This window comes from Sus scrofa, chromosome X (assembly GCF_054392235.1).
Source record: "Sus scrofa isolate SSC_HxYL_T2T_F1_AM1 chromosome X, Sscrofa_HxYL_maternal_Yorkshire_Landrace_v2.0, whole genome shotgun sequence".
In the NCBI taxonomy this organism is placed as follows: domain Eukaryota; kingdom Metazoa; phylum Chordata; class Mammalia; order Artiodactyla; family Suidae; genus Sus; species Sus scrofa.
The window spans coordinates 90,684,015-90,756,103 of NC_139401.1; the positions used below are offsets into that span (position 1 = coordinate 90,684,015).

Consider the following 72,089-nt stretch of genomic DNA (forward strand, 5'->3'; position numbering starts at 1 on the left):
ATAGCAGATTTCTTGTCGTGTCTCAGTGGTAATGATCTGGACTAATATTCATGAGGACACAGGTTGGATTCCTGGCATTGCTTAGTGGGTTAAGGATCTGGTGTTGCCATGAGCTGTGGCATGGGTCAAGATGCAGCTCAGATCCTGCATTGCTGTGGCTGTGGCATAGGCTGGCAGCTGCAGCTCTGATTTGACCCCTAGACTGGGAACTTCCATATGCCATAGGTGTGGTCCTAAAAAGACAAGACAAAAAAATAAAAAAGGAAAGAAAGAAAAACAATAGCTCTAATACTTAAATCATAATTAATTTCACTACTATAACTTTTCCAAATGCAATGTTTATTTTCTTAATGTTCCAAAAATAATTAATATATTCAAATTAACACCTAACTAAATTGATGGTTCTATTCCAAGACCCAGTAGGCATGAGTTAAAATTTCTAACAACTTTTCTTTCTTTCTTTCTTTCTTTTTTTTTTTTTTTTTTTGTCTTTTGTCTTTTGTCCTTTTAGAGCTGCACATGAGGCACATGGAGGTTCCCAGGCTTGGGGTCCAATTGGAGCTGTAGCTGCCAGCCTGTGGCACAGCCGTAGCAGTGTCAGATCCGAGCCGCGTCTGCAACCTACACCACAGCTCACGGCAACGCCCAATCCTTAACCCACTGAGCGGGGCCAGGGATTGAACCCGTAACCTCCTAGTTGGATTCATTTCCGCTGCGCAATGATGGGAATTCCAAATTCCTAACAATTTTTCAATGCAAGGAGAAGTGACTTAGTCCTTCATAGGAGGATGAGTGAAAAGTTCTTTTGTTTAAAACAAAGAACCTGAAAAATCATCCCTTGGTTCAAATTTCTCAACCACCAAGTGAAGAGTTATGATAGCATATAATGAACCACTCAGGAAATATTCTCAAAGATTAATGAAAACCTAAAGAAAACAGAGGATCATGATCAAGTTACTTAAGAATGTTTCCTCATCTATAAAAATGTATGTGAAAATATTTCATGTGTAGGGTCTTTGTGACAATTGTATGAGATAATATATCCCTATTTGGTCATAGGCTTAAATTTGTAATATCTTCTAGCCTGGAGGCAGTAACAAGCTCAGTCAGTACTTGTATTTATTTTGTGATTCTGACAATTTTGGAAGAAACTGCTCTATGAATCTTAGTCAACCAGAACGTTGGCCCCTGCTTCTATCTCTGATTCTTTTAATGCATTCCTTAATCACTGTGGACAAGGGAAGACTTACAGTAACCTTTCTCTTTCATGGTATCCTGTGTAGAAGAGGCTTTCTGTTTCTGAACCTGCTGCAAACAGCTTCCACAAGCAATGGTATAATCATTAATGGAGGTCTAAATAATGACCACCTTTAGATATTTTTACAATAGAAAAAGAGACTATTGCTGGAGCTGAGAATATCACTGAATTACTGTCACACTCTGGATTCAGATTACTTTTCTGTCCCCAAAGTATAATTTTGTTGCTGCTTTTCACATTATTTTCATCAAAATACTCTAAAGAGCAAGAGAAGATGATATATAAAGCAAAGAGCAAATAAGAATGGGATGGGATGTTGCAGCATGAAGATTTCTTTTAAATCATACGTTTTACCCAATCATACAAAGTTTACATTTCACCTCACAATATATCATGCTTGTTATACATATAAAATATATGCTTTTCATAATATTAAAAAAAACTTTTTATCACTGAGTAAAATTGGCTCTTCTGGAAGATATCCTGTCTTCAGACAACATATCTAAAACTACAAGTTGCTCTCTCCCTGAATACCACTATGTACTTCTGTTTGAAAGACAAATTAAAAAGCAAAAGAAAAAATTTTGGCAAAAAATCAGAGAATGTAAGGTAGTAAGGCATTGTTTAAGAGTGATTAAAGTGAAGTATTAGGAGACAACTCTTGTGCAGGAAAATAATCTGAAAGAACAAAGAACCTCTCTATTTTAACCTGCCCGAGAAAGTGAAAGTACAACAAATGTGTCTAATTCTCTTTTCACCTTCAAATAATTTTCATAAATAGTAGATTGTAAACTTTTATATTCAGATTCTTTATTTCTCCAGAATCACAAATTCTTTGAGGATAATCAATTAAAATTTCATAACACCTCTTGAGCTTTTAGAAATAGTATCACTGCATCTATTTTATTATGTGTGACCATCGATTAAGGTGTTCCTACCTCAGAAATTATGCAGTAGTTTATGAATCAGTAGTGAATAGTCAATAGGAACAGATGGCCTTAGCTGAGGTACAAGATTACATCTGGAGGGATCTTCATTTAAAAACATCAACTTTTCCACTGGGAGATAGTCTAGACTTGAAAAATCTTTCAAGTGACATTATTTTATGATATTTGATGCGAAGACTGACTTAAAACTGTTCCGGTTAATACGTCACATTTTTCAACCATCCAGCTTTCTCTCTCTCTCACCCATGTAGATTGCCTGTAATTCTGTATTCAGTTTTAAATATAAATATCATTTTGCAAATGCAGATTTTAACAATAATAAAGTCTCAGTGACAATAGTTTAACAGCTCCAAGTTGGCTTTGGCTTAAGCTGGCTGTTTAAAAATTAAATACTGTAAGAATTCGCTGACCAAGGCTGCAGAAGGACCGACCATTGCCAGGTTTGTGAAACAGTTTCATTTGACCCATTAAATTATGTGTCATCATATGACGAACTGATTTATCAGGGTTCATCAAATAGCACCAAAAAAGAGAGTTCGGGTTATTGTAGTCAAAGAATAATATATTTACCTCATCTTTTTTAGGGAAAAAGAAAACAAAATTAAAGAGCTAAGGGTATTTCAGTCTCTTTTCATCTAACCTTTATCCTATATTGCCTTGCTTTTTAAGATTTTATGTAGCTGTTATTTCTCATAGAAGATACCTAAGTTTTTTGAAGGTGTGGGCAGGCTTACAATTCACATTCCTCAGAGAACTTAGCTTTTGCACATGGTAACAAAGAGCTTTAGTTTTTAAATGAATGCAGCAGTTTTTCCTCACCAGCTTCCTGATATGTGCATTCAAAGGCATTCTCAGGACATATGCTAATGACACAGTTTTCTTATACACATACAAGTCATCCACAACTGTTCAGATTGAATGAACAGGATTTCCAAAAATTACTGAGTAGTTAGAGGGTAATCAAGTTACACTGAATCTCAACAAAACAATTGCAATTTCATTTGTTTATAGTTAGAGAAGATTTAAAAAAAAAAGCACTTCTTAGAAATTAATGTTAATGGTATTATAGTTTACTCTACTTTAAAACATTAGCTTAACAATGCATCTGGGTGTAAAACTAAAACCAAATTCAGTCATTCTAAGACCTTTTAACAGGTCTAATTGGAGAAGTAGCATGAAAATGGATTTTTCCTGACTTGTTAGACAGTGTTTATCACACAAAGCAGCAGAGGAAGCCTGCAATGCATCGATTCTGTCCCATTTTAACTATGGGAAGACAGCCTGAGTCAATGTTCAAACAGAAAGTCTTCAGATAAACTGTAACACTTTAGAAAACATTCAACTAGGTGAGTTATGCCAAATAACAACTAAAAAAGGAAAATACTTTCAACACAACTTTGCTGAAATGAATCAATTCCCTTTTAGGATGAAAACAAAGATTCTAAGATTCCTAGCCTTAGTGAGAAAACGCACTAGAAAAATTCATGTGCTAACAGTCTTCTCATCAACAATGGCTTGTGTATCATAATTATCTCAATGTTGTAGTTATACCTGAGTTTAAAAATAGAGGTTGGAGCTACCTAAAAACAACTGTGCTATATATACAATTCAGCTCATTAGACTGACACTGGGATTTCTTTGAGACAGAATTCTATCTAAGGTGGCAACTTAGATGCCAAGTTTTAGCCAGATACAATATAGAATGATTGTGAAATAGCTCAGAGGGAAAAAAGAAATGCTGATAATGAAAATGCTGACAAAGTTGAACCACAGAAAGCTGCCCAGTGCCACCCACTAAAAAGTAAGTCTTCAAGTACGGAAGGACTGATTTCATAATATAAATGACTGAAATGAAAGATTCACTTGATACTCAAAAAAAAAAAAAAAAAAAAACCCACTGCATGCACTATAAATGTTGTTGGTAAATAAATTGTTAATGTATTAGAGAGACCATTTCAAGATTAAAATATGTGAAAAGCCATAGTTCTAGTTTTTGGTACGTTCTCTGGAATAACTCCCAATTTTTATTTTATAAATAATATATGATTTTCTGCCTGATGGAGTTGACTGGTTGCAATGGGCCTGTTCAATATTTCTGTGTTTGATTGTGATTTGTTCTCCAATGAGATATTCTTAAGCATTGTCTTCTATGGTATAGGAACATTAGTGAAAATAGTTTTCAAAGCTAATGTAATGCTTTCTACTCACATTCTAGGCAGCATCAATGATGAGAGTGATATTTAATTTCCAGGGTACAGTTATCTTGAAATCAAAGGGGTGGAATGATGAGATCAAGGATGTTCTGTGATGTTAATGTGGTTAGTGCTGTCAACAGTCTTGTCAAATGAGAGAATCCACTCTGTTCTGCTTCCAACATAGAATATTGTTTTTACTCTTGTCAGATTTCATGTGTCAGCTCTTCCTACCTAGATTGCATTCAAGCCATCCTAACTTCTTTTTTTTTTTTAATTTTTATTTTTTTGGTTGTGCTCACAAGTGGTCAGAGGCTGAACCAATGTCACAGCTGTAACCAGAGCCACAGCAGTGGTAATGCCAGATCCTTAAGTAACTGAGCCACCAGGGAATTCATCCTAACTTCTTAGTATCAAAGTATAATATTTTATGTTTATAGAAAATTGTATATAGGCAAGTACAATGTAAATCATGAGTGCTGAATAATGTAATGGAAAGAGCACAAGCTTTTGGGCTATACAGATCTAAGTTCAAATCCCAGCTTAGACTTTAACTAGTTATGTGCTTATGGGCAAATCATTTAGTCTCTCTGAAACTTAGTTTCTCATTCTGCAAAATGGACTTAATAAAACATAAATTGGCTTGTGAAATTTGCAGATGACATGTATAAAATTGCCTAATGTTGCCAAAATTGTCTTGAGGTCCATAGCATATCTTTCTCTGTTCCATTTGTGTGCCCTTGCCTCAGGAATCTGCAGTTTCTTTCTCAGGATCCCTTCCTTCAATAGAGCTCCAGTCTCAGCAGAGCCCCAGCTTCCTCCCCTGTCCCTCAAAGTTTTTGGAAAGAAAGTTGGACAAGCACAGTGCCTGGCATATTGTACTTTTTGATAAATATTTAAGATTTGTATATTTGCATTCTATACACTGTGAAATGAAATTCATATTTTATGGCAAGACAAGAAAAGTTTAAACATAAAAATTTTCCTCTGCCCTTTGGCCTCCTCTTTCCTCTCTACTGTGCATTGGGTACCTGCATTATGCATTGATCAAACCTTCCCATCTGCAGAAATATCTGCTTAACCATAAGGAGGAACATTCTTCTAGTACCAAGACAACACTTTAGAAAATAACCTTCCTTCTTGATCTTTCGAGGGGTCAAAATGACCCACCACTTTGTACTTGTACATCTGGATTGTGCAAACTGTCAATAGTATATGATTTAATGTACAGCCCTCTGTCTCAGAAAACATGTATAACTGTGTTTTAACTTCTAATGGGCAGAACAATTCTGCAAGCTCTCTGAGATGCTATTCCTGGGTTATAATTCTTAATTTAGCTTAAAAAAGATTCATTTTGGGGAGTTCCCATCGTGGCTCAATGGAAATGAATCTGACTAGTATCCCTGGTCTCACTCAGTGGGTTAAAGATCCAGCATTGCTGTAGCTATCATGTAAGCTGGCAGCTACAGCTTTGATTCAGCCCCTAGCCTGGGAACTTCCATATGCTGTGGGCGCGGACCTAAAAAAACAAAAGAAGGAAAAAAAAAATTCCATTTTGGAAGTTCCTGTTGTGGCTCAGTGATAACAAACCCGACTGTTATCTATGAGGATGCCGGTTCAATCCCTGGCCCTGCTCAGTGGGTTAAAGATCTGGCATTGCCAGGAGCCGTGGTGTAGCTTGTGGATATGGTTCAGATCTGGCATTGCTGGGCTGTGACATAGGCTGGCACCTGCAGCTCTAATTCTACCCCTAGCCTGAGAACTTTTATATGCTGCAAGTGTGGCCCAAAAATTAAAAAATAAATCCATTTCTTTCTTAGATCAACTGATTAATTTTTCCTCAACAACACTTTTGTGTATATGTATATGTATACAATATTCGTGGTATATAGTGAAAGTAAACATCTGTTTTGTTGCCAGCCCAACATCAGAATTCATGTATCTTTTTTTAGCATCACTCTCATTTTCTCCTAAGGAAACAACTACCATCCAGTTTTCTCAATGCATGGGGTTCGAGTGGAGCTCTTGATCTCAGAAGTGGGAGCAAGATCCAGGCTTGATCAGCATCACAGATATTTGCTTATCCACAGCGACAGGACCAAAGCAAATAAAAGTGAACTCTCAGATTTTTTGTTGGGTTACCTCTTTATGTTAGGAGTTGCTAGCCTATAGAAGTAACCCTGGGGTTGTTACCACAACCTAGGGAGCATGCATAGAGAAAATCCACCACAGAAAAAAGAACATGGAGCAATCATAGATCAAAGTTGTACCAGGAGATGCAAGGATATCAAATCTTGATGAAAATAAATAAGCTCCTGGATTTAGACCTGCTTGTAGCTTGATTTTCTAAGGCATTTTAATTTTGTGAGTCAAAATGCTTTAACATCTTTTATCATTATCATTGCCATCATCATCATCATTAATCATTCAAGTCAATTTCAAATGAATCTCTGTTACTTGTAATCAAATCCTAATAATCACTTTTTTTTTTTCCCACAAACACCTCCCCACATACAGGTGGAAGCATGACTGCTAAGGATAATTCTTTTCAAATTCCAAACCTTTCTAAAGTGCCATCAACAATGATAATAAAAATGTAACAAAGACACATAAAAAAACGACTCACCGCACTGAAAATCAGCATGATTCTCTACCATTTCTGAAAACCACATTTTAAAAATTTCACTACTGAACATTTAAAGAGAAGAGAAAAATAGCTCTATAATAGAGTTGGGCTAGATCATTTATTCCTCGTCTGCTTTGAAATTGAGTTTGTGACTTCCAATAACTATGCTATATAGCATGTTTTTGTGATTTGGAAGGAATTAAAAGTAATTTTGTTTTGAGAATTTTTTGACAACTCCTGACATTCTTGGAGACAACTTTAGTTGTTACACAACCAGGATTAGGAATCATGGCCTTAGACTCCTCTTTACACAATGGAAAATCAACTGGCAAAAAGAAAAAAAAAATCTGTCAAATGTTTTTTGGACTACAAAAAAATATCTATTATTTCTTGAAAAAAAAATTTTAACTACTGAGTTGACTAGATGTTTGACTGAGCTGACTAACCTATCCTATGGTTTTGGAGTCATGTACACATGCCTTCATAAGGAAGAGCATGTTGTACCTTATTCAGTTACCAGGAACGAAATTCGTAGAGGCCAAGTTTAAAAGTTTTAATCTTGTCCAGCTGGTTTTCCAGACTGGAAGTCTCCACATAGCATAGATTGATGCTGTCCTGTTGAGATTAGAATTCTCTTATAGTTCAAATACCTCATTGGTTTTCATGTTTGCAGTATTGAGACTAATAGAAGCAAATTGGCTTAAAAACCTAAGCTTTATTTCTCCAAGAAATAATTGCAGTTCTTTATCAGGTGGGCATGTGTCTACCTTTGGGGATTTTAACAGGTAGCCCTCTATTCCTAACAATAATTCTAATATTTATGAACCCATGGAATTTTTTACTTTGCAAACGGCTAAGTAACATAATGGGAAAAATATTCAACTACCACATCAACAAACAGTTCATCATTAAACTGTTATTGAGTGCCGTTAGTCGAAGACCTAACACTACAGGAGGTTTTATACCTTCCAAAGGCAATTCTCAGGCAACTAGAGATGAATCAGGCACTTTAACCTGTAAGAAACATGTCTCACAAGATGAAAATATTTTGGCCAATAACCATTTAAATTTTCCACTATTTCCTTAGATTTCACTTTTTGTATTTATCTTGACAACAGGAAGTCTCTAATAGAAATGTATTTCTTCACAGTAGAAACTAATACTAAAAAGGATATACTTTTCACATTCAATTTTTAAAAGCTTATCATGCTTTGTTCTTCATGCACCTCAAAGTGACAGCCTCCCATGATCCTACACATAGGAGCTTGGCACAAAAGATAACACAGCCTGGTGCTACTCCAGGATGACAGCCAAAATATTTTGTCCAAATTCCTCCTGGCAGTGGTTTGCATAGGCAGACAGCTTGCCCTCTGCCCTTTGTTCGGCTAAAGCTTAGCAACCAAACATGTAGCTACCAGGTTTGTTTGTTTGTTTGTTTGTTTTCTTTTTCCTTTTCACCAAGGTCAGCCCCATTATTCTAAGTCAAACATATAATTTTCAAATATAAAATTATTTCTCAGACTATCTTTTAGCCTGAGGCAGCCATCAACAGAAAGGGAAAAAGGAAAGAAGAACATCCAGCCTGGGAAGGGTGAGGAAGTCCAGAGAGAAGCCAACACAGGAAGTCAGTACCAATACTTATCAGGTAAGCTGGCAGAATCAACCAAGGAATGCCTTTTGCAAATGGTAAGGGAGAAATGAATTTTTAGCTTATATAAACAGTTCAATGAACCAAAGGGGATCTTGATGAGGAAAAAGTTAGAAAGGGGGAGAAAGAAGAAGTCAGAAAGAAACCCAAAGATGATTAAAATCTGTCAGTGCAGTACATTTTAAGAAATACAATGGCTGAAAGACTTAAATATACGACAGGACACCATCAAACTCCGAGAAGAAAACATAGGCAAAACACTCTCTGACATCAACATCATGAATATTTTCTCAGGTCAGTCTCCCAAAGCAATAGAAATTAGAGCAAAAATAAACCCATGGGACCTCATCAAACTGAAAAGCTTTTGCACAGCAAAGGAAACCCAAAAGAAAACAAAAAGACAACTTACAGAATGGGAGAAAATAGTTTCAAATGATGCAACTGACAAGGGCTTAATCTCTAGAATATATAAGCAACTTATACAACTGAACAGCAAAAAAGCCAATCAATCAATGGAAAAATGGGCAAAAGACCTGAATAGACATTTCTCCAAAGAAGATATACAGATGGCCAGCAAACACATGAGCAAATGCTCAACATCGCTGATTATAAGAGAAATGCAAATCAAAACTACCATGAGATACCACCTCACACCAGTCAGAATGGCCATCATTAATAAATCCACAAATAACAAGTGCTGGAGGGGCTGTGGAGAAAAGGGAACCTTCCTGCACTGTTGGTGGGAATGTCAACTGGTACAGCCACTATGGAGAACAGTTTGGAGATACCTTAGAAATCTATACATAGAACTTCCATATGACCCCACAATCCCACTCTTGGGCATCTATCCGGACAAAACTCTACTTAAGAGGGACACATGCACCCGCATGTTCATTGCAGCACTATTCACAATAGCCAGGACATGGAAACAACCCAAATGTCCATCGACAGAGGATTGGATTCGGAAGAAGTGGTATATATACACAATGGAATACTACTCAGCCATAAAAAAGAATGACATAATGCCATTTGCAGCAACGTGGATGGAGCTAGATACTCTCATACTGAGTGAAATGAGCCAGAAAGACAAAGACAAATACCATATGATATCACTTATAACTGGAATCTAATATCCAGCACAAATGAACATCTCCTCAGAAAAGAAAATCATGGACTTGGAGAAGAGACTTGTGGCTGCCTGATGGGAGGGGGAGGGAGTGGGAGGGATCGGGAGCTTGGGCTTATCAGACACAACGTAGAATAGATTTACAAGGAGATCCTGCTGAATAGCATTGAGAACTATGTCTAGATACTCATGTTGCAACAGAAGAAAGGGTGGGGGAAAAAACTGTAATTGCAATGTATACATGTAAGGATAACCTGACCCCCTTGCTGTACAGTGGGAAAATAAAATTAAAAAAAATTAAAAAAAAAAAAAGAAATACAGCAGAGGAAGCCTCAGCTCCAGATCACTCCTTCCTTAGTGCAGAATGTCTGCTCAAATCATGTTAGTTTCCTGTGAGGTCTATTTATTTAACCAATTAATCATTCTCTGCTTTAATTACTTCATATTTTTCTTCAGGTCTCGTGTAAACTCCATACTGTTTTTGTTTGTTTGTTTGTTTGCTTTTGTTTTTGTTTTCCATGCCCATGACATGTGGAAGTTCCTGAGCTGAGGATCAAACCTGCACCACAGCGGTAACCAGAGCGACAGAAGTGACAATGCCAGATCCTTAACCTGCTGAGCTACAAGGAAACGCCTATCTGTAAAGTTCTTTAATATATTCTGGATATTAATCCATTATCTGATATATATCTTAACCCACTGAGTGAGGCCAGGGAGAGTGTGTCAAGTACTAAACTTGCTAGGCTACAACGGGAACTGCTCCACACTCTTTCCAAAGTTTTCATCTCTTTAAATCACAAATGAGTTCCTGTCGTGGCTCAGTGGTTAACAAACCCTACTAAGAACCATGAGGTTGCAGGTTCGATCCCTGACCTCACTCAGTGGGTTAAGGATCTGGGGTTGCCTTGAGCTCTGTTGTAAGTTGCAGACCCACCTAGGAATCTGCATTACTGTGGCTGTGGCGTAGGCTGGCGGCTACAGCTCTGATTAGACCCCTAGCCTGGGAACCGCCATGTGCTGTGAGTACGGCCCTAAAAAGACAAATAATAATAATAATAATAATTAATTAAAAATAAGTAAATCACAAATGATTTACAAATATTACTAACTTCTGTTTCAAAATTTACAACTTGGAGAATGTGGGTTTTTCTTTTTTGGCAGGAGGGTAGGGAGAACAGTTTTCCAAGAGCAGACTTAAAACCTTCACAATGTTCTCAGCTCCAGAGATTTTATACTTTTCGATATACACTGCTATAGTGGTGATTCTTCCGACTTTATAATACACTGTTTAAAAAAATGAAAGTGGACAGTTTGTGGCTTTGATTCACAGCAGGAATATGTTACTTAATCTTTTATACTTTACAAGGCAATGGGCCTTTTGAAGGGCTGATGGGGGGTGGGAGAGAAGAAAGGCCCAAGAAAGAAAGCTTTTGGTTTAGAATGGACAAGAAGTATAGCAGTCAGAAAAATCAGCAGTACTGCCTTGATCCCACTTTTCTTTACTGTGTAGTGGCCACTAGCACAATCTGGGAGGAAATGCCAGCTTTTGTGACAAGGTCTTTTAGAAGGAAAATGTCATTAGATTGAATAATAGGGAGAACACTGATATAAATATATTATCTCTTAATAATTGTTCCTAGGTTCGGGTGCTTATATTCAATGAGCCTGTTGATGCAACATAGAAAAGGTGTGAGGAAGAGAGAAGAGTTGCTCTGGGAGACAAGAGTTTATACAGCAGTTCAAAACATGTAACTGCTCTGGAAACATTGGCAGGATCATACTCACAGGGGTTTTAATTGACCTTATTTGGATGGAAAATAACAAAAGAAGAATGCAATCAAGAAGTGAGGAAAAAAAGGAGTTCCTATTGTGGCTCAGTGGTAATAAATCCAACTAGTATCCATGAGGATGCATGTTCAATCCCTGGCCTTGCTCAGTGGGTTAAGGATCTGACATTGCCATGAGCTGTGGTGTAGATCACAGACGAGGCTCAGATCTTGCATTGCTGAGGCTGTGCTGTAGGCTGGCAGTAGCTGTGGTGTAGCTGTAGCTCCAGTTCAACCCCTAGCCTGGGAACTTCCATATGCTACATGTGTGGCCCTAAAAAGAAAAAGAAAAATGCATTTTTATTTATGTCTGTTATTCTAACAATCCCCTAGATAGAACATGTTAGTTAACAGTGGCTTTTACATACAAAAGGACTCTGATACTCTTCCTCCTAACCACATCATGACCAGAGCCCATTGCCAGGCAGGTCAAAGAAGAGAGCTCCCTTTATACAGCATAGATAGTGTCTGGATTACTTTTTTCTTTTTTCTTTTTTTTTTTTTTTTGTCATGTCCATGTCAGGCAGAAGTTCCTGGGCCAGGGATTGAACCCACATTACAGCAGTGACCGAAGCCACAGCAGCAACAGCAATGGACCCTTATCCCACCGAACCACCAGGGAACTTCGAGTCTGGATTACTTTTTAAAAGGTAGAATGGGACTTTATTGGCTTTGGCAAAACTTGTTGTTGGTGATGAGGGTGAGAAAGAGATTTGTATTTAATTTTTATTATTTTTTTTTACAAAATAGTACATGATTTTTGAAAAAATAAAACAATAAATATAAACAGTTAAAGGTAAATGTTCTCTTTCTGCCTCTTCATTTCCACTCATAAGAGATGAACATCAATACTATTTCAATATGCATTCTTTAGCATTTTTTTCTATGTACATATAGGTATGTTTACATATGTGTAAACATTATGCATTTTATATATAATTATATTTATATATTCATATATTTTACATATACTATATACATATGTATGTGTATAATGTTTCTTCTCACAAAAATGGAATTATATTCCAATCTCCTGTGCAACTTGCTCTTTCAATCAACATATCAAAGATTAACTTCTATGTAAGAACATATGAATATCCCACATTCTTTGTTATGGATAAAAGGCATTCAATTTTATTTCTACCATAATTTATGTACTCTCCTGATATAAACATTTTGGTCTTCTCTAGTTTGTTGTTATTAAAAATAATGCTGCAATGAATGTCCTTTAGCATATGTTTTTGCATAGTTGTATAATTTTCGTATAATACTTTGTATTAATCATTATGTGTACCAGGTATTATTTGATATGATTAAAAAACTATAACATATATGTAACATATGAAGTACAATAACTAAATGAATAATCTTAAATCGAATCCATCCCTCAAGAATTAAGGCATTACCATTCATTCGTATCTGCCTGTGTGCTTCATCCCTCTTTTATTTTCTTTATTGGCTACCCCATGGCATATGGAATTCCAGGGACAGGGATCAGATCTGAACCTTAGTTACAAGCCACACCTCAGCAATGCTGGATCTTTTAACCCACTGTGCCAGGCCAAGGATGGAACCTGGTCCTGGCTCTGCGGAGATGCCGCTGATCCCATTGCACCACACCAGGAACTTTCCATCTCTAGTCTCTAGTTCTATTCCTTTCCCCTGCCTCCACTGCCTTCAATCCACTTAGAATTTGCTAAATTTTTGCATGTTACTTTTTAAAAAAGGTTTTGCACTTTATTTGCATGTTTTTGACCTTTATAAACTTTATTTTACTGTGTGTAGTATGCAAATATTTTTTTCAATATTATATTAAGAGTTTATCCACATTGTTGTCTATAGCTATGGTTGATTCATTTTCATTTTTAAGCATTATAATTTGTAATTGTCTTATAATTTATTAATTTATTCTCCTGTATTGTTGGATCATATAATATGTACATGCTTCCGTTTAGTTTTCTATTGAGCTGTTTGTCTTATTGATTTGTGAAAATTCTTTATATATTTTAGATACTAAAATGTTGTCAGTTTTATGTACTTCAAATATCCTTTCTTAGTTTTTCATTTGTCTTCCCACTTTCTTTATTGTGTCTTTTCATGAATAGACATTCTTATTTATTTTAATGTAATTCAATTTATTAATCCTGTATTTTATGGTTAGTGCTTTGTGTGTCTTTGGAAAAGAATCCTTCCTTACTTTAAAGCTATAAAGCACTTCTTTAAGTTTCCAGGTTCTGCCTTTCACATTTCATCTTTAATCAATCAGAAATTGATTTTGGTGTTGGTGAGATAAGGATATAATCTCTTTCCCTTTTATACATACCCAATTACCTCAGCACAGCTTATGAAATAGTCCATCCTTTCCCCACTGATCTGCCATGGTACCTCAGTCAGAGATTGTTTCTACATATGCTGAATTGTGGCTGAGTATATATCCCCAAATGGCTGGACGTATTCAGTCCACTTGCTGTCCTCTTCTTATAATGTGATGTGAACACTCTTCCTTAGAGAATAGAGTCCTGTGTTTTCTCCCCTTTAATCTGGCCATGTCAGTGACTACAGAGGGAGTAACACTGGTTGACTTTTGAGGCTAGAGCATAAAAGATGACACAGCTTCTTTCTGCCTGGCTCACTCAGAACATGGGCTTTTTGAGCCTTAAGGTACCTTGGAAGAAGTATGGCTATACTGAAGCTACCATGCCAAAAATACCTAGTGAAAAGAGATATAAATTCCAAGGTGTCCCAAGAATTCTAGTCCCCACATGTTTGAGTCTTCCTAATCCAGATACCAATGCCTTTGAGATGACCCCTGCCTCACAGACATCTGACTGCAATGCAGTGAAACCTCAAAGTAGCTGCTCCTAGCTGAACACTCCCAAATTCCTAACCAACAGAAACTGACAGGGAACAAATTATTGTTGTCGATTCAAGCTGCCAAGGTTTGGGATGATTTGTTACACAGCATTATGTAGACAGATCACCAAGTATCCTTCTGAAATCTCTATGTTTATTTGTCAATTTTTTTAAAATTACGTAGCTTCTTTATGTGTTCAGTCTTTAAATGAGTAAAATAAAGAAAAGGAACACTATCCTCATAAGGTTTTTGTGAAGATTAAATGGGTTAATTTTTATCAATGCCTAGCAAGCACATAGTAAGCCTCATATAAGTTTTAACTATTACTATTGGTACCACTAGGGCTACTACTTATGATTAAAATTATTATTATGTCTGACCCAATAACATATTATTATAATTTTCATATCATTATAATTGTTCATTATATCTAGTAGGGTAATTTCCCCTATCTTTTTCCTTCTTCTTCTTTGGGTTTCTCTTGATTACTCTTGGGTGTTTGTTCTCTTATACAAACCTTGGAATTGCTTGTACATTTCCTCAAAATGATGTGTTATTGTTTTGATTGCAATTACATTGACCTTATTATTATTCAATTTGGAAAGAATTAATATCTTTAAGATTCCTTGAATTGTAAACCCAGCAAAATAATGTTTCAAAAACAGAGATTGGAAAACCTTTTCCATAAAGGGCCAGATAGTAAATATTTTATACTTTGAGAGCTATGCTATCTCTATTGCAACTAATTAACTCTGCTTTTGTAGAGCAAAAGCAACCATAGAGAGTATACCATGGAGTGCATATGGTTGGTTAGATATGGCCCACTGGCCATAATTTGCTGATTTCAGTTCAAGAAGAAAATAAAATGAAGCCCTCCTAGCTACTTTCATTGTATATTAAACTGTATCCAAAACAAGCCTCTTTTGAGCTCTTTTTCTATTCCTTTTGTCTATTTGTCAGTGAGTTTACCCCTTAAGATATACATTGAATTTATCACATATTTTTAAAATGACAATTTTTATTTTCTTGTTTATTGTATTTTGTTTCAAATTTATCTGCTCACCTTTTGTAGTGTTTTGTTAATCATTCATACTTCTATCCTTTATTCACTGTGGTTTTCCATTTCATTGTGTATTTTTATATATTCTGTATTTGAAAGTTTTAGATTCTGGAATCCCTATGGGACTAAATCTGTTGGGGGCTTGTTTTCGTCTATTCCTATGGACTCCAACTCATGATGGTTCATTTTATTTTGTGTTTAGTGATCTTTATTAGTGAGTTTAGAGTTATTTTTCCCATCATTTTTTTTATATTCCTGAGTACTTTCCTCCATAGAGGAATTGTGTTTGCTTTTCTCTGAGGGCCACAGGATGCTCTTGACCTGGAACATGTTCAGTTTTATTATCCATCTCAGGGACTCTACTTTACCCAGGATTCTCAACTTCCAATATGGCCCTTTCTACATGAATTTTGGTTTTCAGCACTTATCCTTAGGGCACCAAGTATTTCCAGACATTTTCTGCTCACTCCTCTTTATTTCAGCCCACTTTTTCTCAGTCTTTTGGAGATTTCCTTATTCTATGTGTTCCAAGAAACACAAGAAAAATTATACTCTATGTGGGATCTATTTTTTTGGAATTATGAGCACTCCCTCAGATTATTTAATTTGCCACATTAAAGCAGTAATATCTGATAGATTCCTTAAAATAGAAGGAATAATTTCCTTAAAATAGAAATTTTAAAGGAAAGTAAAAGATATGTGCTTTTAAGGTTTGTTCCGTATTACCAATAACCTTCTGAAAAATGTTTAATCAGTTTACTCTCTTGAAAACTGTGAATGAAAGTAATCACTATCTCCTATCATTGTCAACAGTGGATATCATTAATCTTTTAAATTTCTCTCTGATATAGATTGTGACTTTTTACCACAGGGGAAAGAGGAACTAGGAAACATAGAACCAGCATACATAAACAACTTCACTCCTTACCTGAGGGACACTAAGCAGATTCAGGAATCCTCTATGGTGAAGTGACTACCTTTCTAGGTCTGCTCATCATCTATGGTGAATAAATGAAAATCTTGGAGGCTTCCTTATCATTTTGAGATAGGAGGGATGGTTGTTATTCTTTGGCCTGGACAAAAAGCTGTGTGACAAAGTGAAAACTATGCACACTCCCAACTACAGTCTCCCTCTGGCACTGTGGCCTTGAAGAAACTGTATCTGCTAAGCTTTACTTCCCATGTTTGAGAGAAAATGTGGAAAAACACATTCTGCTTTGCACTTGGACTCCACAAATGTACACTAAAGTCTTCAGAAAGGTGTTACATAAATCAAGTGTGTCATTAAAATGCAATTTAAATGTATATTCAGAGATTCTAAAGATAAAAACCTATCAAAATACTTCTTCTATTGCTAGAAAACTTTCAATGCTGTTAATTTGAGTGTTTAGTTTAGCAACTAAACTGACCCAATAAAATCATTACCCTTAATTGGCAAGTAGTTAACCTGGTGCAATGGGAAAAATTAGAAAAAAAAACTTATGAATGAAATCTGATTACTATATCCCTCTAAGGCCCAGGTTCCATTAGAGAGACAGTCTAAGTGCACAGATGTTCTGACATGGGGTTTGTAAATTAAACCAAACTTAACAAGACGACTGATGAATATCCCAGCATGTACCTGAAATTTCTTTCAACAAGTATACCCTTCAACACATTTTCATGCTGAAGCATTATGCTTGGGGGGGAAATGCCTTTCCAACAACCAATCAAAAGTTATTTAACATTTAGGAAGCAACATGAATTGGCATTTCTATTAATATAACAGTGTTTTAGAATGTCAGGGAGAGCACAATGTGACCAATAATATTGCATTAAGTCCAATTATATTTCTTAGCTGACAAAATCATTTTCTAAAATAATAGTAATTCAGAGTCTTCTTCAGAAATGTGCAGTTCAAATAAGTAGGCATTGCTTTTTTTTTTTTTTTTTTTTTTTTTTTTTTTTTTTTTTTGTCTTTCGTCTTTTTGTTGTTTTTGTTGTTGCTATTTCTTGGGCCGCACCCGCGGCATATGGAGGTTCCCAGGCTAGGGGTCGAATCAGAGCTGTAGCCACCGGCCTACGCCAGAGCCACAGCAGCGCGGGATCCAAGCCGCGTCTGCAACCTACACCACAGCTCACGGCAACGCCGGATCGTTAACCCACTGAGCAAGGGCAGGGACCGAACCCGCAACCTCATGGTTCCTAGTCGGATTCGTTAACCACTGCGCCACGACGGGAACTCCAAGTAGGCATTGCTTTTAATTTGACTGACCAAAATTTAAATGAATACACCTTCCCAGAGGCCAAGAATTTTTACTTTTTATTAAATTATGATAGCAAGTTACAAATTTGTACCCTATTTTAATCTCTGTGTTTACTAAACTTCAAAATCAGTTAAGACAATTATGAATAACCTTGGTCCTTTCAGTTGAGAAATGTTATCTGAGCAAAATTTTAAAATATATTTTTGTTATTTGCCAATATTTTAAAAATATGCTATTCTAGAGGAAAAGATTTAACACATATGTTAATACAAGTCCAAATGTGTGTAAATTTATAAATAAGGCTCAGCCATTTATCTATCATCCTTTATTGTCTGTAATCAAGACTCATCCACTCTACCTCCTAATCTAGGACTACATGATTTGGTCTCTTTTTGTCATCCTGAAACAGAATATAAAGGCAATGATTTGCAATCTCAGATGAGGTGTAAAAATGGCAATTCTTTGACATAGGTAAGAGAGTTTGAGGCTTCCCCAAGATTAGGACTTCACGATGTTTTACAACACTTGATGTAGCTGCCAAATCAGAGGTGAAGGAGACAAAGCCAAAGCCGTGGGTAGTAAATAAGTGAGATATGGTGAGCCAGCTACTGCTAGAGCTCAGTAGAAGGTTGACTTTCCAAACAAAGGCAAGGATAAGTCTTTCTATAGATGGAGGCAAACACAAAAATGCTTTTCTCTTTACCTCTGAACAAAACAAACAAATAAGGTGGATTTTGCAACCAAAAGGGAAGCTCTTGTAACAATATACATGGTGCCTTGGAAGAAAGCACAGATCAAAGTAATACATGGGCATCACATCTCTGGAGAACAAGGTTTAATTCCAGCTCCTGTCACAAATGAAATGAGTTTGACGGTCTGTAGTGAGCAATAATGCATGACACACCAAACTGCTGCACTCCTTGGCAAAGAAAATCAAGAATGTTCCATCTAAAACAAAGTTAATCCAATTGATAGAAAATAATTCATAATGCAATTCCTTTAAGTATCTAGGGAGGAAAATCCCTTACAGATAGGAAGCATTGTTGATGGCAAGATATAGGAAACGATTGTCCTCCATTGCATTACTCTATTTGGTTGGTTGATTGAAAGGAGTTTAAAGCACCAAAAATATAATCTTTCACATTTTTATTAGCAGCAAATGATATTGGTGTATCATTAACTCATATGCCCTCTCCAAAATAGGTATCTATGAACTAGGAGAAAATTGTCCAAGGGTATATTTTGTCACCAACATATCATCATGTGGCTCACTTGAGCTTGGGGGCAGACGCAAATTATCAATTTTTAAGGCTCATGTAGGAAATCTCATATATAATGTAATATATTTTTGAGGTATATTTCTGGCTACCAATTTCACAGTTATAATCTTAGCCAACTTCTCTGTGCTATCACTTCACAGCTATTTATCCTTGGAAAATAATGTAATAATAATGTTTCTCATGGCTGACTTTCTTACACATAAACTAGGTAATTTATTGAATAAAGTATTTTTTGTGGTCTCCAACCATTCTAATTCCAATTCTCTCTTTCTGGACCACTCCTATAAGCTATGTGATTTTTAAAGAGTCATTGCATTCCTATGTCAGTTTCATCATTTGAGTCTAGACACTAAATCACAATGATGAAATCCTGCAAAGACTCTAGGGATTAACCACATTTCCTTTTTTAACACCAGAATGCTATGAGGTCTTGTGATTTAAGGCTTGTATTAATATAAAGGCCTCTCTGATCAGTCATTTTATCCTCGAAGACATGAAACATATTTGTTTGTTCACTGAGCCATCATAGCCATGACATGTAAATCTGCAAAAACTCAAAGAGTCTGTTAAAATGATTTTCTCTTGCCAACTGTCTATATTCTTAAAATGACTCTGCATATATCAAACTCTATTTTAAAAATAAAAAAATTGGTGTGCAACACTGGATGTTGACTGCATTAGTTAAATTATATAAATAGGAAGAGTTGTCATTAGTGAAAATATAGAATGAAAAATTTAAGTTCAATACTAAAGCAGGAAAATAAAAAATAAAAAATAATAGAGCAGAAGACACTTTCTCTAATGAGTGTGACAAAAAGACTATGAAAGAACAATTATTAAGCACTGCTCTGCATTTCAGGCACATGCAAGATGATATACATCCATTGTCTCATTGAATTCTCACAGCAACACCATGGGCAGATATTTCACAGATTAGGAAATGAGTTTGTAGAGTTGAAATAACTTACCGATGTCACATATAAGTGATAGAACTGGAATGATTAAGTCTGATTGACTTGCAAAGCCTTCTACACTTACACTATTGCAATAATTAGGAGCTTCCATGTTCATATTCCAACATGTAGAAAGAGGCAAAAAAATAAAATAAAATAAAAATCTGGAGGAAGTAACATGGCTTTCAGGTGAAAATGGTCCAGTTTTTGCACACACTGCTATAACAGACTCCCCTCCAAACAGTGGCATATGTAAGATATGTGTTTGTTTATTAAATAAGTTTACTTTCCCCTCCTTAATGGTCTGGGAGGTCTCTGCTGGATTTTCAATTCTGTTCCATGGAGTCATTCATAGTCACAAATTCCTTCCCTCTCTCTGCTCATTCATCCTGTTGGGTGTTGTACTCATCTGCATCATCAAATCTGGGTTGCTTCCATGTTCATATTCCAACATGTAGAAAGAGGCAAAAAAAATAAAATAAAATAAAAATCTGGGGGAAGTAACATGGTTTTCAGGTGGAGATGTCTAATTTTTGCACGCATTCATTCACTTCCTTTCACATCCCATTGGCCCAAACTTAATTCTTTACCTCCTGTAGTCTCAAGCTTGGTGGCTATGTGCTTATAAAAGGTAGAACTGATTTGATGGGAAAATTAATAGAACGTTACTATTAAAGATTGTATAGAGGGGTCAAGTCTATGCTGTGTGGTTAAGGTACTACATAAGAGAGTTAAGAATAGAACACCTAAAGAGAACACTTGAATAAAGATGTGATGAGAGGAATACATTGTACCCCAACAGTGAATATTATATGATGAATGGACATTTGAGTTTTGAGGCAAATTTTATCTAGAATGAGAAGTCAATTATTTACAATATACACTATAATATAATATATTATAAATCCAGACTATGTATAAAATATTATGACATTTGGAGTGCCCGTTGTGGCTCAGCAGAAATGAATCTGACTAGTATGCATGAGGACGCAGGTTTGATCCCTGGCTTTGCTCAGTGGGTTAAGGATCTGGTGTTGCTGTAAGCAGTGGGTTAAGTTGCAGACATGGCTCAGATCTGGCATTGCTGTGGCTGTAGCATAGGCTAGCGGCTACAGCTCCAATTTGACCTAGCCTGGGAACCTCCATATGCTGTGGATGCAGCCAAAAAAAGAAAAAATGTATATGAACTATAATAAGGATATATATTACATTTGAATTATAATTACTAATAATAAACCTTAAAAATTATTTGTTGTAAAAAGTAAAAATGATAGATAAACCAAGTTTGGCAAAATTGTTGATTCTGGGATTTAAGTATATGAATGTTCACTGTACAATGCTTTCCATTTTCATATGTTTGAAAATTTTCATAATAAAAATTTTAAAAAGATTAGTAAAAAATCACTAAGAGGAAAAGAGTCAATAATATCAACTTTTATAGAGACTGATAAGTGGAAGCAAAGAATAGAAGTAAAAGTTGAACCACTTTGTTTTCTAAAATGATTTTGTGTGGCAGTTTCAGATGGCACACATTCACCATGAACTGATATTCAAATCATATTATAGCAACTTTAGTTGCAATACCATTCTTTACAATCTTTCCCCAATACTCTAACTTAAATTGATTTTTTATAATTTTTCAGTAGCAATAGACCACATCATGCATCTTATTGCTTCGTCAGATGTTTTTACTCAATGTCTTATAGTCTTAGAAGTTTTATGTCAAAATATTGCTTATCATAAAATTATCCATAGAATTTTAAAAGACAATTGTCTGTCTATTAGACAAAATTTACATTTACTCAAAGTTTGTTATTATTTAAATATCTTTAGGTAAGTAACTCAACATCTCCATGCTTCAATTTCCTTATTTTTAAAATGAAAGTGATGATGTTTACTATGTGGGATGTTGTGAGTATGAAATGGGACACTTAGCAGAGTCATTGGCATATGTTAAGTGCTTAGTACATTTCAGTTCTCTATTCTCTTGCCTCTAAACTTGACGTAAAGAACAAGTGTAAATTCCAACAACTGACTTTAAATGTTTTAAACAATTTTATTGATGTGTATTTTAATATCATTAAATCCACCATTTCAGGTATGCAATTCAATGATTTTTAGTATATTAACTGGTCCCCAGGCTATTTTTTTCCTCCTGTGTTGCTATAATGTCCAATAAATTTGAACCTGAGCAACTTGGACAACAGAGTGCCGAAGTCCAGCTCCAGCAGGTCCAGGATTTCCCGAAGGATAAGTGGCATCGGCGAAAGAATGGACACACACCCAGTGTTTATGTGGGACTGCTCATTTATTGATTTCACAGGCTTAACTTATATACATTTTTTATTTCCTGTTAATATGCGTCATACATCCTTTGATATTTTTTAACTTTCCAATCCATCAACTATGTCCTCATGATTTTGTGAATCATAGGGACATTCACAATGGTCTTTTTTCTTGTACTTTCCACTTGACTTCTCAGTATTTAATGTACATATAACTATGACCTAATTCTTATGAAACAGAAAAAAGCAAGCTTGTTAACTATAGAAATCTCTTTGTTTAGCTCTAACTATTTTTCATCAGCAAGGTTAAATTATATTATCAAAGGTTTCTAAAGAAGATCTTTTTAGTCTTTGCAGTCAGATCAAAAGGACAGATCACAATAGAAATAGAGGCCGTGACATCTACACTCTTTGGGGTAGGGCCTGACATATCATTTCACAATTGGTTGGCCTTCTGTAGCAGCCCCATATTTTCCTAACTTGTTTTTAGTTGCTACGTAAAAACTGTACCAGCATTCCTTGTGTCAATGCCCAGTGCCTATTATATTTATCAACCATTCCCTAGTAGGGAAAACAACTTCACACATTGGGGTTAAATGGCCCATGTCTTGGCCTTATATCAAACCTAAACATAAGTAGCACTGGTAATCAGAACGCATTCTATTGGGGCCTTTCTTAGAGAGGGGCAATCCCCGAAGTGGAAAGGGGATAGAGAAAGGGGGAATTGTAGGGACTTTAGGGATTTTTTGCAGCTTATGAGAAAGCACTAATCCCTGATGTTTACCCTCTCCTGGGCCTTTTTCTTGAGATCTTTTATTAAGCTGTAATTCCCCAGCTCCCAAAGTTTCCATTGGCAGTATGACTAAATAGAGAAGAAGAAGCAGGACCGTCACTTTCCCAGACTTGCCATGCAGTCTGGGGTCATCAGTCTCCTTGACCATGTCAGAAGGCAGAAGGCTCCCAGCAAGAGAGTCTCTAACAGTGATGACACTCGACTACCAAGTATCTAAAGCTCTTCAAGCCACAGCAACATGGAATATATGCTTTTCTTTGGGCACCTCTCTTAAGCCAACACTTGTGGTATGTAGTTACTCTTCAATCCCTTTTTACCTTTCAGGTCAGTGAGAATCTGACATGAAGCGATAATATTGACTTCTTATATCAATGCCTGTTTTGGCCAGAACCCTCAGAAATCTCTTGTGGATTAAACTTTCTCAATTACAGGGTTCCTGTTGTGGCTCAGTGGGTTAAGAACCTGATGTGGTTTCCGTGAGGATGCAAGTTCAATCCCTGGCCACGCTCAGTGATTCAAGGATCCAGTGTTGCCACAAGCTGCAACATAGTTTGCCAATGCAACTCAGATCCAGTGTTGCTGTGGCTGTGGTGTAGGCCTCAGCTGTAGCTCTCATTCAACCCATAGCCTGGGAATGCCCACATACCAAAGGTATGGCCCTAAAAAGAAAAAAAAATTCCTCTTATTATTTATTGAATTCCAAGAATCATGCTAAATACTTACAAGTAATCTCATTTGATCTTCACGATAACTCTATTAGATACCTATCACCATATTTATTTTGAAGATGTGGAAATGTGTTTCTCCTTTTACAGATGAGGGAAATGAAGTTCAGGGATTTAGAATACTTTCTCAACATCACATAACAAGTAATGGAGCCTTACTACAAGGCCCTCTAACCACTTTTCTAAAAGTGAAGATCATGTACTGTTTACTCAATAAATATAAACTATTATTATCATTTACAATTATTAACCAGTAAATATCCTGTGTGGGAAGAATTATTAACCCCAACTAATTGAAGAGGAAACTGAAGGTCAGAGAGTTTAAGTGACTTGCTTAGTAGCACACAAGTACTAAGTGGCAAATGTGGGATTTGGACTAGATGTACTCTCAGATATCCTTGCCTCTGAGTTCAAATACTGATCTGTTACTTGCTAGCAGTTTGACCACAGGCTGATCATTCAAACTTCCTGTGCGTCACTTTCCTTATATGGGGTTAAAGATAGTAGCAAGTTAATATATTATTGTGAACCTTAAATTAGTTAAGATACATATAACACTCAGAACCAGGGTCTGGTATTTAACAAGTGCCATATAAAAGCTATCTATTATTAGTAGTAGGAGCTGTATCTATTATTATTATTACACTAAACTGCCTTTGGGCCATGTATTATTTGTTATATCAAGGGTACTTTTTCAGCCTCATTATCTTCTTCATAGTCCTGTTCCTCGTAACTACTTCTTACAGATGTTTCAAAGCTATATTTTTAGCACTGCATCAAACCAATCAAAACTATTTTTAAAGATGTAGGACTGACTGAGTTTCTTCACAGTGTACATTTGTGATTAATATGCTTTCCAATGTGGTAAAAGTATATGAGAACAGAAATTCACTTTTTTTTTTTTGTGATAAGGGCCAAGGGCCAAGTTTCCTACTGTTCTTGAGAATCTCTATAGTCTTGTTTCTCACAAGCGGTGGGGAAATAATGTCCTTATCAAAGCTAATGAAGTGAGAGGTCTGTATCAGTATTATCAGCAGTGAGCCCAAAGGAAAAAGGTCCAACTCTCCTGGCCAGGGCAAATATCAGCTGAAGTCCTGGGGAGTCCTTTTACAAATTTCAAACACTACTTAGGGGGTTAGAGTCATTTCTAAAATGCAAAAATAAGTGCCTTTCTGATAAGTAGACTTGCTAGCTGTTGTTCTCTTGAAAGTGAAAAGCCTAGCTGGAAAGCAAATATCAACCTAAAATGTAGTCATATTTCTCATAAACAGTGATTTACAGGTGAATCCACCTGGATGGCTACAAACACTAACTGCCTAAAAAAAAAAAAATGTAAAGGCTAAGTTTTCATGAATCATTTGTTGTGTGTACCAAATATAGAGTTGTGATTAAAACTTATATGTAGTTTGCCCATTCATTCATTCATGAAATGTTTCTCAAGTGACTACTTCAAGTCACGTACTTCTTATTTGTTCTTTGGTATTGGGGATGTGTAATAACATTAAGTCAAAAAAACACCCTTACCTCTGTTGTGACCCTGGAGATTTCTCATGTTCATTAAAGATTTATTCTAACTTATTTCTAGATACAGATGATCAAATCAGTATCCTTATCCCAGGATATCTTAGATCCTACCATGATGATACTATGTTTGAAATGAATTTACTTTATTTAACAGAAAATCAGTATCTTGTCTGTGATCAATTTAATAGAGGCTAAATGACTACTAAATACATTAGTCATTTTTAAAGTTTACCTTGAAAGTATATTTAGTCTGGCAAAACCTATGTTCCAAATATTGTTATAAAAATGTTATCTGTTTCCAAGAAACAGATTAAGTCTTTTAAGATTAATGTTATCTGTTTCCAAGAAACAGATTAAGTCTTTTAAGATTAAGTCAATCTCTACTGAATTGTAATCCTCTTTCTTTCTTTTGTTAATTTTTTTTGTTACTATTATTTTTTAACAGTTATTTCCCCAATATGTATTTTTTTCTACTGTACAGCATGGTCACCCAGTTACACATACATGTACACATTCTATTTTCTCGCATTATCATGTTCCATCATAAGTGACTAGACATTGTTCCCAGTGCTACACAGCAGGATCTCATTGCTAATCCATTCCAAAGGCAATAGTTTGTATCTATTAACCCCAAGCTCCCAAACCACCCCATTCCCTCTCCCTCCCCCTTGGCAACCACAAGTCTATTCTCCAAGTCCATGATTTTCTTTTCTGTGAAAAGGTCCATTTGTGACTTATATTATATTCCAGATAAAAGTGATATCATATGGTATTTGTCTTTCTCTTTTTGACTTACTTCACTCGGGATGAGAGTCTCTAGTTCCATCCACATTGCTGCAAATGGCATTATTTCACTCTTTTTTATGGCTGAGTAGTATCCCACTGTGTATCTTTCTTTCTTTCTTTCTTTCTTTCTTTCTTTCTTTCTTTCTTTCTTTCTTTCTATTTATTTATTTATTTGCTTTTTAGGGTCACACCTGTGGCATATGGAAGTTCCGAGGCTAGGGGTCAAATCAGAGCTGCAGTTGCCTGCTACACTACAGCCATAGCAATGCAGGATCCGAGCTGCGTCTGCAACCTGCACCACCACAGCTCAGGGCAATGATGGATCCTTAACCCACTGAGCAAGGCCAGGGATCAAACCCACATCCTCATGGATACTAGTAGGGTTTGTAACCCACTCAGCCTCAACAGGAACTCCCAGTGATCCTATTTCTTTAATTATCCAAATCTAAATATTTCAGTAATGATCAAAGTAATTGTTAGCAATGTACTATAGGTTTTAATATTCTCTTACACAATAGTCGAAAAAATGCTTAAAGATTTATTTTATTTTCCAAATACAAAACTGATAAGAATAAATAAAAGTCCTCACCACGTATTTAGTGATAACTTTGGGGTGTGTGTGTGTGTATGTATATATCTTATCTACTGTTGCACTTTAAGATGAATATATATTCAAAGTCCTAACAATATTGTAAAGGTATTTATAATGTACACTGCTTGCATTATTAGAGTCAGCTCAAGATGGGAACAGTGAACCATAACTGTTGTCCATTTTTTTCCAAGTGACTTTAAAAAAAACCTTTATACCTTGTAATTAATTGGCCAACTAGGGAAATCTGCTGTAGAAATAAATGCAGTTCAAATAGTATTCCATAGTAGATGGCATTTGTTCAGAAACCTTTTTTCTGAAGACTATTAAAACATGCATGAGAAACTACCAATTACTTAGCCCAGAGAGAGTTTCTTACAGAAAAAGCTGGGGGAATTATCATACAATAATAATAAAAACACTGAATGTGTTACCTAGGGCATGAGATCATATACTCTTGGTGACTTTAGTCACCAGGTTTTACATCTAATTAGGTCAATCAATGTGCTTTAGCGTCAGTTTAAATAGTTGACTCCCTATTGAAAAATTAAAATATATTTGCATGAAATATGCAGAGAACTGCAAATCTTAGTGACATTGGATGTTTTGCTCACAAGGATACTTTTCATCACTATATAACATTTTTAATATTCATCTTAATGTGCAACAGTAGATAAGATATTACTTTTCACATTTCCCTAAAGACTATAATAACTTTACTGAGAAGAAAATGCTTGGAACACATGATGCAAAAATAGTTTTAAAAAATGTTTTTTCTCCTTTTGAACTGAAATATACAGCTGCACCTCATTCATTGAAGGCTTACCCCAAACCAGTGATTTGAATGAGGTCATTTTGCAAGACATGAATGTTTGCATGTAATGCTTTTTCTTTCCCTTCTCACATGACCATCAGTTTATTCACATTACTTCCATTTGGATGAGTGAAATTTTACTTTAATAGTAAGATAATGGTCAATGCTAAAATCTGCGTCAAGGTATTGTTTGCATAAAGTAAATAGACTGCCAGCTACTTCTCTAGTGAGAATGAGTTTATTCAGAATCAGACAAAAAATGGAATTGCAAGTCTGCAACTATGGTGAGCTATGTACAAGTTCCTGCACAGCAAGAGAAAGAGAACTCTTTTATAGAGGGGAAGAGGTAGTTGGGAAAACTGTAGTAAATAAAGTGTTCATGCTTTTCATTTGTTGAAATATTGACACGAAAGATGTTGCCAGGAGTCTTTCTTCTTGTTGCGTTCTGTTATCATTGCAGGATATGAGAACTCCCCCTTCTGATCTCCTCATTCTATTTAATTGAGGCTTCTGTTTATTATCTTTTTACATTTTCCCCTTTTGATCAAGATCTTTCTCTGAAAGCATTGCCGATCAAGAGTTAGGTTTTTCAGTTTCAATGGCTTTTTGTCTTTCAATGCCAGGAAGGGTATTTTCTGGGTGTAGTGTTCCCCAATGGAGGAAAAATGCAGAGATTAGAAATCTATTGAGTTCACATTCAAATTAAAAGGAGGGGTAAGAGGGAGAACGGAGAACACTTAGACAATTTATCTAAAGTCCATATGTTAGCAAGGTCATTGATATTGAAGATCATCTGAAAAATTACATCATGTCAAAGGTTTAGAGACAAATTTCCAACAGACTTGGTCTGGAAATCTTTGGACAGATGTCTCATCAGATGCTGTTTGCTTCAATTGTGGGAAATATTTATCTTCAAATACCAGATTACCATTGGTCCAGTTAGGATCTGATGCTTTCCCTTGGTGTGTCATGTAATTCTAAGACTTTATTTCCAGGAGTTTGGCAGCACAAGGGTTGGTTAGCAGTTCCTGATAAAACTCTCTCCAACAATGTTGAAGAGAATCCTTCTGGAGGTAAATTTTCCAAGAGACAAAATCTCCAGTTTGCAAGGTGTGACACTTTAAGGTCTTTGTCTCTTGAGAGCATATTGTGAAAACATTGTCCTACCAAGCATGTTTTCTTTTTTTAAAAAAAAAATATTTTTATGGCTGCACCTGTGGAATATGGAAGTTCCCAGGCCGGGAACTGAATCTGAGCTACAGCTGTGACCTACACTGCCACTGTGGCAATGCCAGAGCCTTTAACCCACCGTACCAGCCCAGGGATCAAACCTGCACAAGAGTTTATGAGTTCAAAAAGGGGGGTAGTTCTGATATTTAGAGGGACCATCAGCAATACTTTTTGCCAAGGCATTTGGAGGGCCCCTGCAAATTTTGTCACTTGAATTTTAATAATGTTATTAGTGCATTGGACTATCCCTTTCCTTTGAGGAGGAAAGTGAAAGTGTTGCAAAACCAGACAAACAGAGCAGACTTGTAGAAACACCTGACCAGTAAAATGGATTCCTTTATCATTATGAAGTTTAAGAAGGATTTATCTAGGTATAAATAGTCATTCTCAAAAGGACTTTAGCCACAGAAGAAGCCATATCCTATCTAAAATGGAAGGCTTCAGTTGAGTGTGGAAACATACATCATAACTAAAACACATTTATATCCATGAGATGGAAAAAGCTGTATGAAATCCATTTGCCAGAACTCAAGCGGTCTGTTAGGCTGTTTAAATTATCCAGGAGAAGTACAAACAGGCTTCCCTGTTGTACTTTGGACAAGTGGGACAAGTAAGCTAGACATATTTTGAGGTCATGTTGTTTCCCCATCAGTATTGACTCATGAAGGCTATTACTTTGTCAGATCAAAGGTTTAATGCATGTCAGTGGTGAGGAGGGGGAATTTTAGAGTCTCTAAGTAGGACTAGGTTATTACTTGGTTCAAAGCAGAGTTTTCTCTTTTCATCAAACCAACAATTGCTGAATTTCCAATCTTGTTTTTCCTTTTCTGAGGCCAATTGTTGGGCTTCTCCAGTTAATTTTTCTAAGTTCTCATTTTGGGAAATACGCCTTCAGACTATGACAACAGTTTGGCTGCTGTTGGTTCCTTTAAGGACAGAATTTCTTGCAGAAATATCAACAAGGTGATTTTCCTTAGCTTCCAGAGAGATAAGTTTAGAATGGCCCAGAATCTTAATATTAGCTAAAGTGATGGGTAAAATATTGCATACAATAATTTCTAAACATAGGGTTCATTTAAAATTTTATTCCTACTGGAATTAAAGAAGCCATGTTGTGGATGTGGATCTGATTTGACTATAGAGTATGTACTGGGCTGGTACTATCATTTCTTAAATTACTTAACTCTTCTAATTAATAAACATAGTGGGTTCACTTTACTTGAGAAATTACACAATAAAAAAAGCCATGTTGCTTCCACAACATTCCCAAATCATGAGCTACTCCAAAAGCATATCTACTATTAGTACAAATATTGGCAGTTTTGACATTGGCTAAAGCGTAAACCTGCATAAGAAGGTATACTTCAGCCTATTGAACTGAAGTAGCCATAGGTAAAGCTGTTACCACGACAACATCAAAAGGAGTTGCAATAGTAAACCCAACACAATATTTGCTATTACCACCTTTTAAATAAGAACCAACAATGAACCATGAGAAATCACTATTATCCAAAGGAATTTCCTGTAGATAATCATAAGGAGTCAAGTGATGATTGGTCAGCCTTAAGCAGTCATGAGGGACTTCGTTGGCAATGGAAGGAGAGAAGAGTAGTTGGGTTAATGTTATTACAGCAAAAAAAATTACATGAGGAACAGTTAACAAAGGCCTTTAGAGGAGGTAAGGTGGCTGACTGAGAAATGTTGAATGTGATGGGAATTCAAGAAGACTTCTACTGCATGAGGTACAAAAATGACTAAAAGGGATTCCACAATTTTCTTGGTGGTCTTAACAGAAAAGGCAGTAGTGGCAATGGCTGTAAAGCAAGGGGGTTATTACCATGCCACGGGGTTGTTGGTATCTTACGGGCTGATGGTGGTCCTCATGTTTTTGGGTGAGCACCCCAAGGACATTCTTTTTCTTTTCATATACTAAATGGAAAAAGAGAATCTGAAAATTGGAAAACCCAAGAGTAGATGGGTTCATCAAACTCTCCTTTAAGTCCTTGAGAGCAATTTTATCTGAGTCTACCAATAAAGTTGGGTTGGAGTTGTTTTCCTTTAGTAAAACATACAGTGGCTTAGCCATAAGAGAAAAAATTGAAATCCAATTTTGGTAGTAACTAACTTCCCTGAGAAAACTTCAAAGTTAGTGTTTAATTTTGGGTTTGGGGAAACTCAGGACACTATCAGGTCCATCTGGGTTTAGATGTAGACTTTTTTCTGAGAAAAGATGCCTTACATATTAAACCTGGACTTGGGAAAATGCAGTTTTTCCTTAGTGACCCTTTAGGGCTAAAAAATTAGCATTGTAGATGCTGTCTTCCTGTGAAGAAGCTTGAGAATGAGAGCAAAGAATCAAATTATCCACACATTACAGCAAAGTAGCAGCCCTAGGAAATTTTATATTATCCAGTTCAACCTTTAGGGTTTGTGAGAAATAAGGACTCTCAGTAAAACCCAGAGGCATTAATATCCAGATGAATTATTTTTCTTCTCAAATAAGGACAAAAATGTATTGGCTAGCTTCATTAACAGGAATACTAAAGAATATACTGCATAATTCAATTATGATAAAGAATTTGCTTCCAATGGGAATGGACATTAGTAATATATGAGAGTCAGGAACAACAGGATGTAGAAGGATAACAATATTGTTCATTGCTTGTAGACCCTGGACAAACCTCCAACCTCTGTCGTTTGGCTTTCTAACCAGTAAAATAGGAGTATTACAGGGACAAATACAAGGGATAATGAGGTCTTGATATTTATAATCTTCTGTTATGGGCTTTATGCCTTAAAGGGCCTTTTTACTTATAAGGTATTAATTAATTCTGGAAGAGGTGTTGAAGGGTCTACTTTAATCTTGATGGGAGGGACACTGTGAATTTCGCCAATATCAGTTAGAGATTTTTTTCCCAAGAGGTTAGTGGTAGCTAATTCAATAGAGACAAATGATCAATCTTTCTGGAATCAGCTCTGGTACTATCAGAGATGAAAGAAATAAAATATATCAAAGGATTATTTAATTCATCTGGTTATTTTCTCTGATGACCACTGTCAAATTCTAGGACTATTTCCACTTTGGGGAGAAAGAAATTCCAACATGATACTTTTCTAAGAAATCTCATTTTCTAAGAATGGGTAGGGGTGGAGGAACTAAAGAGAAAATAGTGCATATCTCTCAAAGGGCCTAAAAAAAAAGGAACAGGTTTAGAGGCAAGAATATCTTGAGGTTCTTTAGAGATCCCCACCATTTGAACAGTCTTAGCATTCCAACACAGGGACTGTTTATAGTAGTGTGGTTGAGCAGAGACAATATGGCTCTAGTGTCATTTAGGATAGGGAAAAATTCACCCCCAATTTGTAGAAATGTGTCTCCAAGACAATGAAGAGGGAGGATTGGGAAGAACCCCTGCAGTTCCATAGAGTCCTGTCATTGAGAATTGGGAGGATATTGAAGAGGCAGGCTCAAGGGCTAAAGCAGTCTGAAGTGATTATATTTGTAAAAAATCTCTTTTCTAATGTCCTGGGTTTTTGCGATAATGGTAGAAACTAGGAGGGTTTTCATTTCATTTAGGGACATTCTCTTCTGGAGTTGAAAGAATAAGAATTTTAGCGCTCCTACTTTTAGATGCCTCATCCAGAGTACAAGAAGCTGGATTACCAGTATAACTAAATATGTAGGGAACATATTTTCCCATTCCATCCTGGTCCTTTTTACTAGAAAAGAAAGGTCCCAGTTCATCCCATTAATAATCATAGAGTTAAAAGCTACTCTGAGTGGAATCAAAATCTTAAGGAAAACTAGAATTTTCTTTAAAAATAATCTGAAGTCAATTTTAATAGCCACAAATTGTTTCATAAGCTTTTTGCGTGCAAGGCTGAATTTTGTTCAAATCAATAGGCTTTGGAAAAGACTTAGGAATTGCCCAATGAAATCACCTAGAGATTGCCTGAGCCAGGTTGCATAATAGGTTAGTGGACTGGCTCCTGATTGTAATTCTAGAGACCTTTCAGTATTTTCCTTTTTGATGATTTTCATCTAAACTGGGCCTGGCCTTCACCAACAAGCATATGAACTAGACCATATAAGTCAGAAAAATCAAGTTGATAAATTTGAAAAACTAGGAGTTCCCATTGTGGCTCAGTGGTAATGAACCTGACTAGGATCCATGAGGATGTGGGTTCAATCCCTGGCTTCACCTAGTGGATTAAGAATCCAGCATTGCTGTGGTATAGTTTGCAGAAACAGTTCAGATCCCCTGTTGCTGTGGCTGTGGCATAGGCCAGCAGCTATAGCTCTGATTCGACTCCTAGCCTGGGAACTTCCACATGCCACAGGTACAGCCGTAAAAAGAAAAATAAAAATAATAACAATAAATAAATTTGAAAAACTATATTAAATCCTTAGCAAATCGATGATGATCTTTAGTTACTTTAGGAAAATCTTTGACTGTAGCTTGCAGTTCAGTTTTAGTCCAGGGAATACAAGAAGTTAGGAGGTTAACCTCTGGGTCCTCAGAAGGCTTAATTTTAATGGGATAAGTTCTGAGAAGTTCAGAGGAAAAGAGAGAAGGACATTTCCTGAGAAAAAAAAGAAAGTTGACAAGATAATTAGTATTATGGAACTGAGGTTAATAGAGGAAATGCAGGTGTATAGAAAGGAAGAAGGAAGATGGCCCTTGAGGGGGCACCTGAGCATGAGAAGCTAAGGGAGAGAAATGAGATAGTGCTGGAGGCAGGGTCTGAGACAAAGAAGCCAAACAAGAGGAGTGTGAGACTTTGAAAGCCATTTTATCTTTGTTTGCCTCAGTTAATATTCAAGACATCTTGTATAAAGGCAATCTTAAGCTACTGATAACATTTGGAAGCCTTGAAATACCAACTAAAATATGCATTCCATTTAGTTCTGGAATTTTTAGAGTTATGATAGTCTAATTCAGTTTTAAGACAAGTAAGTTTGGGGTTTCAAAAGTTCTTGAGAATGGCCATTGATATTCTAAATTGCCTTTAATCAAGTTGGTCCATTTAGTTAGTAATATGCTTAAGGAAAGACCTTAAATATAAATATAAAATCATCCAGAGTCCCTATATAGGGACTTAAAATATATAGATAACTGGGATCCCATTTCTTAGAGGTTTTTCTCTGAAGTAAAGCAATAATTTTTAAACAAGAAAAACAGCTCAAACGGCTTACAGCTCAAACAACTCAAATAGCCTCAATGGCTCGAATAGCTCAAGTATCTCTAATAGCTTACAAATCAAACATTTTAAAGAGTTCAAATATCTCAAACAGCCTGCATGCCTAATATGAGCCAGTTCTAAGGCAACAGGTTGGTCCTGGAGGAGCCAAGCTTCAGCTCAGTTCCCATAGGACAGCCACTATTTAAAGGAATGGGCTGAAGGCTGAACTAGCATAGTTTTAATGAAATAGCCCCTGCTCTCAAAAGCATTGGCCAAAGGCTAGTCAGTTCCTGGAGGAATAGCTCCTGTTCCAAAGGAATGGGCTGAAGGCTGAACCAGTCCCAGTGGAACAGTCTGATTTCAAATAAAAATGAAGTACCAAATAAGTACTTGCATATAGACCAAGGCCTTAACTAGAATGGATGAAATCTTAAAACAGACCCTGAATAAAACCTGGAGAGCTTCAAAACACAAAGAGGGCAAAAGCTCAGATCCAGGAGAAAGGCATACCTTCAAACTCCAGAGTTGGTAAGAAAAGCAGTGAGAAACAATGGGCTCAATGTGGGTATTATACCTGTTTACTTACCAGTCCCAGAGTTTTGAGGGTATTCCCTGGATCTCAGTGTAAGCCACCAAAATGTTCATCTAAAACTAATAGATTTCCAGTTACTTCTCCAGCAAAAATGGGTTTATTCAAAATTGTCAAGAAATTGCAATTCAGATTCTGCAACTGTAAGCAGAGGGTAGGGGGGTGCCTGGAGAGAGAGAACCAAGCATGGCTTTTGTGAAAGAGAAGCCATTTTTGGCCTAAGCCATGTGATCTAAGACTGGCCAAAATGTTTGCCCTTGAACAGGTCTCAGTCATTAATGATTTTAAGGGAACCAAGGAATGCAGAATCAATGTCTGTTATCAGGCAAGAGAAGTAAAAATATCAAAAATAATACATCAGTTGTAAATGCTCCCAAATCTGTTTCAACAGTAAAGATTATCCTGAAGTACCTAACCACCAGATCAACTGAACTAAAGGATGACGATATTGACTTATTCTGACCCTTGTGACTTGAATCAACTAAAACTTGGACTATGTCAAGACTATGAATATACATATACATTTAGCTAAAAACTTCTCTGATATTGCTGTTCAGAGAAATATTGCTTTGGGAAAGATTCCCAGAACTCTTTAACTTACTTTTTGCAAGTAATAATCCTTCTTTTTCCTGCTGTTTGGCTTGGCTGTGTCTTTTGGCTTGACATCTACCAAGAGGCAAACCCAGTTTTTGGATGACATAACCAGGGCGTGGGCCATGTTCAAGTCCCTGCACAGCAAACACAGAAAGAATAAGTTGGGATGGCTGTAGTAATGAAGAGCTCATGGTTTTCATTGGTTGATTATTGTCAGGAAAAAATAGAAGTCTTTCCTATTCATGTTGGGTTTTGTTGTCATCACAGGGTATGAGAACTCTTCCTTCTGGTCTCCTGAATCTACTTAATTGCGATTTATGTTTATTATTTTTTTACATCATTATTTGCCCTTGCTTTTCTTCAACCAATTGTGGTCTTAAAGTGTAACCTTCTTAGTAATATTTAATCTGTTAGAGTCTCACTCTTTGGACCTTTGTTGCCAGTTATCTAGCACATAATAACAGGAATTAAGAAAAAGCTAGAGGAGGCACTGGAAGATCATTCAGCCTTCGTCTTCCTTAATGTTGAGTGATTAGTGACTATGATGAATAAGGTTAGGGCCTTGGTAGGCAGAAATGATTTGGTGAAGATGGATAGTTCAGAAAGGGCAAGTTGAAATCCAACATAGTTTTCATTGTATTCTAAGGATTATGGTCTTGGTTACTGGCCTCCATATGGGTGTAGGAGTTGTGCTTATTCAATATCCTTGGATGGTGCTGATATTGGTTTAGTCCATATAGGTGTCAATAACTGTCAGGCAAAAGGGAATGATAAAACTCATGCTGGGAAAATAATGAATGCACTTCCATTACAGAGATCTTTTCCCTGTCTATTACCTGAACAAGCATGGTGAATGATGAGTCAACAAATAATTTGACACAGAAAGCAAACTCCAGTCAGGTTTAGGATGGAGAAATTTGACAAGATTGTAAGAATAGTTAAGGACATTGCCACCAAACATATTAATGTGAAAATCAAATTTCCCCTTTGTCATTTACTGAAGCTGTCCTTTTTGATCCTAGTTTGATATTACAACACATTTAAGAGAGCATAATTTTTAAGACATAGTTTTTTTTATTATTATTATAGTTGATTTACAATGTTCTGTCAATTTCTGCTGTACAGCAAAGTGACACAATTATACACATTCCTTTTTTCTCATCCTCAATCATGTTCCATCACTAGTGATTATAGTTTCCTGTGCTATACAGCAGGACATCATTGTTTATGCACTCCAAATGCTATAGATTGCATATACTAACCCAAACTCCCAGTCCATCCCACCCCCACCCCCTCCCCCTTGGCAATCACAAGTCTGTTCTCTATGTTCATGAGTATGTTTCTTTTCTGTAGATAGGGTTTTTTTGTGCCATATATTAGATTCCAGATATAAGTGATATCATATGGTATTTTTCTTTCTCTTTCTGACTGACTTCACTCAGTATAATAGTTTCTAGTTCCATACATGTTGCTGCAAATGGCATTATTTTTTCTTTTTTATGGCTGAGTAGTATTCCATCATGTATATGTACCACATCTTCTTAATCCATTCATATGTTGATGGACATTTAGTTTGTTTCCATGTCTTGGCTGTTGTGAATAGTGCTGCTATGAACATACCCCTGTGTATCTTTTGAGTTATAGTTTTGTCCAGATATATGCCCAGGAATATGGGATTGCTGGTTCATGTGGTAGTTCTATATTTAGTTTTCTGAAGTACCTCCATACTGTTGTCCATAGTGGTTGTACCAATTTACATTCTGACCAACAGTGTAGGAGGGTTCCATTTTCTCCACACCTTCTCCAGCATTTGTTATTTCTGACTTGTGTGAAGTGGTACCTAATTTGCTGAAGTTGTCCTTTTTGGTCCTGGGTTGATACTGCAACACATTCAAGAGAGCATTATTTTTAAGACATAGTTTTGTCAACTTCTCGTTCATGTTTGAAAGGGATACATAAATGAAGTTTAAATAAGTACTCTAAACAATGCTACTTGAAGTTGAATAGCTCTTGTAAATGGTCATTTCCATATAAATAAAGTGTATTTACATAAAAATTAGGATTTTCAATTCTTAATAGTAGGGTTGTGACAAATAGCTTTAGGAAAGAATAGCATTGACACAAGTAATAGGTTCAAGCTAGTGAGGCTGATTGGCTTTTGAAAGAATTATTGATCACACTAAAAACTAATCAGTATAACAACTAGTAATTATTGATAGGCCTTGCACTAAGAAATTTGTGTACACCATTTTGGTGTCTGAAGATAATAGCACAAAATAAATTTTAAAATATTTTTGAGAGTCATTGCTACAGAATCATTAAGAAGTATGGAGGAATCATTATATTGTAAGACCAAAAATATGAAAATTAAAGTTAGTAAACTGAGAAACATGAGATAGGATAAAAATATACCAGTTAAAGAAAAACAACATAACAGTAATATTCCTTTGTGTGCCCCCAGACAACTATCTTTCAAAATCTTGAATGTTAACTATGTTTTCTAATCTTATATTCTTATTTTTTGATCTCATGAGAAACTCATTGTCTCTTTTTGACAGCTGCTACATTTTCATCAATGCTGTTTAAGTCATATTGGTTTCCATCTGCACAACTTAGTGACCTCCACATTGGGTGTTGAATGGTATGTCTATGAGAGTCTGACAGATTCCAAGTGACAGATGAAATCATTGAGCTGGACTGGCAACTGTAAAATGGACATAATTACATTGGTTGTAAAATTCCAGAAATGAAACTTTTTAGATGGGGTTGTATTTCATTGGAGTGCCAAAGCTGCTAGTTTTTGATAATCAATTTATAGTTGGAACATTTTCTTGTAAAGAGATTTTCCAGCTGAAAATTGTATCAACTCTGAAAGCTGACATATCCTTTCTTTGAATCTTGAGAAAGTTAAAAAAAAAGACCTAGGCAATTAATATTTGCCATCTTAAGACATATAATTTACTTTCCCTGAACCCACTGATCATGAGAGTGTCATATATTTTGCTCAACTGTGGTTCTAGAAGATGACTCAAAAAGAAACTGGATATTAGTAGTGCTCTAATTTTGCAATCTAACATTACCCACTACAAAACACAGCCATCAGCAACACTGAATTAGATATTACATATATGTTAAGGGGAAAAAAAGCACAAAAATCCATATAGAAAAAGCAGGAGGATATTAGAAATAATTCTTGAAAGTGGAAAAAATGTTTCTGATGATGACCAACAAAGAGTTTTTCTTAGTCGACCCTATTATTGAAATGAAAATGATACACTGTTATTTTACAGTAAAGTTGATTTTCCCATTTTCATTCTTGATTTATAACTTCAATTTTACATTCAGTTGTTAACAGTCTTACAAAGTCAGTGCAAATCTACAGAGATAATGAAAAATAAATGATACTACAAAGTCTAGTCAAAATTAACGCTAGACCATTAAGATGTCAAGTTACAATGGGTTAGTTTCATCAGGTATGCCATTTTGTACTACAGCATTGGGCAACTACAGGGGAAATAAATTATTCAAACTCTCTTTTCCTTTTAGCATTCTACTGCACAACTTGTGCAGGCAGCTTCTGTCTCCTGCTCTGCCAGAGCATGGAAAATAATTCAGGTTTTATTCTTGCAGACTCTGAATGGATGTCTGTGATGATTTAAATGTTTCTCTTTTAAAATTTCAGTATGTTTTAATGACATAGTGAATCACCAGTGTTGTTGAAAGTTTTCATTACTCACTGTATCAAGTTGAAATGCTCCATTACTCATTATATCAGGTTCAAATAAGATATAACTCCTTTGTAATATAATGCTTATTTATTAAAATGTATTTATCTTGTCTTGTGCATTAATATGTGTTTTTCATAAGAGATGTAATTTTGGTAACAATTTCCCATAAAATTAGAAGAGTTATCTGAAACCTTTGAGACAATTTAGCAGAATATTAATCTTCCAAAATTGCTATGCTAATAATACTCTTCTAAGTAAATATAGTGAAGCTTCATTATAGCATTCCTGAAATGATGTGTAATTCACCACTTCTAGTCATTTAAAAAATGCATTTCTTAACATCAATATTACCTTAACAATTATAATTCTGCTGTGTTGCAACTTCTTTATATCTTGAAAATTAATTTCAAATATTTTTCCGTCAAATCAGTTCTAAATTAAAGGACATTTGTATAACACAGCAATACAATCTATTGGTTGCCTCTCTGGCAGACTCTAGCTTGAAACTTGGATGAAGGTAATAAGTACAGTTTATCAGCAGGAATTTTCTTTAAATTGAAGTATAGTTCATTTATAATATTGTGTTAGTTTCATGTGTAGAGCAAAGTGATTTAGTTACATATTTTTTTGGATTACTTTCTGATATAGGGTATTACAAGATACTGAAAATATTTCCCTACTATATAACAGTAAGTCTTTATCTGTTAACCTCATACTCCTAATTTATGCCTCCCCTTCCCCTATTTTCCCCTTAGTGACCATAAGTTTGTTTTCTATGTCTATGAGTTCACTTCATTTTTCATATAGATGCATTTATCTTTATTTTTATAATCCACATATAAATGATATCATATAACATTTGTCTTTCTCTGACTTACTTTACTTAGTACAATATTCTCTTGGTCCATCCATGTTTCTGCAAATAGCAAAATTTTATTCTTTTTTAATTTTTTATGTCTTTTTAGGGCCACACCCATGGTATATGGAAGTTCCCAGGCTAGAGGCCAAATCAGAACTGCATCTGCCAGCCTACACCACAGCCACAGCAATGTGGGGTCCCAGCCACATCTGTGACCTACACCACAGCTCATGGCAATGCCAGATCCTTAACCTACTGAGTGGGGCCAGGGATTGAACACACGTCCTCATGGATACTAGTCAGATTTGCTACCACTGAGTCACAATGGGAACTCAATATTCTTTTTTATGTATTAGCAGGAATTTTTATTTTCATTGTGAAAATAGCCAAACTGTTAACATCTTGTTTCCTCAAAGACTGGAAGGTAAATGAGAATGAGAAAGTCAAAATTTTCCCAGTTATTTGGAGTATATGAAAAAATAAAATTGTTTTGAGAAGAGCCTAGAAATCTAAATTGATAGGGAGATGTGTTTTATCAGTCAAATAGAAAACTGTAAGAAGAGTATATTTTTTAAGCATATAAGGCAAATGAAAAGGGAAGTTCTAGAAAGTTCCAACTTCTTATTTAAAGGGCCTGGTTGGTAGATGAGTTTATAATGAGAGATTAATTCATACAGAAATAGAAAAGGGAATATCTTAGGATACATTTGAAAGCCTAGTGATATACATTTTTTTTTTTTGGCCAAAGCAGGGATCCAACCCACGCCACAGCTGTAACCAGGGCCACAACAGTGTCAATGCTGGATCCTTAACCTGCTGAGCCACCAGGGAACTCCTGAAAGACTAGCGATACACATTCTTGAGTACTTACGGCTCTAGCAAATACTACTTTAGTTATCAGTATTATGTTTAAGGAAAAGTGGGAAAGGGTAAAGAAAAATATGAAGGATTCAAGTAAGGAAACATTTAAAGAATGCCAAAAAAAGCTAAGAGATAAGAATGATTATGTCCATCTTATAGGTGAGAAAACGGAAGCTCAGAAAGTTTAATTTGTTCAATGTATCCCTGATAGTAAGTGGCGGCATAAAGATTCTAACATATATATCTGATTCTTTAATCTACACAAAAGGGTACTGTTTGGATAAATGGAGGGAAACGATGAAGAACTACAAAATGAATATAGTCTTTCACTAAGAAAATAAATATGTAAATCTCAAAAATCATCTGTTTACATGGCATAAGATACATAATTATTTTCTTCACATTTTATTTTTTTTTTTTTTAATTAAATTTTATTTTCCCACTGTACAGCAAGGGGGTCAGGTTATCCTTACATGTATACATTACAATTACAGTTTTTCCCCCACCATTTCTTCTGTTGCAACATGAGTATCTAGACATAGTTCTCAATGCTATTCAGCGGGATCTCCTTGTAAATGTATTCTACGTTGTGACTGGTAAGCCCAAGCTCCCGATCCCTCCCACTCCCTCCCCCTCCCATCAGGCAACCACAAGTCTCTTCTCCAAGTCCATGATTGATTTTCTTTTCTGAGGAGATGTTCATTTGTGCTGGATATTAGATTCCAGTTATAAGTGATGTCATATGGTATTTGTCTTTGTCTTTCTGGCTCATTTCACTCAGTATGAGATTCTCTAGTTCCATCCATGTTGCTGCAAATGGCATGATGTCATCCTTTTTAATGGCTGAGTAGTATTCCATCGTGTATATATACCACATCTTCCGAATCCAATCCTCTGTCGATGGACATTTGGATTGTTTCCATGTCCTGGCTATTGTGAATAGTGCTGCAATGAACATGCGGGTGCATGTGTCTCTTTTAAGTAGAGCTTTGTCCGGATAGATGCCCAAGAGTGGGATTGCAGGGTCATATGGAAGTTCTATGTATAGATTTCTAAGGTATCTCCAAACTGTTCTCCATAGTGGCTGTACCAGTTTACATTCCCACCAACAGTGCAGGAGGGTTCCCTTTTCTCCACAGCCCCTCCAGCACTTGTTATTTGTGGATTTATTAATGATGGCCATTCTGACTGGTGTGAGGTGGTATCTCATGGTAGTTTTGATTTGCATTTCTCTTATAATCAGCGATGTTGAGCATTTTTTCATGTGTTTGTTGGCCATCTGTATATCTTCCTTGGAGAAATGTCTATTCAGGTCTTTTGCCCATTTTTCCATTGATTGATTGGTTTTTTTGCTGTTGAGTTGTATAAGTTGCTTGTATATTCTAGAGATTAAGCCCTTGTCAGTTGCATCATTTGAAACTGTTTTCTCCCATTCTGTAAGTTGTCTTTTTGTTTTCTTTTGGGTTTCCTTTGCTGTGCAAAAGCTTTTCAGTTTGATGAGGTCCCATGGGTTTATTTTTGCTCTAGTTTCTATTGCTTTGGGAGACTGACCTGAGAAAATATTCATGATGTTGATGTCAGAGAGTGTTTTGCCTATGTTTTCTTCTAGGAGTTTGATGGTGTCCTGTCGTATATTTAAGTCTTTCAGCCATTTGGAGTTTATTTTTGTGCATGGTGTGAGGGTGTGTTCTAGTTTCATTGCTTTGCATACAGCTGTCCAGGTTTCCCAGCAATGCTTGCTGAATAGACTTTCCTTTTCCCATTTGATGTTCTTGCCTCCCTTGTCAAAGATTAATTGACCATAGGTGTCAGGGTTAATTTCCAGATTCTCTATTCTGTTCCATTGGTCTGTCTGTCTGTTTTGATACCAGTACCACACTGTTTTGATGACTGTGGCTTTGTAGTATTTCTTGAAGTCTGGGAGAGTTATGCCTCCTGCTTGGTTTTTGTTTCTCAGGATTGCTTTGGCGATTCTGGGTCTTTTGTTGTTCCATATAAATGTTTGGATTGTTTGTTCTAGTTCTGTGAAAAATGTCATGGGTAATTTGATAGGGATTGCATTGAATCTGTAGATTGCTTTGGGTAGGATGGCCATTTTCACAATATTGATTTTTCCAATCCAGGAACATGGAATATCTTTCCATTTTTTTACATCTTCTTTGATTTCTTTGATTAAGGTTTTATAGTTCTCGGCATATAGGTCCTTTACCTCTTTGGTTAGGTGTATTCCGAGGTATTTGATTTTGTGAGGTACAATTTTAAAAGGTATCATTTTTTTGTATTCCTTTTCTAATGCTTCATTGCTGGTATACAGAAATGCAACTGACTTCTGAATGTTAATCTTATATCCTGCCACTTTGCTGAATTTATTAATCAGTTCAAGGAGTTTTGGGGTTGAGTCCTTAGGGTTTTCTAGGTATAGAATCATGTCATCTGCATACAGTGACAGTTTGATCTCTTCTCTTCCTATATGGATGCCTTTGATTTCTTTTGTTTGTCTAATTGCTGTGGCTAAGACTTCCAAAACTATGTTGAAGAGCAGTGGTGAGAGTGGGCATCCCTGTCTTGTTCCAGATTTGAGTGAGAAGGCTTTCAGTTTTTCCCCATTGAGGATTATATTTGCTGTGGGTTTATCATAAATGGCTTTGATTATATTCAGGAATGTTCCCTCTATACCCACTTTGGCGAGGGTCTTGATCATGAATGGATGTTGAACTTTGTCAAATGCTTTTTCTGCATCTATTGAGATGATCATATGATTTTTGACTTTTTTTTTGTTAATGTGGTGTATGATGTTGATTGATTTGCGTATGTTGAACCATCCTTGTGAACCTGGGATGAACCCAACCTGGTCATGGTGTATAATTTTTTTGATATGTTGTTGGATTCGGTTGGCTAAGATTTTGTTGAGAAGTTTTGCATCTATATTCATCAATGATATTGGGCGATAGTTTTCTTTTTTGGTGGTATCTCTGCCTGGTTTTGGAATGAGGGTGATGGTGGCCTCATAGAATGTCTTTGGGAGTATTCCTTCTTCTTCAACCTTTTGAAAGAGTTTAAGGAGGATGGGCACCAATTCCTCTTTATATGTTTGATAGAATTCACCTGTGAAGCCATCTGGTCCTGGGCTTTTGTTTGTAGGGAGTGATTTTATGACCTCTTCAATTTCATTTCTAGTGATGGGTCTGTTCAGTTGGTCTGTTTCTGCTTGATTCAGTTTTGGCAGGCTGTAAGATTCTAGAAAATTGTCCATTTCTTCCAGATTGTCAAACTTATTGCCATATAGTTGTTCATAGTATTCTCTTATGGTTTTTTGTATTTCTGCTGTATCCGTTGTGATTTCTCCTTTTTCATTTATAATTTTGGTGATTTGGGTTCTTTCTCTCCTCTTTTTAGTGAGTCTGGCCAGGGGTTTATCAATTTTGTTCACCTTTTCAAAGAACCAGCTCTTGGTTTTATTAATTTTCTCTATTGTTTTTTGAGTCTCTATTTTATTGATTTCTTCTTTGATCTTTACAATTTCCTTCCTTCTGCTGACTTTAGGACTTCTTTGTTCTTCTTTTTCTAATTCATTTAGGTGGAGGGTTAAGTTGTCAATTTGGGATCTTTCTTCTTTTTTGAGAAAGGCCTGGATTGCTATAAATTTCCCTCTGAGCACTGCTTTCGCAGCATCCCATAGATTTTGAGAGGTTGTGTCTTCATTATCATTTGTTTCAAGATAGTTTTTAATTTCCTTCTTGATTTCCTCATTGACCCATTGGTTTTTTAGTAGCATGTTGTTTAGTCTCCATGGAGTAGGTTTTTTCTCTTTCCTTTTCCCATGGTTGATTTCTAATTTCATGGCATTGTGGTCAGAGAAGATACTTGAGATAATTTCTATGCTCCTAAATTTATTGAGATTCGCTTTATGTCCCAATATGTGGTCGATTCTTGAGAATGTTCCATGAGCATTTGAGAAGAATGTGTATTCTGATTTTTTTGGATGTAGTGTCCTGAAGATATCAATTAAGTCTAACTTTTCTATTGTTTCCTTTAGGATCTCTGTTGCTTTATTGGTTTTCTGTCTAGAGGATCTGTCCATTGATGTGAGGGGGGTATTTAGGTCTCCTACTATGATTGTATTCTCATCAATATCTCCCTTTATGTCTGTTAATATTTGTTGTATGTATCTGGGTGCTCCTATGTTTGGGGCATATATGTTGATGATAGTAACATCCTCTCCTTGGATGGATCCCTTAATCATTAAATAGTGTCCTTCTTTGTCTTTCTTTATGTCTTTTGTTTTAAAGTCTATTTTGTCTGATATGAGCGTTGCAACTCCTGCTTTTCTGTCATGTCTATTGGCATGAAATACTTTTCCCCAGCCTTTCACTTTCAATCTATATGTATCTTTTGTCCTAAGGTGAGTTTCTTGTAGGCAGCATATTGAAGGTTTTTGCCGTTTTATCCACTCAGCCATTCTGTGTCTTTTGATTGGGGCATTCAGTCCATTGACATTTAAGGTGATAATTGATAGATGATTATTTATTGCCATTTGATCCTCGTGTTCCAGTTGATTCTATGGTTCTCCATTCTTCCTTTCTTTTTTTTTTTTTTTTTTTTTTTTTTTTTTGGTTGGATGGTCTCCTGTTATTATCTGCTTGAGTGTATTTTTTTTTTTCATTTTTTGCAAATGCAATATTTGGTTTTGGCTTGTGGTTGCCCTGTTTTTTAAGTATGCTAACCCCTTCCCATAATTGTGTGTTTTAGCCTGATGGTCCTGTAAGTTCAAACACTTCATTATTATATTAAAATTAAGAAGAGAGACATACATACAAACAAAAAGGATTATTTACCTCCTAACATCCCTTGCCCACATTTTATGGTTTTGATGACTCTTTTATTTTTTTCTTTTTAATTTTATTTTGTTTGAAGCATGTTCATGATTAAATCTGTATGCTGGCTTATTTGAGTGACTGCTCTCTGATTGTATCTTCCTCAGTCCTAGTTCTTCTTCTTCTTTTTCTTCTTCTTTTTTTTTTTTTTTTTTCTTTTCTTTTTTCTTCCCTTTCCTTCCTTTCTTTTTGGTTTAGAGAAGCCCTTTCAATATTTCCTTTAACCTGGGTTTTGTGTTGCTGTATTCTTTAAGTTTTTGTTTGTTGGGAAAAATTTTTATTTCCCCTTCTATTTTAAATGATATTCTTGCTGGATAAAGTATTCTAGGTTGCATATTTTTTCCTTTGAGCACTTTAAATATCTCTTGCCATTCCCTCCTGGCCTGTAGTGTTTCTGTAGAGAAATCAGCTGATATTCTTATGGGGGTTCCCTTGTAGGTAACATTCTGTTTTTCTCTTGCTGCCTTTAGGATCCTCTCTTTATCACTAACTTTTGCCATTTTTATTATGATGTGTCTTGGTGTGGGTCTGTTTGGGTTCAGTTTGTTTGGGGCCCTCTGTGCTTCTTGTATCTTGAATCCAGTATCCTTTAGACTTGGGAAGTTTCCAGCGATAATTTCTTCAAATATATTTTCCATTCCTTTATCTTTTTCTACTCCTTCTGGAATTCCTATTATGCGTAGATTGGCCCGTTTTATATTATCCCATAGGTCTCTTATATTGCTTTCCAGTTTTTTGATTCGGTTTTCTGTCTGTTGACCAGATTGAGTGATTTCCATTATTCTATCTTCCATATCACTGATTCGTTCTTCTGCATTATTCATTCTGGTTTTTACTGCCCCTAGTTCAGTTTGCATCTCTGCAAATGAATGTTCTAGTTTTTCTTGGCTCCTCCTTATATTTTCTAGCTCCTTTCTGAGGGTATCTGCATTGCTGTTCATATCTTCTCTTAATTCCTTCAGTATTTTCACTATTTCTCTTTTGAACTCCAGGTCTGTCAGACTGCAGAGATCAGTTTCATTGTTGACTGTTTTAGGTGAGTTCTCCTGTTGGTTTGACTGGGGGTGGTTTCTCAGCTTCTTCATCTTGCTTGTTGTCTTCTTTCTCCTGAGGGAGTTGTACTCTACGTTATCGGGTAGTGTTTGCCTTGTCACTGCCCTGGAATATTTCCTGAGGGCTGTCGTTGTTGGTCAATCTTTTTTTGAGGCAGTGTGGCTTTTCTGGAGTGTTGATGGGACTAACAGTGTTTCTTTGAAGCAAAGGAGGACTTCCTGAGGGTAGACAGGACTGGGAGGTCCACCCCACGATGGTAGCAGATTTCACTTGGTTCTCAGCACCCCCTGGGGTCTTGGGCGGGTAACAGGGCCCTTGGAGACTCAAGAGGTTCCTCCCCAGGGCAGCCCGACTCAGAAAGACCGTCTGAGATCTTTTCCCGATTCCGCCAGGCTTGTTGCAGCTTTTCTGGGCTGCAGGGGGTCCTGCCTGGAGCTGGCAGTCCTATGCAGCTGGTCCACTAGGTCTCAGCACCCCTTGGGGTCTTGGGCGGGTAGCAGGGCCTTTGGAGACTCAAGAGGCTCCTCCCCAGAACAGCCCGACTCAGAAAGACCGTCTGAGATCTTTTCCCAAGTCGGCCAGGCTTGTTGCAGCTTTTCTGGGCTGCAGGGGGTCCTGCCTGGAGCTGGCAGTCCTATGCAGCTGGTCCACTAGGTCTCAGCACCCCCTGGGGTCTTGGGCGGGTAGCAGGGCCCTTGGAGACTCAAGAGGCTCCTCCCCAGGACAGCCTGACTCAGAAAGACCGTCTGAGATCTTTTCCCAAGTCGGCCAGGCTTGTTGCAGCTTTTCTGGGCTGCAGGGGGTCCTGCCTGGAGCTGGCAGTCCTATGCAGCTGGTCCACTAGGTCTCAGCACCCCTTGGGGTCTTGGGCGGGTAGCAGGGCCCTTGGAGACTCAAGAGGCTCCTCCCCAGGACAGCCTGACTCAGAAAGACCGTCTGAGATCTTTTCCCAAGTCGGCCAGGCTTGTTGCAGCTTTTCTGGGCTGCAGGGGGTCCTGCCTGGAGCTGGCAGTCCTATGCAGCTGGTCCACTAGGTCTCAGCACCCCTTGGGGTCTTGGGCGGGTAGCAGGGCCCTTGGAGACTCAAGAGGCTCCTCCCCAGGACAGCCTGACTCAGAAAGACCGTCTGAGATCTTTTCCCGATTCGGCCAGGCTTGTTGCAGCTTTTCTGGGCTGCAGGGGGTCCTGCCTGGAGCTGGCAGTCCTATGCAGCTGGTCCACTAGGTCTCAGCACCCCTTGGGGTCTTGGGCGGGTAGCAGGGCCCTTGGAGCCTCAAGAGGCTCCTCCCCAGGACAGCCCGACTCCGAAAGACCGTCTGAGATCTTTTCCCGATTCGGCCAGGCTTGTTGCAGCTTTTCTGGGCTGCAGGGGGTCCTGCCTGGAGCTGGCAGTCCTATGCAGCTGGTCCACTAGGTCTCAGCACCCCTTGGGGTCTTGGGCGTGTAGCAAGGCCCTTGGAGACTCAAGAGGCTCCTCCCCGGGGGAGCCCGTCTCAGAAAAACCGTCGGAGAATTAGGTCGATCTATTCACGGCCTGGCTAGGCTTGTTCTAGCTTTTCTGGGCTGCAGGCCTTTTTTAGGGGGCTGGTGGTGTTTGGTGCTGCTCTGTGGAAGTGTAGCCCCTCCAAAGGGCAAGCAGGCCTGTGCAGGGAGAGCCCCTGCGGTGGTAGGCTTCAGGCAATTGTTGAGGCCAGCCCTCCTGGATGGCAGGCAGCCCCAGGTTCGGCGAGAGCGGAGGGGGTGGCGGGGGTGGGGGGAGGGAATGCACTGGGAAGCACAGCTTTCTGCTAGCTAGCGGGCCTGTAAGCTTGTTGTGGCGTGGGGGGTATTCTATGGGGACCCACCCCTTCTTCTCTCCCCTCCCCAGCACGGGCGCAGACCAGGCTCTTCTCCCAGGTTCCCTCTGAGGCGGCTTTCCACTTCCCCGCCCCTAGAGTATTGCTCCCTTCCTCTGCGACAGCTTTGTTTTCTAGTCTCCCAGGCAGTCTCTGCCCCGTCGAATGGTTTAGAGACCTCCCAAGCAGTTTCCGCTCTTCCCCGCCCCCCTAGCCCGGGGACTAATCTCTGGAGCCGAGGTCTCGGTGCCCAGCCCCCCCCCCCAGGCGTCCCCCGGCCCTTTCTTGGGGACTAACCTTCGGAGGCGAGGTCTCGGTGCCCAGCCCCAACCCAGGCGTCCCCCGGCCCCCTCTCGGGGACCAACCTTCAGAGCTGAGGTCTCGGTGCCCAGCCCCCACCCAGGCGTCCCCCAGCCCTTTCCCGGGGACTAACCTCTGGAGCCGAGGATTCGGTGCCCAGCCCCCACCCAGGCGTCTCAATTTTTGGTGACTGTGCCCGTAGTTCAGATGGTCCGTTGGGTTCTTGATCGTTTTTCCGTACTCCGACTTACTGCTACACTCTTCTCTGCATCTGGAGATTCCTCCGGTTCGTTTGATCTTTCCCCCGGTAGGAGACTTTCCAGGGTGCGGGATCCCTTTCTCCTCCGCAGTTCCCTTTCGGGAGCGCCCGTCCCGCTCGGATTCACCTTCTCTCACTCTCCTCTTTTCTCCCGTTCTGCCCAATAATGTCACGAATTTCTTGCCGTTATTGGAGTTTAGGTTCCTCTGCCAGCGATTGGTTGTTGTTCTGTGCGAGTCATTTCTTCTGTAGATGTGCTTTTTTTGTTGTGTTTGTGGGAGAGGGCGAGCGTGTCCCCCTACTCCTCCGCCATCTTGTCCTTCCTCTTCTTCACATTTTAAATCTATTGCTTTAGCATCGCATAGACACTATCGTATTTTCTTTGAGAATATTATGATTTACTGCAGGGACACTAACACTTTGTCAAAAAAACAGATGAGGAAAATGTAGTCTTAAAAGACATCAAGATAGTATTTAGGTAAAAAGAAGAAGTTATTTGTATTGAAATATATTAAGCAGGATACAAAAATGGGTCATTGATTCCCTCTCTGGGGAGATAATAATAAATGGCAAGTCCTCCATTTATAAAAGACTTCATTTTCCAATTCCTGCTTACTACCTTTGACTCAGTCATGAAAAGCCTTTTTACCTTGGATCTCTTTAAAAGCAAATTAAAAAAAAAAAAACAACTAAAACAAAAAGCTAGGCATACCACCTTCCTTCTCAACATTACCTTGACTGGATATGAGGCCCAGAACTGCTATAGCCATTTCAATATCAGCCTGAAAATGCAGCCAGCACCATCCAGATAAGAGTAGAGATAAGGGAATTCAGAAAAAGTGGAGCTGGAGCTTCAATCTTAAAGACTACTGTATCTCTGGACTTATACATATTTGAACCAATTCATTTTCATTATTATCTAGGAAAAAATATGCCCATAAAAAAAGAAACCTATACTTATTGGGGAAAGCATTTTCATCATGTAGCATTTTATAGATAGTAACTAGGAACTTAAATTAATCCTGACCAGCAGATAAAATGTGGACAATCTGCTAAAAAAAAAAAAAAAAAAAAAATTAGCCAATCACCATTTTAGTAGAAAACCTGTTCTAAATTTCATATTTATTCCAAAAGCAAATGAATAAAAATAAAACATTATTCTAGTGCCAAATTTTGAGTAGGTGATAATAGGATGTCCAAATAACAGCAAAATTATTTCCTTAAATCTTTATTGAGATAAGCCCCATTAGGATAGTAAAATCCTGTGGTTTCACAGCTGATGCAATGATAGCAAAACAATATCCATCTATATTACCAGAATCATAAACAGATAGTGCTGAGGCTTTCTGAAAATATTAACATAAGTGAAATGAGCATTTGCGCCATTTCATTGCACAAGGGTTCTTAATTCGTTCAAGAACAAAGAATAATTTCTAATTATATTGGAAATTGCCGAAGTACATAAACTATACCAAAATTATAGAGGGTATTCAAGTTGTGAATATATTCCTGGTTTCAATCAATCTCATCCACATGTATAAGTTCAAAGAACTGTTGAAGGGATCCACACTACCCCAAATGGAAACATTGTACTTTGGTGCCTTATTTTTCTTAACATACTCTCACTCCTTCTCTACTCTGTGTTAAGGCAAAAATGTTCCTACCAAAGGTTTAGTTAAAAACACTGATGAACAGAGAGGTCAAGTCATTTGTGAAAAGGCACACAGCTGCTCACAGAGCTGAAATACTAAGTCAAGTTTGTCTGATCCCCAAACTACTATGGTTTGCTAGGCAAATGGCAAAGAATCTGTTTCATTTTTGATAGGAAAGAAAGGAAGGAACAGAAGAAAGAGGAAACAAAAGAAGGAGGAAGAAAGGAAGAAAACAAGGGAGTGAGGGAGGAGAGGAAAGTGAGTAGTTCCCATTTAGGAATACAGCAGAGATAAGCAGGTCTATACACAGAGTTGTAGTTACTGATATATGTGCCATAGAGTAAATAAAGTGAAATAGGAAGTAAGATAAAGTTCAAGTGGCACAAGGAAGTCTGAGTGGGCTTTTGTGCTCTTCCATGACTTCCACCAGCACCTACCAAGCCACCGCAAATATACATACTCTGAGTAAAATAGTGCATATGATATGTAAGTGCAGCCTCCTAAAGTACAGCCCCTCCCCCATCCTCATTCTTCTGAGTTGTTTGCCACCTTAACTCCCTCTTATGTAGAAATTCTAGGACTGAGATGACTGAGACATAGTCTTTTTTCTCAAAGATCTTATAGTCCAGTAGGGGAAAATAAGAGAAATGCACAAATGATGCATAGTGCAAACTAGAGAAAAATGTTCCATAAAGTAGTGAAGGCCCAAATGCAATTGGAGTTCATAGGTAAATGGATAGGCAGGGGATAGAAAATATCCAGCCCAGAGATAGCTACTTGTTTTGATGTTTCTCTTGACAATGTTTCTTTGGTAATGTTTCTCTTGGTTTAACGTTTCTAGGATTAATTATCCCCCAGACTAGAGTCACAAGAGCAAAAGATTGTTTTGCATCTACCATGGACATAATGAAGGGGACGGGTAGCAGGTTTGCCAGGTATTGGCCATACCTGATGTAGCCCAACCTGGTTGATCTTACCCTTTAGCTCTGAATGATTATTTATGCAGTGTATTTTTCTACATGGCACCCAAAAAATTACTTCTCCTGAACTTCAGAATGGTCTGTATCAACCTGTAGTGTTGATCTAGGTTTTCTCCAGGCTGCCTCTAAAAATATTCCTTTAGAATTACAATTTTGGTGCATTGGAATTGCTTAAAAAGGTAGGTACAAATGACTTTATGAAAAAGTCAATTTGAGATGGACCTTGGAGGATGACTGGTATTTCTCTGTGCAGAGAGGGAGAGAAAGCACAGGCAAATGAAAGGGTAACATAGATCATTTTCAAAAAGTCAGTAGACTAGTGTCATTGGGCACAGATTGAATGTAGAGGAATTATAGCAGATGAATGATTCTAATATGGTGATATAGTGATTGGTACCATATTGTCAATGACCTTAAATGTCAGATTAATTTGTCAGTGACTAATACTCTGTTGGCTGGCAATAAATAGGAAAGTATTGAAATTTTTGAGCATAGTGGTGATTGATCAGGGTTGCCCTAAAGAATTCTTCTTTAACAGTGTATTTAGCATTTAATGGTCTGAAGAGGAATAAGTGATAAGAGATCAATTAAGAAGTTTTTAGAGTAACCCTGGATAAAAAGCAGTGAGAGCATTAAACTATTTGCTGTCTTTGTAGGCAAAGACAGCAAATAGGAGGAAATAGACACAAAAGTGTTGAGGCAGTAGAATTAAGACTTCTTGGAAACTGATTAAGTATGAAGGGTCAGGCAGAGAAAGAAGTCTAAGGTGACTGAAGTGCTCAAGCGTGAGTGACTGGGACAGAGGTTGCAGTATAAGCAGAAAAAGCAAAGTCAGAAACTGTATTTTGAGAAGGGTATATATGGAAAGTACTGGTGGTCTACCATTTGGAGATGTAAATCCTGCAACATGGATCTTAAGTTCAAACAATAGTTGAGAGTCACTATTTAAGAATTCCCTGGATAGAAGTGAGAGTGGAAATCCCTAGATTGATGAAAGTAAATGTAAAAGTATTGTATACAATGAGAACAATCTTCCATATGTTATGTGAATGGAGTTGAGGGTGGTAAAGATGAACTGTGGCAGCTCAGTGAATTGTACCATGAAAGAAAATTAGAGATTGAAGGAGAAATTCCAGTTGTTACTTGACAATGGCATAGGCCTCTGCTGAAGTGCCCCCAGAGGTCAATGGAAGAAAGTAACGGTCTCTCCCAGAGAAGAAAAAGATACTGTTAAAGCTATAAACACAACAGAAAATTTTGCTTAGCAACCTAGAATGTCTTTGAAGACATATAGATATTTTTATTACAAACAGGTAGTTTCTGTTATGTATTATATGTTAGGGTATGGATTCATATAAAGCTACTGAAGGTTATCCTTAAACTGAACTTGAATAATCAGTGGATCAAGGTTTTGACATATGTTTCTTTTACTTTAATTCAAAGCATCATTAAATCAAATATGGATGCATTTTTATTGTCCTTTGATCTGTGTCTTCTTGGGATTTAAAACATTTTCTAGTCAGTCAAAGCTGCATTTAAATTGTATATTAAGTGTCTGATTTCACTTCATAAATACAAGGACATTCAGAATTAAAGCTGAAAACATTGACCTTAACTTACCTCATCAAAAACTTTGAAAAAAGTTTTGTTTTGTTTTGTTTTGTGTGGTTTTCATATTTTTAGATAAACTGCAAAAGTGAGAAATCAAAGTGTGATCATCTAATGAAGGTGGCCAAAAAGAAAAGGCTAATGGAAGAGAATGAATGAACTACAAATGTAAAATAGAGAAATTACTATATGCCCTATGCATATTATTCTAAGACTTTTCTTTGCATCATTAAATTAGTATCAAGATTCTCTTTTTATCTGACAAAACACTTATGCATCTAGCTCCTGTTCCTCTATTATGAATCAGAAGCCTAGACTACATTGTCAAACTGACAATGATTGTTTCCATTATCTCTCTTTCCTGATTGGTGCCTCCTTATTCCCTTGTCACTCTACCCTTCTCCTTTGACTGCATTGTGAGTATGTATGTGTGTGTGTCTAAGTTTACTTTCAAACCAATATCTTCAAAACGTAGGTGTCTTGCCTTGTTTGTCTTGCCTTTTAACCTTTAAGAATGTTTTTCTCCTATAAGGTAAAAATGAGTTAATCAGATAATTTTATGGGAGCTATTGCATTATTAATTTTTGCTGTGTTCTTGGGAGTGACTAGAACTTTCTTTAGCTTATGTTATCCTCCCTTGCGTGTCCATTTGAAGGGATTTTGGGCGATTCACTTTTACTCTCTGGGCTTTTGTTCTTCCATATGTGAAATGAGGAAATTGATGAACCATTAGCCCATCATTCTTGTGGTTTCTATATCTTCCCGTTAGAGTTGCTTCTCTTATATTCTTAGTCAAAGGTATCCTAAAAGTGCCAATTTTATTTTATTTTTTATTTATTTATTTATTTTTTGGGGGCCACAACTTGTAGCATACGGAGATTCCCAGGCTAGGGGTTGAATGAAAGCTGCAGCTGAGGCTTGCACCACAGCCATAGCAACACTGGATCCAAGCTACGTCTGTAACCTACACCACAGCTTGTGGCAATGCCAGATCCTTAACCCACTGAGCAAAGCCAGAGACTGAACCCACATCCTCACTGACCCTATGTCAGGTTCTTAACTTGCTGAGCTGCAATAAGACTTCTAAAAATGTCTGTTTTAAAGGAGGCAGGAAATAGGATAAGCCCCCCAGAGGATCTTGTTCACCTTTCTATCATCTTTTGGTATCCACAGATTCTGCTTACCTGTAAGGCTGTCCCTGAAAGAAAACTATGTACTTGCTTTTGCAGACATTTGAAACAAAAATCAGCATTCTTAAACTAAAACTTGGCTTTTTATTTGTTGACCAAAATTTTTTAAAAGTGAAAAACGGTTGGGATTGAAATGGCTCTTTAGTATATATTCTTTTCTTTCTTTCTTTTTTTTTTTTCTGTTGTCTTATCCTGATCATTCCCAGTGTCTATGGGAAGTCACCTAATTTGTGGAGCATAAGCAAGTTGCACCTTTACAACTAGCCAGCAAATTGAAGAGTCATGCAATCTGTGATTTCTAATAAAGGCCAAAATGGGAGCTAAAGGATCTGACAATATTTTATTTAGTATTTCAACATGCATCATTTTACCATCACAACAATTTTTTTTTTTCAGTTCCAGCATACAATGTGGCTGCTTTTCAGACAGAGTTCTTTCAAAATGGTGCAATTATTCCAGCTACTGATTAACCTTTTCAAAAGCATTCACTTAGCAAATGTTTTCACTCTGGCTCCTAATAAAGTTTTACATTGGTCTGCTTTGCAAAAATGTTATCTTCTGTGTTGTTGCTAACAACCATAGTCTACAGAGGTCCTCTACTGGTTATTTCTACCACAAATAAAGGATTTTATCAGATAAGAGGTTTTTTAGAGCCTTTTATTATCAGTCATTTGGTCATTAAGATCAGAAGGTAAATAGAGTTGCTTTGCTATTTATAAAAGGATAAGTAACAAAGTAACACTCTTACTTAGGTTACAGATCAGATTGCTTACCCTATCTGAGTTTTACATACAAATGCATTCTCAAGTGATTCTTTCAGGTAGAAAGTATCCTTTCTGATACTTACCTAAATAGCCAGATTTTTGTCCAGGACTCTAGTAGTAGTCAGTGGAAGCTTATAAATATATGCAAAACAATCCAGTACCCAATCTCCTGCAAAGTCATAACCTTCTTGAGAATGCTTGTATAACTTCATGAAGACTCAATTTTCTAGCTTGAAAAAATCTTAGTTTTCACTATGTTAATTGAAGTAGCAAATGAAATATCTCAGTTCAACTGAAAGTTTCAAGCTTTCCTAAATGTTATGTGAACAGATCATGATGTATGACTCTCTCAGTTCAATTCTTTTTTGTCTTTTTTTTATTATTCAAATGAATTTATCACATCTGTAGTTGTATAATGATCATAACAATTCAATTTCACAGGATTTCCATCCCACAGCCCAAGCACATCCCCCCAAACTGTCTCCTTTGGAAATCATAAGTTTTTCAAAGTCTGTGAGTCGGTATCTGTTCTGCAAAGAAGTTCATCCTGTCCTTTTTTCAGATTCCACATGGCAGTGAAAGCATTTGATGTTGGTGTCTCGTTGTGTGGCTGACTTCACTTAGCATGATAATTTCTAGGTCCATCCATGTTGCTAAAAATGCCAGTATTTTGTTCTTTTTAATGGCTGAGTCATATTCCAGTGTGTATATGTACCACTACTTCTAGATCCACTCCTCTGTTGATGGACATTGAGGTTGTTTCCATGTCTTGGCTATTGTAAATAGTGCTGCAATGAACAGTGGAGTACATGTGTCTTTTCGAGTTGTGGTTTTCTCTGGGTGGATGCCCACGAGTGGGATTGCTGGATCAAAGGGTAGTTCTATGTGCAGTTTTCTGAGGAATCTCCACACTGCTTTCCACAGTGGTTGCACCAATTGACAATCCCACCAACAGTGTACTAGGGTTCCTTTTTCTCCACCCCCTCTCCAGTACTTATTGTTTGTAGACTTTTTGATGATGGCCATTCTGGCTGGTGTAAGGTGGTACCTCAGAGTGGTTTTGATTTGCATTTCTCTACTAATGAGTGATGTTGAACATCTTTTCATGTGTTTATTGGACCTCTGTATGTCTTTGGAGAACTATCTGTTTAGATCTTTTGCCCATTTTTTGATGGGGCTGTTTGTTTTTTTGGTATGGAGCTGCAGAAGGTGTTTATAAATGTATAACTCTCTCAGTTTAATTCTTATCCATTGCCATCCCCTTATAAGTAGACAAGGTTATCAAGAAAAATAAGATAAGTAACTTTACATGGTAACCTTAACCCATAATTTGAATCAGTTGCTTCTCACAACTCCCATCTGATAAATCTATTTTCCTTTTTTGGATCCTTGATGTTCTATGATAGGCATTACACCCCATGAATATTTAAATACCCCATCTGGATCAACCTGGCTTCTTATGCTGAGAGTACTTAGCAGAGCACTGTGTGTCCTATTCTACATCTAGTGTCAGTAGATTACATAAGAAGCCAGACTACAAAAATATCTGGGAAAGCTAACATAGATAAGGTACAAGTATCACAATCAGAAATTAGAACATGAAACATTATTTGGTAAAAGAGAGTGGAGATTGTTGCCGTGCGATACTTTAATCTTAATTGAAGTGGAAGAACTATAGAATAAAAGTACAGAAATGCCAAATGTTGTGGTGGATATTTACTATGAGATATCTACTCCATTGTTTTATTCCTTTTTTTGATATCTACCACATCTCACCCAATTTTCTCTTGAATGTTCCTAATGTTAGCCATGTCCAATATATATATTTTAGCATAAGTTTTTTATCAATCAATAAGATTAATATTAGTGCCAATAAACCAAATTTAAATGGCATGAATGGGCATACTACAAAAGAAACATGAAAAAAAAAGTCTGAACATCACTATTTAACCTGGCAAAGGAAGGAAAATAACATTGATAATTTTCAATGTTTACAAGGGTACAATAGACATTAGGGTACTTCAGTGTTTATAAGAGTATAGTTAAAGGGTATTTAATTTACAAGAATTAAAGTAGAAGTGTTAATTAGTACATTTTTTCTCAAAGGCAATTTGGCAAAATTTATTACGTAATTTAAAGTAATAATTCCAGACCTAAGAAATCATTTTAGGAAAAAAATCAAAAAGAAAGTCCAAGATTAATTCCTAAGGATGATCATCACAAGTGCTTGCTATAATAGTATACAAAAATGACAACTCAGAAGCTCAATAGTGGTGACTGATTAAATAAATGATAGTGCATTTATGTTATAGAATAATATGAGGTCAATAAAAGTATTTTTTTGAATTACACTTTTGTTTTTGTCTTTTTAGGGCCACACCCATGGCATATGGAAGTTCCCAGACTAGGGGTCCAATCAGAACTATAGCTGCCCACCCACGACACAGCCACAGCAAAATCAGATCTGAGCCATGTCTGTGACTACACCAGAGCTCATGCCAATGCCAGATCCTTAACCCACTGAGAGAGGTCAGGGATTGAACCCACAACCTCATGGTTCCTAGTCGGATTCTTTTCCACTGAGCCATGATGGGAACTCCTTGAATTATTTTTAAGGGAAATATTTGTGATATAATAAGTAGAAAAGCAGGTTATAAATATACATGTACTAAAAAAAATTTATAAAGTGACTATATAACTATAAATTTATCTGTCTATATAGAAAGTATAAATGCCAAAATATTCACAGTGGTTATATTTGGGTGCCAAGGTAGATGATTTGTCTTTTTTTTTTTTTTTTTTTTTTTTTTTTTGCTTTTTAGGACCGCACTTGTGGCATATGGAAGTTCCCAGGCTAGGGGTCTAATTGGAGCTACAGCTGCTGTCCTACACCACAGCCACAGCAATGCCTGATCAGAGCCATGTCTGTGACCTACACCAGAGTTCACGGCAACACTGGATCCTTAAAGCCCTGAGCGAGGCCAGGGATCAAACCCGCAACTTCATGGTTCCTAGTTGGATTCGTTTCCCCTGTGCCACGATGGGGAATTCCCTGTTTTTTTTTGGTTTTTTTTTTTTTGTTTTTTTAATTCATTTTCTTCCATAATCTTTCCTATAAGTAATACCTGCAAGTTGTTCCATACTATAACGATTTTAAAAAGACTTTAGAGATTTTATGTAATGTATTTCACCTATTATGTAGTGGTTTTAACATACTATGAAAATATACACATTCAAATGTAATGATATAGTCTTCAAGTATATTTGAGACTTTATTTTTATTTTTACACTGATAATATCCACTTTAAAAACATTGAAAGGATAACAAAATTTAAAGGATGAAAAATATCAGCAATCTTACTACCTCATGTTAATCATAACTATATTTTTAAGTACGTGCTTTGGGGATATATACGTATGCATGTGTATGTAATGCTCACATTTTCTTTTTTAAAAGACAAGGTCACACTTCACAACAATATGATATTTTCACTTAATTGTTTTCATGAACTTTTTCCACATCATTAAATGTTCTTTTTCAGCATCATATTTGTTGATTATTTAGTGTTCCTTTTGTATAGCTATACAGTACTTATTTAATAAGTACTCTGTCATTGGTTGTTTGTTCCTATTTTTTAATGCTATGAACAACACTTCAAGATATTCTTGCAATAACATCTTTTTTTTCTGTAGTATAAAACCCTGTATTAAGAAAAAGTGCATGCACAATTCCATAGCTTTTTTTTTTTTTTTTTTTTTTTTTTTTTTTTGTCTTTTTGCTATTTCTTGGGCCGCTCCCGCGGCATATGGAGGTTCCCAGGCGAGGGGTCCAATCGGAGCCGTAGCCACCAGCCTACACCAGAGCCACAGCAACGCAGGATCCAAGCCGCGTCTGCAACCTGCACCACAGCTCACGGCAACACGGGATGGTTAACCCACTGAGCAAGGGCAGGGATCGAACCCGCAACCTCATGGTTCCTAGGCGGATTCGTTAACCACTGCACCATGACGGGAACTCCACAATTCCATAGCTTTTGATGACTATTTACACATTTTCATCAAGAAAGACTGTACTAACTTATTTCCCACAAGTCACAGACAACAATGCCCATTTTCCTGCACATTTACCAAGAAATAATGTTATTATTTATTACAATGCTTTGTTAATTTGATGGTCAAAAAAATGTTACTTGGTTTTTAAATATAATTTCTATGGAATAGCCCCAGCCATTTTTTTCCTTATATTTATTAGCCATTTCATTTTCTTCTTGTTTTATTGTCCTATCCTAACTTTGCCCAGTTTTGTATGCCTGTTCATCTTCACTATATTGATAGCTCTTTTTACATAGAATAACCTCACTCTTGGGTATATTCTATGTGTACTTTTCCTAGTTTGTCATTTATTTTTCATTTTGTATATTTGATTTTCTTCATCTACATATTCGCTCATTGCTTTACAACTATTAGTCATAGATAGGCAGCACAGAAGAGCTGTTATTTCACCTAACATATCAATCCTTATCTGTAATTTTTTTGCCATCCTTTATGCATACACTTTACTGTGGTGTTATTTTTAAGGCATTATCTCCAAACAAATGGAATGTCCAAAGCCTATCTGAAACAGCATGATTTTCTGTTAGAAGGCATCTGTAATTGTCAAGTAGTTCCATATAAAGCAAGGGATCAGCCAGAAGCATAGAGTGGAAATAAGAAAACGAAAGAGCTGATAAGTAGATTCCTATTGCCCTTTGCTGTGGTTTCCTGAAAAACTTATATCAAATTCATGGCCGAAGCTGAACCACATGCTGTGTCCCTTGTCAGACATTCTTTTCCAAAAAGGATATCTAATAACTTTATGAAAGTGTGTGCAGAAAAATAATTGCAGGCCTTTTGGGGCTCCTTCACCAAGACTTTCAGTATCAAGTGTCTCACTTTCAGTTTATAAATCTCCCTCTGCAACTTGCACTTTGGCGGGTTCAACTGAACTCAGAAGCAATAAGAAGGATTAGTGGATTGCTTTATCCCCCTGTGCAGTAATGGGAGTAAGCACTATCCACAGGATCTTGAAGACCAACTAGTTTACAACTCATCAGAAATGGCACCTTTAGGATTTACATAGGCGTATCCATTCACAGATCCTATGCACCAACATTATTTAAGTGCTTATAATACAGCTCTGTCATACGGCTTTATAAAGCCAAACAATGCTGAATTCAAGTGTAAAATCAAGAATTTTTAAGTTGGAAAAAATCACCAAATTCAACTATCACAAGAGGAAACAGAGGCTCAAAAATCTGAAGTGAGTTGCCCGAGGTGACTTCGTGAGTTAGTGACTCTTCAATAATCACTATTGCAATTAGGAGGAGATGCTTAGGAGGTAGAAGTCAGTAGGTGTTAGACAGCCCAGGGTAGGCCATAGTGATGTGATATGGGAGGAGGGATTCCCTTACTCTCCTCAATTTTACAATACATGAAATGCCACAATAATACTCTTTCAGGATGAAAGATAGTTCAAGATATATCAGCTAAAACATTGTATGGGACATCTGACATTAAAATCCTTTATGGAGTGAGAAATGATCCAGAGAGAAGTAGGAAAGAATCCAAGGAGAATTTGTATTTACTTGGTAACACTGTGAGAGGGCAGTTTGAAGTATACAGGATTCCTTAGAACTCCTCAGAAAAATTTAAATGTTGGGGTGAAACAAGGCATCTGTCCATCCTTCTATGAGGATTCAGTGGCAGAAAGAGCAGATTCCATTTCTTTTATCCTCACTTCACTGTGTGACACATTTAGTTATAAAACTGAAAGGGGCAGTATTAAAGTATTCATTTGAAGCATTGTTTTAGTATTACCTGAGAGGGATGAGTCACTCATGAAGACCCACAAACCTCTTCGTTACAGGATCCTCTTTCTTAAATCATTTGCAGAATGTTCAAAATTAATGGGCTTTTAGAGATCATTTAGTTCACCCTCTTTATCTTATAGGAAAGAAAATTGGGGTGCAGGGAAAGAAAATAATTTACACAAAGCTTTTATATATGGCTGAGCTAGGTAGACAAGAGATCTGGTCATCTGGATCTCAGGCCAGTGAGTTTGTGTCTACCATCATGTTTTCACCAAGATGCTGATCAGCTCTAAATTAGTAATTATCTCAAACCAAGTAAAGAGACCTCTTTAATGTTAGGATCTTTAGAAAAACCCCATGCCCAAGATTTGCTTGCTGTCTTTTAATCTCTAGAATTCTCTCACCCTCCCTCATTCCTCCCCCCCACCGCTGCCACCCTGATCTCTTTCCTTCCTTCCCTCCTGTTCCCCTCCCTTCTTTTCTCTGATCCATAACAATGATGTTATTGGGAAGTTATATAGCAATATATATATAGTGATAACTATAATATTTGTTGAGCTAATCCAGGTGCTAGTTGTTCTCATAGTTCAAGTTTTATTATTATACTGGGAGTTCCAGGTGATGGCTATAGTGGGGATAACACAGTGGCTATTTCTGTAATATTGGGTGAAATTATTTTATAGAAATGAATTTGTGATAATGGATTTTTAGATTGGAAATCCTGTTACATAAAGTATATCTATATTAGTAGCATAACACATTTACACCCACCCGCACACAAATATTTTTAGAGGAATGGCCATATGAATTATCTAGGTAACAAATTAAGATTTCTTCTTAGCTGAAGTTTAATTTTCTAAGGCTAACCCTTGGGGCCTGTTGACTTTTAGCTATTTCCCAGAAGGATAGATATCAGTATTGAAGAATTGTGTGGCCATTGCATCCATACCCCTAAATTTACATATTATGAAATAGGGACCTGAGGATTCTTATAGCTCAAGGAAGAGCAGAACAAATACAAATATAAAGGCTTACCAGGCTCTTCCTTTCTACTGTATGCTGGTTCTTCAATTCTCTACTATTATGTTCTTTTGTTTAACCAGAGGATGGTTTCCTCATGATCTTTGGCTGGATTGAGAACTAGAGATACTGGGAAGCCAGCTTTGCTAAGTTGTTTTCTTCCATAGCACAAAGAACAAAACTGAATAGTTAAATGGATCATCCTACCATGATCTTTAAAAACTCTGCTTCAAAAATACTATTTCAAGTTCATTTTATTCAAAAGGTAAGTGTTATATGCAAAGGCAAATGTGCAAGATCACAGGATGGGCTAAGACACACTAAAGGTGTAGGCATTGACTTTTCTTCAGTTCATGTGGGGAATGAAACAAGTTATCCTGACTTGAGTAAAAATAGCACTGTAATTAATGAAATGTTTTGCTTGAACCTAAAATTGACTATGAGCTCTATCTTATGAGTGACTTTATCAGATTTTAAAGCAAAACTGTTACAAAAGCAGTAATGAAAGTACAAGTCAACTCTCTAGCTTAACAGTAGAATAAAAATTTCTTCTTATATTTGTGTTGTGCTTTACAGTTCTTAAAAGCGATTCTAAAATTCTTCATCATATTTTTGGAGCCTCATAACAATCATGTGAGATAAACATTCCTTAGAGGTAATGCAAGTATCTGTTTTTATATATAGTGGAACACTATAGCAATTTGGTAGTAAATGGCTTCAAGAGAACTCGAGGCTAAGTCCTCCATCTTGTGACTTAGTATACCTCTAATATTATTTATATATCTTAATTAAACAATCTCCACTATCAATGTTTTCATGTTCCAACTGCACAAATTTCTATAGATCATCACATTAATAAGAAGAGCACGCAAAACTGTAATTCTAAATGTAGAGTCCTATTATGTAGAAGTCACAACTTTTTATTGGAGATCTAATATATGTTCATATCTTTTTTTTCTTTTTTTTTGTCTTTTTGCCATTTCTTGGGCCGCTCCCACGGCATATGGAGGTTCCCAGGCTAGGGGTCGAATCAGAGCTGTAGTCACCAGCCTACGCCAGAGCCACAGCAACACGGGATCCGAGTGGCGTCTGCGACCTACACCACAGCTCACGGCAATGCCAGATCCTTAACCCACTGAGCAAGGGCAGGGATTGAACCCGCAACCTCATGCTTCCTAGTCGGATTCGTTAACTACTGAGCCACGACGGGAACTCCTGTCCATATCTTTTTATGGGACTCAGAATGCAAAGTAATCTTAAATGAATGCTGTAAGTGTCCACATGCAAGATCTAAATATGTAGATAGGTGGATCACTAGAGTGAAGTTGGTATTGAAAATGAAATGAGAAAGAAGAGAGAAAATGGGAGAGAGACTGAAAGGTTTTTTTTTGTTTTGGTTTGGTTTGTTTGTTTGTTTGTTTGTTTTTGTCTTTTGTCTTTTTAGGGCCACACTCGAGGCATATGGAGGCTCCCGGGCTAGGGGTCAAATCAGGGCTACAACTGCCAGCCTATGCCACAGCCACAGCAATGCAGGATCAGCGCTGCATCTGAGACCTACTCCACAGCTCACAGCAAAGCCGGAACCCTAACCTACTGAGCAAGGCCAGGGATCAAACCCGCACCCTCATGGTTCCTAGTTGGATTCATTTCCGCTGTGCCACAATGGAAACTCCCGAGAAACAGAGTTTTAATAACCTATGATGTAGCAGAAATTGTCAGGAATGACTTACCAGTGCTATCCATGACTGTAAAACAGAAGAAAATGTGTAGAAATTGAACATACATAGGCCACAGATCCTCTACTCTCCTTTTAGAATACCCACTTGAGATTCAGCAAGTTATCTAGAGATTCTCCTACTTATATGTTAGTAGTTTAGTTGACTAAAAGGAATATGCGCTACTCTTGGGTTCTTAGAGGAACCAGTGAAAATAAGACATTTCTGTGCTAGGCACCACGGAATTGAACTGTGATGTGGGGGTAGGTACCTGATGTGAAGAGGGAAATGAGAAGCATATTTTGAGCTATTATTATTGGAAAGGCATATATAAATATGATATAGATTGTAAGATTTAAAAACCAAGGGGTTCACTTTAGGCCCACTAAACAGGATTAATGACAAGGAAATGGAAAAGCTCACCTCTTGTGAGTTCTCATAGCATAATGAATTTCCACTAATACCTCTTCATTCTTTCCCTTGCTTATTTGTCCTTTATTCCCAATAATCTGAAAAATCCGTGAGGATATAAAACATGTCTGTATTGTTCTCTGCTTTATCCCTAATGTCCTATATATGGTGCCAGGCATACAGTAAGATTTCAAACATATGTGTTAATGGAAAGAAGTGAGGAAAGAAGGAAGAGAGATAGGAGGGAGAGATGGAAGGGGGAGAAGGAGGGAGGGACAGATTAAAAGAAACAAATTTAAGATCAGTCTCTCTCACCAAAGACTGGTCTTATTATACTAAATTGCATTTAAGCAATATATCAGCTTAAATTTTTATTCTTGATTGGAATGTAAAACAAACAGCATTAAAATATTAAGCTAGGTGCATTTCTCTGCCTGTTTATTATGCTTCAATAAAGAAAAAAATGTTTCTTTTAAAAATCCTATAAAATCTATTCAAATATTTACAGATTCAAAGTGGGTACTAATTATTGAACGAATTTTCCCTGTAATAACTTTAAACCTCAAGTCTTTTCCCATAATAATAATTTAATATCCACTCTCAGAATATGCCACCAGGTTCCTATAGGCATTCCATTCTATATTCAAAAATAGGCTTAACATACTAAAATATGAAGCAGGTTCTACTCTACTGTCTGCCAGTGATGGGGAGGGGTGGGGTGCAAATATTTAGAGTCTTTCAATTTTTATCCTTCATGTGCTTTGGAACCCCTGACACCTAAATGGAAACCATGTTGTTTGTTTTTCGTTTTTTTTTTTTTTTTTTTTTTTTTTTTTATCTAGTTTTCTTTGTTGCTATTTACAGCTTTACTGGTGAGGTTGTTTTCATCTATCACATGATTACACTACTTTTACTTTGGGACTGAGAAGCTACTTCAATATATAAAATATGAGGTCAAAACCAAACTTTGGAACAACTAGCTAGTGTTGTGAAATCATAGCAATGCCCAGCAGAATTAAGAATTCAAGAGATGTTAGTTTTCCCATCTCCTCCGTCCAAGTGAAACATTGATTTGATTTCTATGGAGCTAAACTGAAAAACACTGAAAGAAATTCATTTTCCTCCTTCTGTGATAGTGCTCATTTCCAGAAGCCACTTCATATAACTTATGGAAATTATCATACCAACTTTCAACACTTTACTAACCTTTAAATCAGATTCTTTCACTAATCCTTATTAAAGCTTGTGATTTCCCCATAGGATGTAATAATTGCGTTTTTAAAAATCATCAGTTGTACACCTATAAATGTAATAAAATTCATTAAGTCATTAAAAAAATCATCAGCTGTAAATACAGTTAGTTTGATGAGTATATTCATTTTAAAAATGAGGTTATATTATTGAATGTAATCTTTTATTTTATTTTATTTTTTGAATGTAATATTTTAAAAGTTCTGTGAACATTTTCTTAGAAAATATCAAACAGGTGCCAAAATAGACGGAATAGCTTTCCGATCACCAAGTTCCTCAAAGATTCACCAGCCCACTTGGCTCATCTGTACTTTCACTCACTCCACTCCCCTTTGTCCTGAGATCATGAAAATTTAAATAATAAATTTAAATAATAGTACGTTCAACTACTTTACAATTATATTTTCCCCCAAAATGATCATGTAAAACCATGGTAACATAATACATAATGCAACAAATTACAGGCACTTATACCTTAGATGAATATTAAGGAGGTTGTATTGCAGCAATAAGTTATAAACTTTAATATAGGCATGATAGCAATAGAACAAAATTGAAATATAGAAGTTTTATGTATATAAATACACACACATGTATACATATAATATTTACATCTTTCATAGTTCTGTTTTTAGGTCTAAACATTTTCTTTAAGTTAACTGATTCTCAATGCCTTCCTTTGATGTAAAAAAAAAAGATTATTCTGTCTTTTAAAATGAGAAAATAAAGGAAAGTATAAATAACTTACTCAAGGCCATGGACCTAGTTGAAACAGAAAAGTAATTGATATTAAAGAGCTTCCATACTCAAATGCTGTAATCAGACCACTGTAATAGCTCTATTGTCATTACAGTTATTAGGAAATGTGCCTTGTGAGTTTCTGTTTTGATATCCTAAGAACAGGACTATTATTATTTACTCTACAGTTACATAAGGTGGGAATGTTATTTTTATCAGTATCTTATTATTTGGAGGAAAAAGGAGAAAATGTAAGAGAAAGTTGTAAAGAAAACAATCTTGGTGGAAATGAATTAAAGAAGAAGAAAAATAATGTCATTATGCAGTTATGTTTTAAAACTGTAGGAAAAATCACTGGATGCATATTTTATTTGGGCTCTATAATAAGTAGTTCAGAAAATTTAGGCTAAAGGTCATGTTTGTTTAGTTAATGGAAGATTCACTGAATTCTCAAAGAAAGAAAGAAAGAGGGGAAAAGTACAGTTATATTTAAAGAGGCCAATGAGAAGATTTTACCTCTGCAATCTTTCATTGGAAATTGTCATGAAGATTTGCTCATAAATGGCATCAATTGCTAAGGACCTATGTACACTTAAAATGAAAGTAAATCTTTTTGTTCAAGATATTTTCAAAGTGTTAGTTACATGTATTTATTTATAATTGCTTTCTGAAAAAGCATTATAGGAAAAATATTACACAATTTCCTACAGACCACTTTGCTACTAAGAGGCAAAATTAAATGTCTCTAATAAAAGTGGATTGAGAAGTATAATGAAGATATAAGCAAAGGAAATTGAGGGGGTTAGTTAGTAAAATGCTTCTGTTTAAAATAAGTGTTCTAGTTAAGATAGAAATGTAGCATCAGGACCTCAACGAAAGTATAAAGTAGATGGACTTTCTGAAATCTCTCAATGTACCCTACCTCCCCATTACCAACTTTCTGTATCTTCATGTTGCCTTGGGCTCCTTCAATCAGAGGAAAAAAAGCAAACAAACCACTATGGTGATATTGATTTAACGGATTAACTCTCCAGGGATATTTTCATTTTAAAAGGGCACCATAGTAAGGGCCATATTTAACCCAAAGGAGGCCTGGGAAATATGCTCAAGTTTAATACATATTCCTGTCAATGAAATATTTACTGTAACTTTCTGTTTTGTGTTTTTAAAGTATAGGAATTATAATTCGGGTTTTATTTCCTTTCTCAGGGCAACACACTGAATGCCTCACACTTACATGAGGGTTGCAGATCACTAATTTAGAACTATCACTGCTGCATAACATTCTTTGGAATACTTTTACATTCACTGGACCGTGAGCTCCTTGGGAATTGAGACTGCCTTATTTATCTTGGCTTTAATAGTGTGTGACATAGCCTGGCAAATAAGAAATACTTAATAAATGTTTGTGGAATGAATAAATGCATAAACAAGCAGAGATTTGTCAATGTACATGTAGACACTCAACATGATCTCACACAACACAGCTTAATAGAATGTGTATCATAAAAATTCATAACATAAATAATACTGTGTATTAACTATCAAGACTTAATAATTAATCTTGTGTGTGTGTATGCTTGCCTACATGTACATCTTCCTGTGAAATACATGTATATTGCTTTCTGCCCCCAGTTCATGGCACGGAGCTCCTAAAACCTTTATAATTTCCTAAATAATAAGAGCACTAGGAGCATCTTTTGTTCCAATACTTGGCCTTGGATCCTGGCTCTTGATACAGAACTAAAATCCTAGGAATTTCCTGGGTGATAACCATGCTTTCTGTTCTAATAAGGGGACTATTGGTTGGCTCCTGGATGGGAGCTGCTCACCAGAAAGACCAAACCATAGTTCTACGTAGATAGTGTCAAAAAGGAATTAAATTTTAGGACACCTAGGTGATGTTGGAGAACTTGTTGGTGTGGGAATAAACCTAGACACTTGGTGTCAGAAATGTTGAGTGTGGTAGTAATGTGAGAGTAAGTGAAAATAGATTTTCCTAAACATTCCCCTGTTAATGAAAAAGATTTTTCAGAACAGAGAACACGTCTTATCCATATTTGTAGTTCATAAGTACAGTCTTGGTCACATAGTAGGTATTCAATTCATTTTTCTTGAATAAATAATTGAAATACTACATAGATAAGTAAAAAATGAAAGTATAATTCACCTATCTTTAATTCATGAATACTTCTTATTCTGTTCCAAATTTTATTTTTCTCTGTAACCTTGGAAAGCATGATACTACTGTTAAGGACTGTTAGCTGATTTGAAAATTTATATCCTAATGATAGTATTTAGCGGTATTGTATCAACCATGAGTGGCAAGGACAGGGAGCAGGGCAGAGGAGATATTTACCTCCCTTAAAATTCTTACTTCATTTGGTTTGATATTCTCACCAATTATCCAGATACATAGAATTATACAGGGTTGACAATACTTTAAAAACAAAATACAAAGTGAAATATACATACACCTAAGAGCCAAAAACTGCCAGCAGGTATCCCATAATCCCAAAACCAGAATATTAATTAATAAAGCAACTCCATGTGACAAAAGTTATAGTAATCCTGGTATGCAGTAATAGAAGCTAGAAATTTTCTTTCTATATTTGAGTCTGTCTTTGTCTATCTATCTATCTATCTCTATCAAACTTCCAATCACTTTCAAAAATCTTGTGAGCAATGTTCTACTATTATCCTCATTTTATTGGTGAGCAAACTAAGAGTAACTAGGTAAAGTAACTTGGTCAAATTACATAGCTATAAAGGTCACTTGTCACTAGATCATGAAGCCTGTGATCGTTCACAAAGCTACCTAATGTTCTATACCAAACCTCCTAATTGCCTGAATCTCTCTGCTTTAGTACATGCTATATCTCCCACTTGAAATAACATCCCTCGTCCTTTCTCCATATGTCCAAACTGTACCCATTTTTCAAAGATGAGTTCAAGACCATTTCAGCTCTGGAGTTTTTCCCTAATTCCCTTCCCTTCCCAATGTCCCATAGTGTGATAGACAGTATTCTTAATATAATTACCCAAGATTCCTGTTCAATGGTTATTCAATCAAATATTAATCTAGATGCATTTCTGAAGGAATATTGCAGATTTGTAAAATCCTAAGTCAATTGATCTTGAGATATGGAGATGCCCTCTGTGAACCTGACCCAATCAGGTGAGCCCTTTAACAGCAGAGAATTTTCTCCAGCTGGTCAGACAAAGAGGAGTTGGATATTCAAAACACAGGGAAGATCAGTTGTGCCATTGCTAGATTGAAGCTGGATATGACCAAAAAGAAAGAATGTTGACAAGCTAGCAGCTCAGAGCAGTTTCCAGCTTACAGCCAGTAAGAAAACAGGGACCTCCGCCCTATAATCACAAGGAGCTGAAATCAGACAACACAGATGGGATTGGAAGCAAATTCTTCCCTGGAGCCTTTAGCTAAGAGACCAAGCCAAATGACACTGGGACTTTGACCTTGTGAGACCAGGATCAGAAATACCAGCTGAGCCCACCTGGACTTCTGACTTACAAGGCTGTGAGCTAATAAATTTGTGCTGTTTTCAGCCATGAAATTTATGACATTTTTTTATGCAGCAATGTCAAAGACTGGTGCATGATTCAAATCAACACTTGGCTATATTACTAAATTTAGATAATGTATGTGGAAATGTTTAAATATTGATAATCCTGGATCTTTTTTACCTGACAGTCTTCTCTCCTTAATATGCTTATAATCTCTTTTATAGCAGAGACCATGTTTTATATTGAAAAATAATAATTAAAACCTTTCCCACTGAGCTAGGCACATCACTAACATAAAATAAATGATTGATAAAGTGAACATAATGTAAACAGAATATCCATCTCATCAGTCTTGGCTTTAATTTTTGAAATATCATGAAAGAAGCTGCTAGAGTTCTTAGCCACTTGTCATGAAGTTATTTTTGTAAAGAAGCAGGCAATTTGAAAGGCCATGTATCGATAGCTAATATTCTCCATAGTAAGGAATACATGTGTTTTGCTAAAGAATTAACATGTGCTAGTTTAATATAATGTATAATTAAGGTTCACATGGATGCTGGAGATGTTATTATTGTGCTTGTTGCCTAGGCAACCATATGTACTATGCTCAAAAATGTTGATTTTTTTCCCCCTCCTAAGTGAGAAAGAAAAAAAAAAAAAAGCTTACTTAAAAAATCTTTTTCGAAAAGAACAACCTGGCATTTTTAAAATCTGGTATTTTACTTCATCTTATCAAAAGTCATTCCTCCAAAAATGTCAAATCTGAAAGCACCAACTTTTTAATCAATCCATTTATTTATTTTTCAGGGATTGCTTTTTGGTTGTTTTTTTGTGAGCTCTGGGGCGCCAGTGTTATTCTCTTACCTCATCCCTCACATTGGAGCAAACACCACATTCATCCACATTACTTAACAGAAAATACAATAGGCATTTCTATATTATGGCATTATTGTTATACAATCATACCCTAAGAACAAACTTTCAGCATTTGAATGACTATATTTACTCATCGCAATCAGACAAGTAAGTCATCATTTAAAAGTTTGGACATTCTGTCATATTTCTGTAGTCATCTTGAGTCATTGACAAATATGCTTTATTCCCATTATCAAGCACTTAAGCAAAGAATGTGCTGGAGAAAAGGAACAACCTTTGCACAGGGAGAAATCAAGCATGACTGATTTATTGTGATTCTTCCAGGGTGAAAATACACATGCAGATAAAGGGAGTCCAGTAGATATACTCCATTTAGAGTCTCCCAAAAAATCTTTGACAAAGTCCCATATTTTCAAATGCTATTAAAAGACAAAACAAAGTAAAACAAACATTAGACAAAAGCATACCACTGCAGCAAATCCTCAAATCACAAAGGAGAGAGCAAAAGAAGAGGAAAAAGAACAAAGGAATTAACAAGACAGCCAAATAATAGACAAAATAGCAATAACTCCATAAACAAAAAAGAAAATAAAAACAGTCATCCTCACAGAATAGAGAATTGGCTTCAATTTAGGTAACTGATAGGAGCTACTAATACTAGTGTTCCCTGGGGATCTGGGCAGTTAATATTTTACAAATGATCCTGAGGTAGGGCATAGGAAAGTTTTTAAGCCAGGAGATGATCTCAAGCACTTTGGGGCAGTTAAATGATGAAGGGATGTAGGAAGACCCAGTGAAACCTTGGACCTTGCCAAGTGGCAAAGTGACTTAGTGTAATGGTGTGTCCTTAGGGAAATACTATCTACATTATACCCAAAGGAAATCAAGAAAGGACTTGAGAGTCAACAGAAACTATTTCCCAAAGACGTCTAACTAATGTGTCACTGAGGCAAAAAGAAAAAGGAGAAAAAAGATAATTGATGTACTTCATTAAGAGAAGAATGAGATGGAAAACAGCATTCTCCCTCTGATTGTAAATTCTTACCGTAGTATCAGACAATTCCGATCAGTGAACTAAAAACAGGAAGCAAAGGAATAAAAGGAACAAGTCAAGGGGGCAGGCAGATTGTTTCCAAAAATGAGGCCTGATGGGAGGTAATACTAAAGTGGAGACATAATTTACTTTTTTTCAATTTTAATTTACTGAATCCCCAAATACTAGAATAAAATAGATGAAACTTGAGAAAAATTCATCCAGAAAACAAATACACTGAAGACCTACATCCTACAGAGAAGAATAGATGTATGGAAACTGCTATTACTAGAGGTTTTTTACTTCATCTCTTTCTCTAGTGATGGATTTTATTTCTAATAGCTTGTTTGACTTCTCTACTCAATTCTTGCACTGACATGTTAAAGTCAACATCTGTAAAACCAAATCTTTTATCTTCTGTCCCCTGTATGTGCTTTTTTCCTCTTGTGTGTCCTTCTCACTGAATAGCATCCCATGGTCCTTTTCAGTGCTTTCCTCTTCCAAACACCTCTCTGCATCACTGCAAAATAGCACAGCCACATATGTACAAATCCTGCTAGTTTGATCTCTGAAATA

At 36.6% G+C, this 72,089-nt stretch overlaps 1 protein-coding gene across 1 annotated transcript; it reads right to left on the reverse strand.

Annotated features, from left to right (window-relative positions):
• Positions 1 to 17,829: 17,829 nt before the first annotated feature.
• On the reverse strand, positions 17,830 to 49,668 carry LOC146394712 (uncharacterized). The gene is made up of 4 exons (XM_085006980.1): positions 49,632 to 49,668; positions 48,773 to 49,247; positions 35,137 to 35,263; positions 17,830 to 20,447 (listed from the first exon to the last, which is right to left on the reverse strand). Exons 1-4 carry the CDS (start codon positions 49,666 to 49,668, stop codon positions 20,397 to 20,399), a joined length of 690 nt encoding a protein of 229 aa, XP_084863106.1. The 3' UTR covers positions 17,830 to 20,396.
• Positions 49,669 to 72,089: the final 22,421 nt, after the last annotated feature.

Coding starts and splice junctions, on each gene's coding strand:
- LOC146394712 (XM_085006980.1), bottom strand. CDS start 49,668: ATGGCTATAGCAGTTCTGGGCCTCATATCCAGTCAAG. Junction 49,248..49,631: donor GGGCCTCATATCCAGTCAAG/GTAATGTTGAGA, acceptor GCGATGCTAAAG/CAATAGATTTAAAATGTGAA. Junction 35,264..48,772: donor CCGAATCCTCGGCTCCAGAG/GTTAGTCCCCGG, acceptor TTTGCTGTGCAG/GGACTTGAACATGGCCCACG.